The sequence below is a fragment of the Arachis hypogaea genome, chromosome 19 (genome assembly GCF_003086295.3).
Source record: "Arachis hypogaea cultivar Tifrunner chromosome 19, arahy.Tifrunner.gnm2.J5K5, whole genome shotgun sequence".
Taxonomy (NCBI): Eukaryota; Viridiplantae; Streptophyta; class Magnoliopsida; order Fabales; family Fabaceae; genus Arachis; species Arachis hypogaea.
The window spans coordinates 158,146,917-158,200,614 of NC_092054.1; the positions used below are offsets into that span (position 1 = coordinate 158,146,917).

The following is a 53,698-nucleotide window of genomic DNA, read 5'->3' on the forward strand; positions in this document are numbered from 1 at the left end:
CATGCCTTATTTAAGTCGGTGTAGTCGACGCACATTCTCCATTTACCATTTTGTTTTTTGACTAGCACTACATTGGCTAGCCATGTTGGGTATTTGACTTCTCTGATGAAGCCGGCTTCTAGGAGCGCCTGCACTTGCTCTTCTACTACTAGGGCTCGCTCTGGCCGAGCTTGCGTCTTCTTTGTTGTACAGGTCGAGACCTGAGTAGACCGAGAGCTTGTGAGACATGAGCTCGGGATCTATCCCAGGCATGTCGGAGGCCTTCCAGGCGAAGATCGGAGTTATCTCTTAGGAGCTTAGTCAACCCTTGTCTTAGGGTTTCCCCTAGGTTGGCTCCTATGTGAGTGTTTTTTCCTTCCTCTTCGCCGACCTGAATTTCCTCAGTTTTTCCCCCGGGCTGTGGTCGTAGCTCTTCTTTAACCCTTGCTCCCCCGAGTTCTATTGTGTGGACTTCTCTGCCTTTTCCTCTCAGGTTTAGGCTTTTATTGTAGCACTTCCTTGCCAGCTTCTGATCTCCCACACGTTGCTATTCCCGAAGGTCGGGAACTTCATGCATAGGTGGGGCGTCGATACCACCGCTCCAAGTCGATTAAGGGTAGCCCTGCCGATTAAAGCATTATAAGCCGACCCCACGTCGATGACTATGAAGTCTATACTCAGAGTCTTTGATTTTTCCCCCTTTCCAAAGGTGGTGTGGAGGGGTAAAAATCCTAGTGGCTTTATCGGCGTGTCACCTAATCCGTATAAGGTGTCGGGGTAGGCTCTTAACTCTTTCTCATCTAAACCTAGTTTGTCGAAAGCGGGCTTAAAGAGGATGTCTGCTGAGCTTCCTTGGTCTACTAGGGTTCTGTGTAGATGGGCATTTGCCAGGATCATGGTAATTACCACTGGGTCGTCGTGCCCAGGGATTACTCCTTGCCCGTCTTCCTTTGTGAATGAAATGGTCGTCGGGGGACCCCTCTTCGACCTGGTAGACTCTCTTGAGATGTCTTTTTCGGGAGAATTTTGTGAGTCCCCCTCCCGCAAATCCTCCTGAGATCATATGGATATGTCTCTCCGGAGTTTGCGGTGGTGGGTCTCTTCTATCCGTATCTTCCCGCTTTCTTTTTCCATGACCGTCCGACCTTTCTATGAGATATCTGTCAAGCCGACCTTCTCTGGCTAGCTTTTCTATCACATTTTAAGGTCGTAACAGTCGTTTGTGGAGTGTCCATATATCTTATGGTACTCGCAGTAATCACTGCGGCTCCCCCCTTTTTTATTTTTGATGGGTCTGGGGGAGGCAGCCTTTCAGTATTGCAAATTCTCTGTATAGTCCACTACAGGAACTTTCAATGGAGTATAAGAGTGATATTTTTCTTGGCCTATCAAGGCCGAGCTCTTCCTTCTTCTTCGCTTCCCTCTCCCTTTCTTTCGTTGAGGGAGGGGCCGATTCGCAAACTCGGGTCTCTTAGCCTAGCGTTTTCTTCCATATTGATGTACTTTTCAGCTCTTTCCTGTACATCATTTAAAGAGGCGGGGTGTCTTTTTGATATGGACTGTGAGAAGGGACCTTCTCTAAGACCATTGACTAGCCCCATGATGACCGCTTCGGTGGGCAGGTCTTGAATCTCCAAACATGCTTTGTTGAATCTTTCCATATAGGCCCGTAAGGACTCCCGACCTCCTGTTTTATTCCCAGGAGGCTTGGTGCATGTTTTACTTTGTCCTTCTGGATAGAGAACCTCATCAAGAATTTTCTTGAGAGGTCTTCAAAACTGGTAATTGACCTCGGAGGGAGACTGTCGAACCACTTCATCGCTGCTTTTGACAAGGTTGTCGGGAAAGCTTTGCATCGCGTAGCGTCAGAAGCGTCGGTCAGATACATCCGACTTTTAAAGTTGCTCAGATGATGCTTTGGATCGGTGGTTCCATCGTAGAGGTCCATATCGGGGCTTCTAAAGTTTCTCGGAACTTTTGCCCTCATTATGTCCTCGCTAAACGGATCTTTCTCTCCTAAGGGAGAATCTTCTCTATCGCCTTGGGAATTCCGACCCTTGAGGGAGGATTCTAACTTTAAGAGTTTTCTTTCTAACTCTTTTCGTCGCTCCATCTCCTCTTTTTAGGTTCTTTTCAGCTTCCCTTTGTCGTTCCCGCTCCTGTTCTAGCTGCTCGAGGCGGCTATGGATTAGCCCCATAAGCTCACTAGCGAGAGGGGGTCCTTCTTTTTCTGACTCGCGCCCCTCCGAGGAGTTTACCTTCGGATTTTTTGATTCCGGAAGTACCTTCCTTATTTTGATCATTAGCTTCCTGGTGGAGGTTCTGATCTGCTTCATTGTTTCCAGTGTTCAAATTCTCTTGATCAGAATCTGTCTCCACATGCCCTTCTTCAGGGGATCTTTCCGCCATCACTGGTCAATCTCTCGGGTCCCCGGCAACGGCGCCAATGTTACGGTGGGTAACCAGAGATTAGTGGGTTAGATTAGGCTGGCCCAATCGTTGGAATGATGGAGTATCCAAGCGGATTGATGCTCCAAGGCCCCCGTCCGACTTCGGTATGAGAGAATGGGGGGGGGTACCTGCAAAGACACTCCGATGCCAAAGTCAGCAAAGGGAGCAAAACAGGTCTAGAGAGTATTGGGCTTAGTGATACCTGAGGGATGTCAGGGTATTTATAGTGGTGAACCAATAACCACCGCTGAAGTAGTGCCACCTTTTTAGGTGGATAACCGTTTCATTCTTAGGGAGGTTAAGTATGGCTTATGAAGTGGTTGAGAGTTTCTGGGGCGGTTACTCATTTGAATGAGTGTTTCTGCAGCTAACCTCGTATCCGACTTTTTGGAGCAGGTGTGTTCATACCGACTTCTGGGGACGAAGGCCGGTACTGGGGAGGGCCAACCCTTTGGGTTTGGGCTTCTTTTGCTTGGATCCTGGGCCCTATTTATTGGGCTAGGGTATGAACATATATATATATAATATACTAAGCTAGCAAGCAAATTTAGTTGATATAGCCTTTAAATGAAACTTAAATAAAAGACAAATAAATAATAAAATGGAACGGGTAATTAATAGGGGTCAAAGGCTTACAAGGCTCTCTCCATCACTAATGAGTTTGAATTATTTCCCCAATTCTTTTTTTTTTTTTTTTCAATAAGTTTGGTGCAAGTAAGAGTGGAAACAAATCGATCAAAATGTGTCTAATCAAATCCAGGGGAAGAAATTGTATAAAAAAATGTGATATACATAAAAGCACAAACATATAGTAGAAGCTAGTAGGATCAAAGCACAAACTAGAAGGAGGAACATTTGGAACTCATTTTTTGGCCTTATGAATTTTCCAGAGACATTATCACTGGAGTGGACTTCCATTGTGATCAAATCAGTGTTATCTAATCAGCAAAGCATAATCTTATTATTTTCTTATAATAAGTGCAAATAATATAATATTACTGAACTTAATTTGAATGTACAATATTACAATATAATAGAGTATTAAAGTTGTATTTTTATAATTAAAAAGGGTTGGGGTGTCACAAAACATAATTATAATGGTTCCTTACTTCCTTAATATCCAAGATTACATAAGAATGATGACATGGTGTGCTTTTGTGCTTATGTAGGAATTTTAGAACGTCGTTATGTTAATGCGTCATTGAATTTGAAGGTGGGTCTCTGGAATCATTTGGGAGACAGTAAGGGAGAAAAGGGGGCCTTGAACAGTCCAAATAAGTTAAATAAAGGGAATAATTGTTGCTAAGATTAAAGAGAATTGGGCCATATATGGTAATTGCAAAAAATATTGCATAATCTAAAGGGAAAAAAAGAAGTGGTCCGAATTATATATATAAGGAATGTGCTAAAGTCTTGGTCTATTTTTCTTACATTTTTTGAGTGTTGAGTATTGACAACCAAGAAGATGCAAACGGCATCTTCATCATCATCGGTGGTATCTAGGCAGAACAACGTTTCGGATTCAAATCAGGATATCATTGAAAAAAAAAAAAGAGATATTTGATTCGTGTTTTATTATTCCATGTGTGATTCTAAGGTAAAGAGACCAAGCTAAGCCTACGACCTAATTATATATTAAGGTGTTAGATATTTATTTTGTTCCTTGCTTTGCTATCATTATACATTTGGGTTACATATACAAAACACATATTTCCCGAGAAAAAGTTAAGGCAGCGGCATATATGGCGAAAACTCAAGTACAGTTAATTTTAGGTTAATAGTTGAGAATTGTTGAATGAAATTTAGTTAAATTATTTAAATTATTTAGCGACTCTTAACTATTAACTTTACGTAAATTAATGCATATGAATTTTTATCGAATATATAATATACACATATAATTATCCATGATATATAAAAAATTAGTTATAATTAACTATGCATATAAAAATATATAGGGTAAATATATCTTTATCTTTAAAATTTGACAAAATTTCAAAAATACTCCTAAGTATAATTTGTTTCATTTTGTTTCGAAATTTTCGATTTGTATCAAATATACCCCTAAGATTAATTTCTCAAAAAAATTTAAGACAGTTCAACAAAATTTCATAAAAAAACTACACAAGCAAATCAAGCATAATTTCATGCATTATTGTTAGATTGGTCTTAAATTTTTGAAAATTCAGCCGTTGAGGATATATTTATTTATGCAAATCGAAAACTTTTGAGACAAAATTGAAACAAATAAAACTTAGGGATATTTTTAAAATTTTTGCAAACTTCAGGAATAAAAAGTATACTTACCCAATATATATTATGTTTTATAAAAAAATATATTATATTATTATTATAAATAAATTTGATTTTTTATCTAGTATAGATTTAATTATTATATTATAATATAATATTTTGATTATTTAATAATTAATTATTTAGTTAAAAAATATATAGATTAATATATATAAATATATACAATACATAATTATTGAATATATATAGAACATTTATATTTATTTATTTGATTGTTTATTTAGAAGTTACTACTTTAGCAATCCCAGGCTAAAAATAGTGAATAAATAGAACTATTATTCTCATATTTGTGATAAAAACAAAGATATACCACGGCATGCATGTTCTCCTATTTATGAATTTGAAGCTTGTTATTTATTTTTCATGCTCCATCAACCCTTACTACATATTGCATAATTTAAGAAATCATTGTACATATATATATATACACAAAGATTGAAAAATTATATATTATTTTTTACATAAACATTTAGAGACAATTTACCAAATTAAAGCAGAAAGAGTACAAAAATATTGTAGTACCAAAATTAAAGGAGTGAATACCCCATCCGGTCTCTGACAATTATTTCGAAAGGACAACGAGGCCTCCAAGAAAAAAAAAAAAAACACCAAATCCGGCCATTGATGTTTTTTTTGGGACTGATTAGCCCTATGCTAAAAAAACAACATTGATTTTTTTTTGGCACTGGGACTTCGTTGTACTTTCGAGGTAACTGTTAGGAGTTGAGTTACATTTTTTTTTTATCAATGACCTCGTTATCTTTCGAGGTAATTGTCAGGGCTATTTTGGGTTTTTCTCAAATTAAAGTAATAATAATAAAAGCACAAGTTGAGGTTTATGGAACCTTTGTTACAAATTTTCTAAGCACAGAGAAATCCATACACGTATTGTCATGAAGATTAGGCAAAATTAAACCGTGAATGTATTCAACGGAGACATAATGAATATTATGAATCTGTGAAACAATTTTCACGTAAAGATTGAAATCATGCACACGGTATCTTGCATATGCATCGATCAGAACTTTCCTGTAGCTTTGAATTTATCACTAAGCCACCAATGATGAATAGTAAAAAGATCAGATAAGCTAAGTGAATAAAGAAAAATGGGAGACATCACTTGGGTAGGTTGATATATAACGAATCAAAGTATTGTATTGTCTCATTTCATGCATGCTGGTGGGAAACGTTGGCCACAATTCAACAATCAGATTTTTGAATGATTGGAATTCATTTGGGACCATCTTAATTCAATTACATCAATTCAATTTGTTAGTCATGCATTTCATTTATTTTTGTTATATATATATATGGTTCGTTATTGATGTCTTAATTATTGTGCGTGCTAATTCTAATCACAAATGTGGGTAAGGTTTCCAACACACACGTGTAAATGTAACATCTATGATCTAACTCATCATTAATGCTAAACCCTCATCAAATCACAACGTTTTTTATTTAACATAAAATATCATCTAACTACACAAAACACAGACACGACACACACAAACAATTATCCAATGCAGTAATAACTCTAAAGTAGTTTGTGGCTATTTGTCTTCAAAATTCAAATGATCTTTATTTTTTAGGTATTTTTATCTTGATCATCAAAAAACCGTTACAGCATATTAGAAATTAGAGCCTTCATTATAAATTTAGAGAAGCAAGTTCTTGTACGGATAAACTGATCGTATATGTATATGATTTACACTATAATTATCATATATTTCTTTCTAATTCTATATATTTCCCTTAGCTTCTTTATACAATTCTGCCTCATTTTATATATAATAATATATATATATATATATAATTTATTTTTTATGTGTATTTTGTATTTTAATATATATATTTTATATTACTAACTAATTTTAATGACTAGTTTTAATATACACCTATATAGCATTATTGATGTTATTAATTAATAGTAGTAAGAGTGGTGAAGAACTTGAGAAATATATGTGATTTTATAGTTTATATTATTTGCTAATAGAAAAAAAAATAGTTCAATATTATCAAACAATATAAAAAGGAAAAAAAAACAACAAAGCATATGCATGGTAAATAGTTATCCGGCACGGTAATTTTTTATTTTTCTGAATTTCTATTGACTAGGTGTAAATTTATTTTATACTCTCAATCAATGTATAAATTATTCCTGACACTCTTATATAATGATACAACTAAATATAATTAACGGTTATGTACGTGTACACCAAAGTCAGCCACCAATATAAAATACATGCTGGAATATAAATATATATTGAAAATAAATTAAACTACACGTGTATTTATACATAAATATATTAGTGGATGATTTTAGTGTACAAATAATATTTTCCTATAATTAATTAATTGATGATACAAAAAAAAGAAAAAAAAGTTGTAAACATATATGATGAGGTTAACTTAAGTTTAAACCGCAGTCTTCTTGTATATGATTGTTTCATAGATGAAAATTTTAATAAATATGTTTGTATGTGAAGCTAATAATTAATAATTGTTAGACGATAATTTGATCAAATTTATTAAATTATCTAATCAGTTTTTTTATTATTAATTTTACATGAAAATGATTGTATATGAATTTTTGTCCATACATGTAGTTTATCGTAATAAACACCTAGAAATATACAGGTATTATTCCAGGAAAATACATAATACATTTCATACTTTGTTTGACAGATGAGAAATCTTAAACTATACTATGTTGAACATAAATAATTGACAGGCGATTGAAAAGGTCAAAAAAACAAAAACAAAAAGAACCCAAAGAAGATCTGCTTCTTGCTGCTTTTGCTTTTTGTTTCCTAAACTACCCACCTTGTAAAATCTCCGCCAAAATTCTGTTTTACGAGGCAGTCAAAGAGAGAATGAAACTAAAGAACCACTACATTATCTTTCTTCTTTAATATATGTTTCTGATTTATCCGTTTAATTCATTTATTTTCCGATTCTTTAACTTGCTTTTTCTGCTTTGAGAGAGACACCCCCATTTTGTTTTGTCTCCTTTTTATTTCTTTCTTTCTTTCCTTGCATTGCCTCAAGTTTTAGTATATGTTTCAGGAAATGTGTTTAGGGTTTTCAAATGTCACAAAGCTTTCCTTACTTGTCACTATCTTTGCATATATACATACACAACCAAACACAATACCAAAGCTATACACATATATATGGTTTTTCTTTATTTCTCGCATAGAATCTGTGGTAAAAATCTATATAGTTCCCAACTTAGAAAACATTGAGCATTACAAAAATCTAAAGCTAAAGAATGTTATACAAAAAAATGTCACTTTTTAATTTGAATATGGAAGCAAAAGTGGTGTTGGACTCGGATATGGGTACTTCACAGCCATGTGGTGTCAGTAGAACAGAACTCTGACCATGCGAGTTCTTCATCAGTAAATGGACGGTCCGAATTGCGTTTGATATTTCATTTCATAACAAAATTGACAACAACAAACAATTCAGAGGATCCGTTTTCTAGCTTCCGAAATTCATATTTGCACACCCACAAGTCGGACCATGCGATTTCTTAAGCAAAATTTTAAAAACAAACAACTCGCATAGTCCGATTTGTGTACTCTGAATTTTTTCAATTTTTTAAGCTGAATTTTTTCAACTTTTTAAACTTCGATTTGTGTACTCCCACAATTTTAAAAAATACCAAAAATTACCATATTAAAGTATATCACTCATTTTGCTTCCATATCAAAATTTTTTGTTGGACGAAATGGTAAAGATATTTTATACAAAAAATAGGAAAAGTCTACGGGCCAGCAACTTTAATAAATTCTGGCCAGCATGTAACCAGCAAAGCAAGTGAGCTATTAGATGAAATCTTACATCAATCTCACACCATTAAAATCATTGTTGATGGTTATTTGATGACTACAAATCAAAAATTACTGGTCTTAACACTCCTCCAAAAAAATATGCTACAGAAAAGTCTGAATGCATTCAAAGAGTGACGCGTGTCACTTCTTTTATATATTTTAGATTTTTCGATATTATCTTCACAACTATCTATTCCTCAGTATCAAAGTATTCACCTTATATATATTATTAACGTAATAATTCAACTGAATTCTCCGTTACATTCCACCAATCGATGCTAAGTAAGAAGTACTGATGACTCACTGTGCTATGCTTTGACCAATTCATGCCCTGTTTCGAGTTTTTCTTGTCCCCTCAGGGGTTGAAATAGATGTTCTATTTCTTTCTTCACTACTTATAAATGCTTTGCGAAAAAATTTAGGTTAAAATTTCGTGGCAGGGGGTAAAACTTTAAACCAACATTGAAAACACATTGAGGTTCTAGGTTCTTAGGTTCAAGTACATACAACAATAATTGAAAAAATTCATTGATGATTGCAGGGTAAGCTATTAGATTACATAATTGATTGTCTAGTATTGTCGCAACTTGGCAAAGGCTATTGACTCTCATCATCATCATACATAATTATTACCCAAAATTTAGTTATAAGGGCAAAAACGGTGTTAGATATGCTTATTTTCAAACTGAGGATTAAACAAGCAAATAAAGCCAAAGAATATATACGATTTTTTTCTCCCTGGAGGGTGGATAATTGCCTTATCAACCAAATGGCAAAATATCGTAGCGACCGCTTTCTCCAGCTAAAAGTAATTTTGAAAATTCACTTTTTCGATTTTATGATACTGAAGCTTTTATTTTATCTCGATGAATAACCTTTGGATGATTAGTTACTGCTTCTGTAAAGCCTATAAGAGAAATGAAGTAAATGTAAAATACAAAAATGTCAGAAATATAAATATATATTATTGGGCTTTAGTTTATTATGGGGATGTTATATACATATAACACAAAGATTTTTGGCTAGAATAGGTTAATGGACAATGCAATATATATATATTTCAAGAAACTTATATTACCGATCATATGATCTATTAAAAATATGAATTTCATGATGAATAATTGAATATGCTGAATTATGGTGCAAAACCAATACGTAATTTAAGTGTCAAGATACATAAACAAAAGAGTAGTGCTATGTGTACAATGGGTTAAATCTTTGGTTTATGAATAAAATGAACATCACCTATACTATCCAGAATAACCATCCGGATACTAGGGATAATAAACATCTCATGTTATAAAAAGTTAATTTTGGGTTCACTAAGATTCGAACTCTTAACTTTTTGGATCTAGAACTCTAATACCATGTCCTGAAACCACTCATCCCAAAAGCATAACCTAATAAGATAATGTAACACTAATAATCATATCTCTAATACTTTCTAAACCTTTATTACGCTTAAGTCATTAGCTCCCTATACTTTCTCAAAACAAAATTACCCCTTTTTAAGTTGGAAACGTGATTGCAAGTATATTTATTTGGAAAAGTTTTCAAGTATACCGGTACACTAGTCAGTAATTTTTAACCGTTGATTTTAATTATATATTATATATTTTTTATAATTAAAATTAACGATAAAAAATTACTGAAACACTAATATACTGGTACACTTGAAAATGAAACAATAACCGCTCCATCCTCTCAACTTTCGAAGCTTTCCCATAGAAGAAGAAAGATAAATGTTGAATTTGATTTTCTCTTGCTATGGCTCCATGGTTTATAGACATTTGTAAAGACTAGATCTCCATATTGGTCCTTTTGTAAATTGTGATGGTGATCCATGTCCTCTTCCACCCTCGTTGTTGCAACGGATCCAAGACCCTGGCGCACCATAGTTTGTTTCACATAACTGATACACTTTGAGACTTTGGGTAAACGGTGTTGACCATTTGAAACTGAACAATAGTGGACATAATTCAAATACGGTCTCGGGATTAATATATATTGGGCTTGGCATAGTTATTTATAAGGATCCACGTTTACTAAGAGACGCTAGGTCCATGCTTTTCTGGACCATGAGTTCTGAGAATTGAGGTTTCAATCTTAATATTTTTTCAGACACGAAATGGTTTGAACTCCATGTCCAAAACCAAAAAAAGCAATGTTTTGAACTCTTCATGGTACTAAAGACCCAAAAAAAAAAAAAGGAACTCTTCATTGTACTTGGTTATAAGAATTTTGAAGTTTGCATGATCCGAGTCTTTCATTCGAAGCATAGACCACAGGCACATTATATTATTAGTAACAACCATATTAGGTATACAATAAAATGGACCACCAAAATCTGTCATTTGTATAAAATATGAATAAAAATATATAACACATTAAAATAAATTAAACAACATATATTATACAGAAATACAAGATAGCTGATCTTAGTAACTTATTTTAATATTAAATAATATTTTTGTATTAGTAATTAGTAATGATTAATGAGAGATTGGTTGCTCCTTAAAATATCCAATGTTGTATGTCCTTGTATGATACAAGGAAATCGGAGGAGTAAACAGAACACAACCAAACATGCATAAAAGCAAAATAAAAAGGAAAAGTCTAGAGACCACTAACTTTGTTAAATTCTAACCAGCAAGTAATCAGTAAAGAAAAGTGAGTCATTAGATGAAATTTCACACCAATCTCACACCATTAAAATCATCATTAATGGCTATTTAATAACTACAAATCACAAAAATTGCTAGCCCTCTAACATTTCTCAAAGAAAAATACTAGATGAACTAACAATAGGGGTGACAATGGGAAGGATAGAGAAGGGTTTGGATTCAACCCTAACTCTACCTGCGGGTTGAGAATATCCCAACCCTAACCCTACCCGCTCTTAACCCGCGGATATCCAATCATACCTGCGGGTTACAAAAAATATACAACATTATTATATAACTTGGTGATAATTTAAATAGAACTGATTTTATGTAAAAAAAAATATTAAATTATCAATTAATAATTTTTTTTAATGGTTAAAAATCTTTTGTATTTAGTGAAAGGTCTTTGATTCAACATTCACTTAAAACATACTTTTATATAAGTATATAACATAAACATATATAGAGTGCAGATTGGTCGAGTAGGGTTGAGACTCAATTCGCACCCTACTCGACCCGCACGAGAACCCTACCCGCACTCTACCTTACCCGCTGCGGATCGAGTTGGCAACCCTACCCGATCGGGTGGGGTTGGATTGGATACCCACGGGTAGGGTACATATTGCCACCCCTAGCTAACAGGCTAACAATTCATTGTGGTTGAAGTTATTTTGTGCGAATTGCATGAGAAATGCCTCTAATAGTATTGGAGTAGTCCTGCAGCAACCACCGAAGATAGAAGCCCAGCCTGACGCCATTTCCTACATATGATACAAAATCATCCTCCGCCACCCCACTTGATTTCTGCAACCACAAAACATTCACAATATTGTTAACTCGTACCACTAAATTCAAATCCAATAATTATATATAGTACCATTGAACTCACTCACCTCCCATTGGTTGGTCTCAGCAATATAAGTCTCTCCACTGTTGGGATACACAATTATAGGTTTACTTGTACCCTGCCATTCAATTTCTTTTCACATTTAATACTTATACACAAGTACAACACATACATAACAGAGGATTTCAATTAATTAAATTGAAGTGTCACTTTTTAATAGATGAAATCAAACCATGAATAAATCTGGGAGCCGTACAGTTGACTCCAACTGCAACGACTTGTGAGCATGATCAGCAATAGAAGCACAGTCCTGAATGGGATCACCATTAACCACATGGGTCTCGTCTTTGCAGCTAAAAGAGAACCATGCAGGGATGCGTATGTCTTCTTCCACAAGAAGCTCAGCATAAGCCTGTGCCTCCAATTTATTAGGGATAGTCTCAAAGGCAATCAAGTCAGCACCTGCGTCAACAAGAATCTTCACTCTTTCCCTGTGGAAATCTTTTAGTGTCTCCACAGTTACTTCGTCTCGATAGTCCCCTCTGTCACACACAAAATATAAAAGAATTCAAAACTACCTTAATCTATGGGATCTCGCTAGAGAGACAATGAACTATTTATACCATGTGTACAATGGGCTATTGAGTTACAAAATGAACATTCCCGTTCATCAAGAATCGAACTCTTGACCTTTTGGATCTAGCGCTCTAATACCATGTTATGATACCACTCATCCCAAAAGCTTCAACTGATGGGAAAGGTAACACTAATGATTATATCTCTAATACTCCATAAACTTCTATTGTACACATTGTATAAATATTCTATTGGCTCTTCATACTTTCCCATTACTATGAGTACCTACCTATATTCAGATCCATCAGCTAAATATGCACCATAGCTTCCAACTGAAGCAGCCACTAGAATAGGACGTTTCCAATATCGATCATCACTGAGAAAATCACAAGAATCTTTGGTGCATCTGTCGTAATAAACCTGTCGAGCCTCTCGTGCAAGTTCTACGCTCCTTCGAAGCAAGCCTTCACCTTCTTCTCTAGACACTCCTTTCGCCTCAAAACCCTGCAGGGTTGCCTATTTCGTTTCCCAACCACAACGGAAACTTCTTAGACACCATAATAACAAACGGAATCATAATTAATTAATTACCTGGTAAGATGCTGTTATTATTATGTTTGCTCCTGCATCAAGGTAATCTAGATGAACCTGTGTTTAAGCATATTAATTAGTACTAAGATTGAGACATGGATGGTGGAAGAAGCAAGTGGCCGCGTATGGATCCAAACACGCATGTCAACCTCTCGCATATTTTCATAGTTAAAGCAAGGATTGTCGTTTTCATAAGAAAGTTGTTTAATATGATTTGTATTTATCCAGATCCATCCACAGCGTTACAAAGAAACTTATCAAGAATCATGAATAAAGCAAATTCATCTCATTTCCTCTTGCGTCTCGTGCCTTCTTTCTTTTTTTCTAGAATTGATTCGTAATTTGTTAATTAATCAGTGAAGTGAATTCATATAATCATGCCATCAGCACCAACTTTGCCACCTGTCTCTTCTCTTGGGCGTCTTACAATGAACCTAGATATAAAATACGTCTAGATAATTACCTTTTTTAATGTATAAAACATTTATTTTATTTAATCTGATGTTTTAAACTATAATTTTTTCTAGTGTTTTTCTTTATGATTATAATTGCATTAAACAAAATGAATTGAAGGAAGAAGAAAAGTCTATGAACCAGCAATTTTGTTAAATTCTGGTCAGTATATAACCAATAAAGAAAAGTGAGTTATTGGATAAAATCTCACACCAATCTCACACCATTAAAATCATTATTGATAACTATTTGATAACTACAAATCACAAAAATTAGTGTCTCTACCATTCCTCCAATGAAGATTTGGTTAACAAGTTAAGAAAATAAGGAAAGTAAAAGTGTTAGCAGTAGCAGTACCCTTCGGACTAAATGGGGGGAGCTTATAAGGCATTTGGCACTCCAAAGTGGGTCGTTGAGGTCCGCACCATGACGTTCAAGCTCAGTCGCGAACCCACCATCGACGACGGCACACCCACCACTTCCACACTTATCTAGAAAATCCCTCATAAACGACCACGTATCACTCCCTTCCAAACCCATACCTGCTAGCTCTTACTCTCTTTTATGTTCGTTAATTAACACCACCTCGCCACCACCCTTTATAGCCTCGTTTCTTTCCAACTATGTGAAATTATCCTTATGCCCTTCACTCCCCGCTAACATAACTCATTTTCCTCATTAATTAATCAATTGCCAAATCCCACCTGGGCTATATTCGTCTTGTCCTAAATAATACTCTACTCGTCGTTATATATACATATAGCAGGAGAAGCTACATTAATACTTGCTTAGCTTATATAGTAAAATTAAATTAACTTAATTATCATTTTCTTGCCATAGTATATCCTATGTTTATATTCATTTATTTGATAGGGAAGTAATCCGATCTTATAGGCTATGTCTGTGATTTGCTGGCATCAAGATTCGCATTATATACCAGATAAGTATAAATAATAAGGTGAATGCTATGGTGCCTAAAATGTGGTGTTTATTTACTAAAAAAAGTTAAAAATTAATATTTAATTTAAAAGATATAAAAATAAATAATTTTTAAAAATTCAAAACTTACAATAAAAAGAAAGTTAGACAAAATTTAAACACCACGTCATAAGCACCATAGAATTGGCCAAATAATAATTGTTGATGGCTGAAACCTAGTTAAATTATTATATTATTATAGGACGAACATATTCCTGCTCTATTTTATATATAATCTTGACAACTTTATGCTTCCTGTGAAAAGAATGGAAGACGAGTTTTTTGTCTTTTTGGGTAATAAGAAAAGAATCCAATAGTGAGTACTTTACAAACTAAATGGAGCGTCATGTAGTAAATAATAAGCTCAGCTGGTAAGATTACAATAAATCAATAATGGCCAACAGGAATAAGACATTTCTGGAAAATAATGCTTTAATTGCTTATACAGTCATCATTTTGACCGGTCCCACCACCAAATAATAAATCATAATAAAAATAAATAAATTATTATTTGTACTTATAAAAAATACAGATGCTGACAAATGTATCCATATAAGAATAAAACGACAATTATAATCATGGAAGATAACTTTTGTGTGCCAAAGTACCGAATGTTAGTTACACAATTGGTCCGTTATGATATTTTTGATATATAAAAACTATCTTCCATAAGTACAATTATCGTTTTATTCTTATATAAATATATTTGTCAGCATTTGTATCTTTCATGGATACAAATGTTAATTTATTCATAAAAAAAATAATAGTGCTTCTAAAACTAAGTTGTTAGTTTCGTATGAGCTACTTCATGTATGAGAAGCCAACACAAACACAGCAAATTTCGGAGTTGACATTATCATTGTGTTACTTATACTATTCAAATGATAAATTAATCAATTCTCCAGTTATATGCCTTGGTCTATTAAGCTTATCATTAAGAATAAGGTGGATATATACATCTTAAACAGTGGCTGTGGCGTGAAGAAACGTCCAAATTAAGATGAATTTATCATGTCCATTGTCCAATAACTCCATCATCATCTTACGAAACAAAAAAAAAAAAAAAATCTTGTCTGCACCTCAATCCACTAGTCAAGACGAAAGTTACCCATTGTCCAATAGATACACATGCAGAACTTTCAACTCTTGAACCGTTCAGATATTTAATATTTTAATTTTAATTTCATATTTGTAATAATATATCTTATAGGGGGTAATTAGTAAAAAAAAAAAAACAAAATATGAAATTAAAAATAATAGATGAACGACTAGTGCGATGTGGTGTGTGGTTGGACTAACGTCCACGTCAAGTAGTGATTCAAATGAAGACAACGAAATCAGGTAAGCATTGCTTGGTTTTGGGTTGGGTTTCAATTATGAATTATTTACCCTTTTTGCATTCAAATGGAAGTGGTCGAATCTCGTCACGAAAACCGTCCAGATTTATTTGTTCCCCTTTCCATTGTTATTAATTTATTATATTAGAATTAAAGTTAAGCAACTATATCTGTGCTGTATATATCGAATACAAAAGCTAAAGCATTATCTTTTGTTGAGATAAGATGAAATAAGTAGCATCTAAGAAAGGCAGTTTTTTTTTTTTTAAGGAAAAAGTTTAATGAAAGTTTATATCCCATTAAAAACAGCATGATTTTATATAAACGCTACATTATTTTACGAAAAACAAAGATAAGAATAAAGTTATTTTTGTTATATATCGAATTAACAAAAATTTATTTGCATGTGGATTTTCTTATTGTAAAATTAATAGACTATAGGTAGCGTTTGGTGGAGAGACAGAGACAGAAAAATTGAGACTGAGAGACAGAGACTAAGAGATAGAGATTGAAATAAATTTCAGTATTCTGTTTGATGCAAAGTGGGAGACAGAAATTAAAACAAAAATGAAATTCTAATTTAATTTGTACAAAAGGTAAAATTGGAATTAACTAATTGAAATGAAAGTATTTTAGGTATAAAATGTTATAACATTTTAGTCTTCATCTCTAAAAATTGTAGTCTCCTATGTCCCTACTTTTTGGAGGTACTGAAATACTGAAATTTTGGAGACAAAGACAAATTTTAGTACCAATCTCTGAACCAACAAACATGATACTAAATATGAATCTCCTAATATCTGTCTCAATACCTTAAAACAAACGTTACATAATGCGTGGCATCACCGAGAAAGATGTATAAAACACGTGTTGCAATGAGGTTCATGCTCCGAAATTACAAGTTTGAGTTTGTCCCACGAAAACATAAAGATTGTTTAGCATTGTTGTTGACCACAATTAAGGTATGATCGATCCCTCTTGGCATGTTTCTGGTCTTAACGGGTTAAGTAAGAATCTCATCAGAGGTTTGGCATAGACATTCACCTCGATAAGAAAACGATACATTGTATATTGTATAGTAGCTTTTGAAAGTTGCGTATCTTTTATATAATCTTTAGTCACAAAATGATTCACAACTTCAATCATTATGCAAAAGTTGTGGATAGTGGAAGATTTTAGGACTCCAAATTGGATCGTGGATGAAGGTGATAGAGTCAGAATATGTTGAATTTTGCTTGTTTTCTTCTTTGTATTTGGTTCTTCTGTTTGCATTATTGCCTTTACTATGAGGATTTAGGGTAGTATTTCCAACACTCAACAATGGTGCCAAAGCCAATGTAAAGTTTAGGTCAAGTATTGGAAAATAGTAATTGGTAGATCTAAGCATGGAATCTGTTGTGACTCACTGACTTGAGAGTTTTATATACCAATCCAGTAAGCTTAACTAATATAGTATTCAAGTTAAAAGCAATTCTATGATATTTTTGGACGGTAGTAGTGAAATTATTGAAACAAAAGTGCAAGTCCAAAAATAAGTTGAGTATAATAAGGGCAAACACAGCTCAAAGCCCAAAACATAGGAAGCTATTGGGCCTCTCAATCCCAGAATAAAAAAATATGGAAAACCAAGTTGGATTGGTCTAGTGGTTAGCTCACTAGTCCGCTTAGTCCGCTTAAGCAAGTGTCGGGGGTTCGAATCCCACCTTGTGCATGTAGCAACCCATTAACCAGCGGCAAACCCTTAAATGGAGTTCAATACTGCGACGGATTAGTCCTTGACCTGCCGAGTTGGGGGATACCGTAGGAAACAAAAAAAAAATGGCTAACCAAGTTGAGTTGATCTAGTAGTTAATTTACTAGTCTGCTTAAACAAGTGTCAGAAATTTGAATCCCGTTTTGTCTATGCAGCAATCCATGGGTTAGCGACCAATCTTTAAATGAATATCAGATTCGCGACGAATTAGTCCTTAATATAAAGCTATGGAGCGAAAGCTTTGCTTGATGGCTAAGAAAGCGAGTTTTGAGAACTGGATACAATCATACAACAACAAAGTGTCCCCTAGTGTTGAAATTATAAAAACAAGGTAACAATAAAAGAAAGAAATCACTCTAAGGACCACGAACTGTTCCAAAACAGAAACAAAATGGAGCCTGATCATCAGGCAGCATCCCTCCTCCTTTGCTGGTATCAATTGCTTCCAACATTTGCACCACCTGACCCATCTCCGGCCGCTTGTTCGGGTTCCCATCCCAGCATTTTCGCATGATGTTCGCCAATGCACTCGGGCAGCATCGAGGAATATCCGGTCGCAAATTCTGATGAGTAACTGCCGACGAGACATCAACAAAGCTTCGTGTCGAATATGGCATATCACAACAGTATATTTCCCACAAGCAAATGCCAAAGCTATACACATCACATCTTCTATTGTAAGGCTTGCCTACTAAAACCTACACAAAATCAACTTTAGTTTAAACACATTTTAAGGCCATATTTGTGTCTATGTCTACTTGTGTATTTGTGTTTATGTCTTTGCGTCTAAAAGACACTAACCAAACACAGTCTAAACATAATATTACTTATTTTCGTTTCATACATACCTCTGGTGCCATATATCCAATGGTTCCTGTTTCACCTGTCATCTCATTTGGATTCAAAGCTTCCACACGAGCAACTCCAAAATCAGCTATTTTCAAATTTCGATTCATATCGAGCAACATATTATCTGTTTTAACATCACGATGCACGATCTTTTTCGAATGTAGATAACTAAGACTGCAATTGAGAGACAACATTATATTAGATAACTCAGTCCTAAAAGAGAATTCAACAGCTGTTTCCTCACCCTCGAGAGAGATCCAAAGCCAGCTGAATCACAGTCTTGTAAGGAAGTTTCCTCCGTCTGTTCTTAAACAAGTAATTTTTCAGAGTTCCACCGGGGATGAACTCAACAACCACGCAACATGCTTGAGTAGGGAGAGAATCTTGGCCTCCGGCTTCTCTTGGAATTCGGAGGTTTGATGTCCCCATTGAAGCTCCAACAAACTGTCACAGGAATGAACAAAACTGAGTTATGATTAACAAAAAATCATCTTGCTCTTAACAAAGCAGTAACATTTAATTCAAATTTAAATGCATGAGTGAGAAGTTTGTACTTTTGTAACGTTTGGATGATCAAGTTTTTGCCAAACAGTAACCTCCTGCTGGAATGATGCTCTTAAGGAAGCAGCAGAAGCACCACCATCCTCACCCCAATCCAACACTTTCACTACAAAATTCAGCACAGCAGCACTCAGAATGTCTCTTGAATTCGATAACAATTATTCAATTTACAACAGGCATAAACATTAATTAAACCTTGACAGGATACCAAAACTTTTAGAACTTTTAGTATCTAAAAACATTGAATAACAGGTTTTGAATTCTTTGGACAACAAAAGACAATTAAGAGTGCAAATTGAAACCTGCAACATCTTGGCCATCATAGGTGCCCTTATAGACAGTGCCATAGGCCCCATTCGCCACAACATGTTGCAAATTTAGTTTTGCCAAATCAATCTCCCACTCTTCTTTAGGCCTTTTGGCCTCAATATGTCTAGACAGAACCCTAGTAAGGTGTTTTTCTAGCTCATCGTCCAAACTCTTGAGATCAATCTTATCAGCTCTAAACAGCATATCTTTGCAGCTTAGGTTCCCACTACGCTTCATCTTTGAATTCAACGCCTTAGCTTCTTCCAATGCCCTTTTGGTGTCCCAACATCCCCACTTTCCGAATGCATCTTGGACACCTCAATCTGGAAAGCAAATGAAAAATCAGCACCAAAAAAATTGTTCATAAAACACCAAAGCTATGAAACAAGTGTCCCTATAAAAAAATGGCCCTATACATTCTTCCTAGAAAATCAACATTCAAAACCAACAATTTTCTCCTGACCAACCACCTATCCCTTTCACTATCCTGAATTTGTTTATTCCGCGGGTACAAACCACAAAATTACCAATCATCTAGATTTCCAAACATTAAAACAATGCCAAAGCTACCAGAAAACGTCCCAATTCACATAATTCAACGACCAAGACCACGACCCAGAAAAATCAAATTTTTGGGTGGAAAAAGCAAAATTACCCCAGCAAAAAGCTTGAAAAGGACGATATGAAATCAGGAGAAACAGAGGAACAAGGAGCTGCATGCAATGCAAGCAAGTAAATCAATAGAGAATTGCAGAATCAGGCTAAAAAGTTTACAAATTGAAAGGAAAGAGAGAAACTTGCATGAAGGGCATTCCATTCCCATGTATGATATAAGTAATGCATGGTACCTACCAAAGCTTGAAGCGTTGGTGTTGATGTTGTTCTAGGAATCATAGGCTTTGGCTTTTGAAAAAGGAGTTAAAGCGAGGAATGCAGAGGTTGTGATTCTTTGCATCATATCATATCAGTATCTGAATCAGATATCAGAATTCAGAAAGAAAGTAAAAGGGAATGAATGGTGCAATGGTTAACACATATATATGGATACAAGCGCGGGTCTTGTCTTCCTTAAAACACGCCCTACGAGGTTCATAGGATCAAACTCTGTTTTGATTTCGACACTTTCTTCAAATATATCAAAATTTATATATATTTGTCTAATCTTATGTTGATTTATCTTTTGTTTTTATTATTTTAATATTTGAATTTAAAGACCCAATTATTTTTTTTGTTTTTTGCACAATGATCCTAGTAGTTCTATTCTATTTTAGTTTTTGTGGAACCAATTTTATATTTTTAGAATTTTTTTGATATAAATAATCAATCATATTATATTTACATAAAAAGTAAGTTATGGTATAGAATAGATTTGTAAAATAAAAATATATAAATATATAATAACAAATTTAAGGATTTGGATCCTCTAAAGTTTGAATTTTACTTTAGAGAGTAAAGTGTGATCTTCTATCCTTGAATGGTTTCTCTTTCCTATTTATTTTTGGTCCCTCCTATGAAATAAATGGTAAAAGATCACATTTTATTCTCTAAAGTGAAATTCAAACTTTAGAGGATTCAAATTCCAAATTTAATGATATTTGAATTGAATTAATTAAAAATTCAATTGTTTTAAAAGGAAATAACTTAACACGACAAAATAAAACATAATACTAAACAAAAGAAAATTTTCAAGCAAAACTTACTAGAACAACACGTATTCAAACAAATGCAATGTACTCAATCCTTGCAGTATTGATTATGATTCAACACTGGATAAACTTCAATTCTAGTGGTTCCATTTTGATCAAATTCATGCCAAAGCCAAGAACGATTTTTTGTTCAGAAAACCAGAGATTTTGTGAGATTCCCTAAATATATGCAATTAAGCACGCTTATCTTTTCTTGCATAGTTTGCTATTGGATAACGAAAGACCAGAACATGAGCAATCAAATTTCATTAAGAACTAAACATAGATTTATGCACAAAATACATTCATAGTATTTTGCATCAGTTTGTGGAGTGTACAATCTTACAAGACCTAAGGAGTATTAATTATTGGTAAAGGATATTCATATCATCATCCTTTGACTTTTTTTTACTCACTCTAAATTCAAAACATGAATGTTGGGTGATATATAACTCAAAAGAAATTTAGAGTATGTTTAGTTTGTATTTTTATTTTTAGTATTTTGTTTTTAGAAATTTGGGTGATATATATTTTGTTTTTATTTTTATTTTTATTTTTTTACAAACATTAAAAGTAAAAAATACTTAAATTAAAAATACAAAATAGAAATGCAAATTAGGTATATAAGAAGTAAAGTACCATATCATTCAACCACTTTGCTTAAAATGGCAAAAATTATAAGGACCAACAAAGTAATTAAACTTTTTAATAGTCACAAGCATTGACAATTGTGTTTGATAAAATAATTTTTAAAATTTAAAAATGACTATAATAGATATAAATAAAGGAAGAATTTTGATCGTAAATAAAATCTGATGTGAATAATTATTTAAGAGTAAATTTGAATATTTATTAATATATAAGATTATATTATATTTTTAATTTTAAAAAATATATATCTCTTTTAAGTGTTATGAAAAAAACACACCTAATTTTATAAAATATGTAATGAACTAATGATCTCTTTTATTTACCAAATATAAATACAAAATAAAATATTTGTATTTAAAAAAAACTACAAATACTTCTCCAAAATATTTTGTCTAATGGTGGTATGTTAGAAGTTTACAACAGCCCTAATTATTTGCTATCTTCAATATTTTTGGTCTGGATTATGGGCCATTATAAAACGAGCATTCCAAAGCCCAAGTGCTACTTCTTTTAAATCCAAGCTTTAGTCCATTTGTGACAATAAAAAAGGCCTAGATCCATTATAACTAGAACAAAATTGCAAACAGGAATTTATGGAAATTTTTACTAACAATTCTTTTTTAATCTGCAAATTAGGTATATTGAAAGTTGAAACAATTTATTAAAGCTGCGTTTGGGTTATTGAATATTACTTCAACACTCAAATCTTGTTACTTGTGCATGATAAACATTGTAAAGTTAGGGTAGGAGAATAATTTACAAATCTTGATAAAGAGGAGGGAAAATTAAAAATAAAAATATATAAAAGCAAAAGCAATGAAGCACGTACCGACAATGATAAATTATAGGAAAATAGTAATTTGTTTCGTAGCTATTACGAAATGAATTGGCCCGAAATGTTCCTTCGGATAGCAAATTAAAGCACAAAATATAACTTTCTGTAAACGAAGATTGCAGGGATTAAAATAGTGGTACTTAGGACATGAAGACATACTTGTTTAAATCCAGTGGAAGAAACTTGAATTCGGATGAAGACAGATTATCTTGGAAAGTTCGTTAGCAACGTGGCATATATGGAAATAATAAAGTGATTCTATTAATTTATGGGTTCACACATACCACAGCCCCTTAATTATTAGATACTTGTTACAAATATTACATTTCAACCTCATACATAATATAGTACACTCCTTTTTTTTTTTTTTTCTTTAGCTCTGACATTTTCCCTCTGTAATATTGACTTTTCCTTTGTGGCACTATTGCAAGTTTCAACAAACAAAGTAAAGTACTAAAAGAGAAAGTGTAGAGAGAAGACTTTGGTTTCATAAGTAAAAATCTACATTTTTCAGTCAAATGTTTTTGTTATATTGTCTATGAGGTTTGTGAGTGGCTAAAAAATTTTGATATGGAAGTAAAATGAGTGATATACTTTAATATGGTAATTTTTGGTGTTTTTTAAAATTGTGGGAGTATACAAATCGGACCCTTCAATTTGTGTTTAAAAAGTTGAAAAAAATTTAGAGTACACAACTCGGACCATGCAAGTTCATAAAAGTTGGCTTCACAAATCGCATGGTCCGATTTGCAGCTGATGGAATTTGAAATCTGAAACGTGGAATTTGGACCCTCCGTTTTTCTTGTTCTGGATAACTTTTTTTTTTTACATTTTGAGGGACATAACTCGCAAGATCTGAGTTCTACTTCCTCTAATCCCACAACGAGGTGAAGCATCCCTCCTCTCTGTACGCGAGTTCAACACTTTCTTTACTTCCATATTCAAATCAAAAAACGTTTGTGAGTCTTATTATCATTTTTGCATAGTAGCACTTTATAATTTGGTAAAAATTTTATACGCAATTAATTTTATGTGAAATTAATAATTAAAAGATATAAAATAACAATTTAATCAAATCTATTATTAAATCATTTAACGATTCTATTATGCGTATCTTGTGAGAAAAATCCATATAAGAAACTTCATGGAAAAATATGTATGATGCAAAACAAAATAAAGAAGGCTCCAAATTAAACAAGCTTGCATTATCCATTCATGTATATATGATAATTGACAAGCTTCTAAAATTCTCAATGCAATAATAATAATGGCTAATATATACAACTACATGCAGTCATGCATCATGTCACAAAATTAAAGCATGACGCTCCTTACCAACCTCTCCTTGATCTTTGATCATCATGTATACATTTATTTTATTTTAAGGATTATTGTGTCCTTTCTATTGTTGATATCTATAACAAACAGCATCCAAAAATTAATTAAGAAATTATATTATATATAGTGATGAAGCAAGTCACCCCGGCCCCTTAATTAATTGGTCTCTTTATTATAATATATAGTCAACTGCGTTATATTTTGTCAATCCGGAATTTCTGACACTTGCTCTCCACGGTGCCTCAAAATAAGAAATTAAATTAGTGATGGAAGTTCAATTACTTTAAATTTATTTATTCATGGTCTTATATTATTAGGAATGTATTTAGATGGAGCCAGCTCTGTGGCACGTGACTGACAAATAAAAATAAACATGTTAGGGAAATAGAAGACACCATGATGAACTTCCCTTCCCAGGGAATGTGGGTAGGACTTGGACTTCGGATTTTGGAGCATGGAAAGGAAAATAAACTAGGATGGGAGTAGTTATAATCTTGACCGTCCATTATTTTCATGTAATATTGTATTTATTAATGTGGGTAGGGATAATAATAAGTCACGCGACTCGGCATGTACCTTTTAATGAATGAATTTACAATTTCACATAAACACTTAAGGGACCACCTGCCCTAGTTAAAGGTCCGGGACCCTTTTCATTTGTTTGGTGCCCTAACTTTGGAAATGACGGAATCCTTGGTTTTGGGGTTAGGGGCACGTACACATCATCAATATCAACATCGTTTTATTTACCTCTATTCTTTTGGTTTGAGTATATTGGTAGAGTTAGAAATTTTACCTTTAATAATAATGTAAAACTATATATTATAACGTCTTGACTCTTGAGTGTGAGTGGGTCCTTCTTCATACCAAATTATTAGAAGTTTTTCAAATTCGCGGAGCGCCAAGACCGGAAACTAAAAAGGCTTAGTCATCCCAAAACTTTAATGGCGTGCCTTTTGCTTTTTTGTTAACACAAATAAAGGAGCAAATCCAATAAATAATTTTATTGAATTATCACCGTTTCATAAAAAAAAAATTGTTTTGGATGAGTTATTTTGGTTTTTATTTTATTTTATTTTGTTTTATGTATTATAATACATAGGGATGTACATAGCCCGACCCGGCCCCAAACACATTAGGGACTAATTTAGTGTGATTTCATCGGATTTATGGTTGGGTAAAGTTCTTAAAAATAAATCCGGTCATTATTTCGGGTCGGGTCCGGGCCATAACTCGGGTCACCCGAACTTAGCTCGGTGGCCTGGTCATCATACACAATTAATATTTTGTGTTATTAGTGATGAATGATGGCTATTCTTATATGAAATTTAAATATTATAAACCTTAATATTTTGTGCTATTAGTCATTATAAGATTATAAGTTAATGTTTTATGTTTAAAATGCATAAGACTTTAGACTAATGCATAATATTGTGTTATTTGTATTGATTTAAATATTTAGTGTTATTAGGCAATATTAGTATTGATTATGGTTATGCTTTAATTTTAGAGAATGGTTGATTCTTGTTATATTTTTTTAAGTAAATTTTACTATGTGAATTGTGAAATAACGATTGGAAATTAGATAATATTTACATGCTAAAGACCCGATTTTCACTCAGTTTTCATCCAGTTTTCACCCGGCCCAAAAATACATAAATTTTATTGGGTCTAAGATCGAGTTAGGATCTAAAAATTAGGTCCGATCTATATTTTGGATCGGATTTAGATTAAGCCAAACCCAATGTGTTCTCACCATGTACACCCTTAATAATACACATAAGAAAGAAAGTAAGACCCAAAGTATGCATTGTGCATATATATATGATGATCTTTATTATTCTAAAATCTAATTAAACAAATTAAGTAGAAACGTGTATGTGAAGTAATAATGTATATGTAATTAAATGTTATTAATTATATCATCACGAATTGCATGGAGTATGGATTCTGAATCACTAGCCATATAGTAATATAGTATGACATAAATAACATTTGTCACCGTGCCTCTTCAAATTTATTTTGGTTTGTTGAAAAAGGCAAGCATCATTATATTGAGGACCAACAATATTAATGAATGTTATCAATCTTTGGGATGCTCTAGTAATTTGATGCTTAAAAATCTTTCTCTCAGCTCGCTAGAGTATCAAATAATTATTGGATGCTCTATGCTAATCAACAAGTAAATGAACAAATAAAAACGTGCCCATAACATCGAAAGTATACACACCAAGCAAGCAAGGAATAAAAATTAAAAGTAAATAACCACTAAAAAAAAGAAATCCAGAAAGAGGAGTTCTTAATTTTTATATTTAAAATTAAAATGTGAAAAGAAGTAAACTGCACCGCAAAGGCTGAGAATATTCTCAACTGATGCGTTATTATTATAGTATTATTATTTTCTAAGAATGTATGATTTTTGCTATCAACATTTTTGAGATATCTAAAAATATTTACAGAAAAATCTTGATATAAAAACAATTAAAGTATTAACATATTTTATATTAAATAATTCAATCACACATATAAATCATTTAATAATTTTTAGGTACCATCTTTGTGTCTAATTTGCTTTGAAGTTGGGGTCCAATTAATGTTAAGAAATGTCACAAATCATAAGAAGGGTGATGTTACAATATACTACTATTAGTTAATAGTTATAAGAGTTGAATTTTAATGTACTCTAAATATAAATAGTCTTATATGATTATTTAATTAAATATATTATAAGAATTATTTTATATAGTCAATATATGAAAATAAAAATTCATAGTTATAAATTATAATTGAGTGTGGATATGCAAAAAAATATAATTAAGAATATATACTTATTTGAGTGTTTACAGAATTTTTGATTGGTAATTTTAATTCTCAATAAATTTTTATTCTCTAAAAATCTTTGAGAATTATTTTTACCGGACAAATTTGTCTTTAAATTGCTTTAAATAAATTGTTTCATATGTGTTGACCGATGAATAAATATTTTTATAATAAATTTTATTATAAGATATTGTTAAACAGAGATAATTTTTTAGCATTTTTTGAGAATAAAAATTGATTGAGAATCAAAGTGTCTGATCTAAAATTCTTTAGGTATTAATTTGGATATTTATTCTATAATTAATGATATTAAATTTGTGATTTGTAACAACTACAATAATAAGGAATTAATCCAGAATCAATAATTGAGGATTAGTGTTTAGTAGATGTTTAACATTGATCCCCAATAAAAAAGGAAAGATACTAGACTAGTAAGTAAGTAGTAACCTAAATCCGTAATAGTAGTAGGATTAGTTAATCAAAGAAGGTGGACCACAAAAAAAAAAACAAGCAGTAAAAACAAAGAAAGAAAGTAGCAAAAGGGAAAAGGAAAAGAAAAAACACAGCTGTGAAGAGGAGTGATTGTTTTTATTATTTATTTATTTATTTATTATTTTATTATTTATTATGAACGATAACAAATCCCGCCTTACCCTCTTCACTTGAATTCTCATTCTTCTTCTTCTTCTTCTTCTTCTTCTCTCCGAAAATGGAGTGACCGAGTGAGAGCATTGTTGTAATGCTCTTTCCTATATCACTCTCTGCAAATGGACACTCCCGACAGGGCCACCACCACCAACAACCTCAATCCCCCCAAATTTGAGGTTCTTCTTCTTCTTCCTCTGTCTCTGCATGTGCTTTTTCTTTTTGTAAAAAAATTATTTTGGAAGCTCCATCTTTTCTTTTTTGAAACTCTGGTGAGGTCTTTCTTGACCAGCTTCCTTGTTATGAGCTTCAGTGTTGCAGATCTCTCTGCTTCTTCCTTGGTTCTCGTGTTTTCTACACTGTTCTACGCTTCCTACCCCCCCGCTCCCCCTTTTTGGCAATTTGCAATCATTGGAGTTTGACTTTTTCACTCCCAGAGCTACAATTGAATTTTTTCTCTTTTTTTTTCTGTAAAATTCAGGCATTTTGTTAAATTTAATTTATTTTCAATTGGATTTGTAAAACAACAAAACCAGTATAATTTTTCCCAGTAGCAAGTCAAATTAATTTTCCAAATTTTCAAACTTGTGAAGTAAAGTATATTCTGGTCTAAATTTTTAGTCTTTATTTATTTAGAAAATCTTCTCAGCTTTGAAATTAATAATTCAACATCATTTTGTGTCCTTGAAAGAGTTAATATAATTTTGGCCTTCATTTCTGCCATCATGCATTCCATGTGTTTACACAATTACACTTATATTCTTAATTATGATTTGATTTGCACTTGTGCATTTCCTGTGAGATCCGGTATTTTAAGTAATTATTTATTATTTGAAAAAGAAAATGAAATGATTAATCTACATGGTTTTGCCATGCAACACGAGATGAACTTACTTGTTGCTTGTGTAGAAGAAATTTTCCTTTAATTCATCAGTTTAATCATATATGTGTGCTTACTATGTGCAGGATTCACCGGTATTTAACTTTCTCAATAGTCTATCTCCTATAAAGCCAGTTAAATCTGTTCACATTACCCAGACCTTCAGTTCAATTAGCTTTTCATCCCCTCCATCGGTTTTCACATCACCCCATGTCAACTCTAACAAGGAATCCAGATTCCTGAGGAGGTAATTGTAGCTTATGTTTTCTTATCATTTCTTTTTCCTGCTTTCTTTTTTTTTTCTTGATAATTGCATGTTAAATTTGTCCATACAGATGTTTTACTAGCCTGTTGTTTTACAGTTCTCTATTATTTGTTTGTAGGCATAACCTTTTAGACACATCAAAGCCAAAGGTTACATCTGAGGATGAAAATCAAACTGGTTCAGGTGAACAGGCTCTTACAGATTCAACTCATGCACGTAATAACTCAAGGGAGTTAGAGAAAAATGCTGATAAAGGAACTTCCATAGGGGATGCCTCAATTGAGCCAGCCAGTGAACAAGCAAAGTTTTCAATCGAGCTGCCACAGACCTTAAAGTATGAGTCTGGTAGCCCTGGATATGATCCTATACTTTGTGGTGATGAGGCTAATACACTTCTGTCATTGCCTTCTTCTGAGGCAGCACCAGATGTTGCCTGCAGTCATGAATCCTCTAAAAAGAATTTGGTGGAGGGTGAACTGCATCTCCACGGAATATGTCAGACTGAGCCGAAAATTGATGGCACCGAGTGTGATTGGGATAATTTAATTAATAATGCATCTGATATGTTAATTTTTAGTTCTCCAAACGTCTCAGAAGCTTTTAAGGATCTAATGAATAAACAATTGGACCCTTCTGGACGTATAATGCACATTGTCAATCAAGTTGCTTCTGGATCAGGACATGAAAATGAAGATCATCCTCCCAAACCAGGACTAGCTTCAGACACACAATACACACAGGAAAATATTGCTAATGTTGCTTTGGTGGCTAGCAATCCATGTGAGAAAATGGATGATGAGGTAGGAAACCGTATCTATTTGATTTATGGTAAATTATGTGTGTGAAGACACTACTTTCATGCACATTGGTGTAGTTTTCGATGATGAGTTGATCTGAATGGCATGATTTATTGTTTATTGTTCATGCATGCTCGTTTGCTATCACCATATGTATATGTATAATAGGGTTCTTCACCATATGTATATGATTTTACCATGTTTGTGTGTGTGCATTCATGTTATTAAATCATATTTGCATTCATTTCTACATTTTGATAGGTTAACAATTACAGTTAAAATTGTTGTTTGTATGTTTTTGGTTTATATTGAAATTGTATCCACAATAAGAAGAATGTATCACCTTGGTTTGCTGTCTCTTTTGTGGTTTATAAATATCTGATGAGTTAGAATATTTTCTTTTTACTTGTTATGTAAATATGTTGAACAAAGCAATGATCCCAAAAGTTCCTTGTGTTTGTGTTCAGCATGTTTATGTTATACACCGTGGTATACGGAGGCGCTGTCTAGACTTTGAGATGGCCAGCGTTCGCAGAAATAACTCAGATGGCAATTCAAATTCAAGTTCCAATGCAACAAAGTCTGATGAGAGGAATACTGGTGGTGATTCAAGGAGGTGCTTTTTGCCGGGAATTGGTTTACACTTGAATGCGCTTGCAACTTTGAAGGAGCACCGTGGCATGAAAAATGAAAAGTCTTCTTCTGGAAGACAACTTAACATTCCCAGCTCCACTTCTTCCTTGTTACCGCAAGAACATCATCTATTATTGCTACCTGCATCCTCTGAAAGAGATATGGAGCTGCCAGAGAATGAGGTTCAGCCTGTCGAAGATTGTAGTCAGTCATTATCTCTCATGGCCGTTGAAGAATTCAATCAGAATAGCCCCAAAAAGAAAAGGTGGAGTTGCTGATTACCTAATCTTCTGCTATATAATCTTCATATCTCCTTTATATTTTAGTTTCCTTGAACTTGAATCATAAGTCTGAGGCCAAAAGCTGGATTTGCAGGCGGAAGGTGGAAACAGCTGGAGAAAGTGAGTCTTGCAAACGGTGTAATTGTAAGAAATCAAAATGTTTGAAGCTGTAAGTTCAAGTACATGCTCCTTTAATCTCTTTGGGTGCAGCAAAGATATTTTACATGCTGTGATGAGCCTAGTAAATTGATATTGGTTATCTATGTTTTGCGTGTTATCTATTATTCTTAGTATCCTTCTTAGTTCTTTCTTAAAATTCTCTTCACTCTTTGCTCAGTTATTGCGAGTGCTTTGCTGCTGGAGTCTACTGTATAGAACCTTGCTCTTGTCAAGATTGCTTCAATAAACCTATTCATGAAGATACTGTTCTTCAAACTCGCAAGCAGATTGAGTCGCGTAACCCGCTTGCATTTGCTCCCAAAGTCATCAGAAGTTCTGATTCTGTTTCTGAAATTGCGGTCAGCAAAACTAAAATCAACATTATTTTATCATTATTCAAATTTTCGCCCCATTTTACCCATATTAAATATATCCTTTTTTGCAGGATGATCCAAACAAAACTCCAGCTTCGGCACGACACAAAAGAGGATGTAATTGCAAGAAATCAAGCTGCCTAAAGAAATATTGTGAATGTTATCAGGTATTTTCCGTTTCTATATCATTTGTGCCTCCTATTTCAGTTATAATACGAGTTAAATGTTGGTTTTCTTTCAAAGGGTGGTGTTGGTTGCTCCATTAGCTGTAGATGCGAAGGCTGCAAGAACGCATTCGGTAGAAAGGATGGTAAGTCTTCTGTTAGGTTGCAAATGATTGGGGTAACATGTTAGTCAATATCATCAACTTGCTGTTTCAATGTCTGACCTGCATAGATATCAATTCCTTCCTATATTCAGGTTCTGCAGGAATAGATGCTGAGGCAGAAGAAGAGACAGAAGCATCGGAAAAGGGCGAGGTGGAAAAGGCTTTGCAGAAAACTGAAATTCAGAATATTGAAGAAAATCAGAATTCTGCTCTTCAAGCAACACCATTACGGCTTTCCAGGTTTGATATGCTCTTTCTGTCAGCTGTGATGATAAAAATTAATTTCCATTATTGATCTTAATTCATTATAATGTGACAGACCATTGCTTCCATTGCCCTTCTCATCGAAGGGAAAGCCGCCTAGATCTTTTATTGCTACGATCTCTGGTTCTGCATTGATTGCCAGCCAAAAGCTTGGTAAACCAAATATTCTTAGGCCTCAAGTTAAGTTAGAAAAGCCTCATCAAACTGTAGCAGATGATGAAATGATGGACATTATCCAAGGTGATAGCTCTCCTATCGCTTGCATAAAAACCTCTTCTCCCAATGGCAAAAGGATTTCCTCTCCTAATTGTGAACTTGGATCATCTCCAACTCGCAGAGGTGGCAGGAAGTTGATATTACACTCCATCCCTTCTTTTCCTTCCCTCACTCATCACCATTAGAATGTGAATCTTGTCTCTTGCTGTGTTAGAATCTTGTCTCTTGCGGTTGAAGCTACGCTTAGGCCTATGTACATTGTTGAGCTTCCTTTTACTCTCGTAATAATATGTACCGTCGAGTCCATAATGTACAACTAAGTTCATTTGTATTAGATTTAATTTTAATTAATGTTGGAGCTTGATTGTCCAATATTCTATTTTTCCCTTGATCATTAACTGCTAAGTTCTTGGTCATCTCCCATAAAACCTTTTTCTAAAGCTGTTATATTCTGCCCTCAAAGTAGAAGCAGCACCAAATCAAATTATGCTCCCAATAGCTTACATACCTTTCGCTTTCAAATCTATGCATGTGTAATGTTTGGTTGGAGACTCTAGAATTTATCAGCATACAGAGAAGCAATAAAACAGACAAGAAATAAATAACCAAAAAATATGTCTTCTCTTCCTACGTTATCTCTGGTATTGTCATCCACGACTAGTGGAATCAAACACTACTTCATTTCTTATAGTTTTTTGAGTGATTTGTCAATAATTCTGATGACGTCTGCCATGAATTTCATTTCTTTTCAGCTAAATATTTCAAATATTAGAAAGGAAGCTAATCAATCATTCTTATGCACTAAATTGTTATCCAACTCTATTTCATTGTTCTTGAAAAGGTTCAAAGTAGACCGAAATCAAAGGTCCAAACACACCACACTTGCCAAATAAACTGAATATGAGTCCTTGAAGTTGAAATCAAGTTCTTGTTTTTTGAAACCTATGAGAGATCACTTATTAGTTGAGTTGCTGATAATAGAGATGATTAAATAAAAGGAAAAGTTTAGGGGCCAGCAACTTTGTTAAATTCTGGCCAGCATGTAACCAGCAAAGAACTTAACTCTTGGCTGATGAATTGTCCCATCACAATTGGAGGTGGTAGGTGTTGGTCCGAACTTTGTAGTTCCAAGTTTGTCAAGGATATCATTTAATCCATGTTGCATATTTATTCCCCAACACCTAATGATAGTAATTGGTTAATCCATTAACTTCATAGATTTATTAGTAATTGGTTGATTATGTGTAGTTGTTCCTTAAAGTAACCGCTACTTGCTCTTAATTACCTGTGTCATCAAATCTTTTCATTCCCTGGACAAATCAACAACTTAAGAAAGCACCTTGGAGTCAGCAAAAAATGAATGACAAATTAACATATTTGATAGTACCATGACATCTTGACATTGAAGAATCCTCATCAAGAAGTACTTTTTTTTGTTTTTTTTGTTTTTGGGGGGTGCGTAAAGACTAAAGTGGGCCTAAGCCCGAAATCAGTATATTCAAAAGGCTGTGTCTGCCGACTTGATAGTGAAAAAGTCAAAAGATCCACGTTTTCAGGTACTTGTAAGTCTCATATTCATAAACTAATCTTTGATGGTTGATGAATTGAACACTGAGCAGACAGATAGGCAGCACACACAATCTTTTATAGAGAAACTTGGCTACATAATGAAAACTACGGAGGTGACTCGTGGTAATCATTTGAAAGGTTTTTATGGTCCTCGTTCTAGACTTCTAGTTTCTTTCAATGGGTCCTTATTCCTTAATCCGAAACCAATTTTTTATTTTTTTTATATATTAAACCACTCTTCCACCTTAATCCATGACAACAATAAAAACGTCTCACGAACCACAAATTTAGTCCAACAGAATACACAAATTAAATTATAATTTAGTCTTTATCTTATCTTATAGTTATCTTTATTTTTATCTATATCTTATCTTTATCTACTTTTATCTTTCATAGGCCAATACTCTATATATACTTAGTTTTACCTTCATAGTTTACAATTTATTCAATCAACAATCAATAAAATTTCTTCATCTTTTTCTTTCACAATTCTTTTATTTTCTTATTCTTTCACAATTTTATTATGGTATCACAATTTTATTATTATACAATAATATTATGTATACACAAAAAATATTTCAATCACTAAAATCAACTATTATATATAAAATATAATATTATTTGTACATCGAAATCGGTCACTACGTATTTATATACAAATATATACGTAATTTAATTTATTTTAATATTTATTTTGTATTTTAATGTATATTTTATTCTGATAATTAATTTTAATATTTATCTAATATAAAAATATGTATTTAAAATTTCATACAAGTTATTATATTATTATAAATAAATTTATTTATTTGTCTATTATAGATTTAATTATTCTATTATGATATGTTTAATTTTAGTGAGCGATTATTAAATAAAAAAATAAGTTAATATATAAATATATAATAACTAATTTTATAACTGATTTTTAGTTACATGAAGTGTTTTGTTCTTTTTTATATTGTTTAGTTGAGTTGATGAATACATTCTACATAAATGCACGGAGAAATGTCTTTTTTTTCCCCCTTACTATGCATGGATAAATATCTATGTGTGTTTAGACTTTAGAGTCAATATTGGTAAATTAAAGAAATAAAATATGGTAGTGAGCTTAGTTACGGTGTATCTGATAGATATCGATAGACAGAAAACTACAATGAAAATGAATTTATCACTATACTCACGTACATTCTTATAATTTATACTATATATTAATCCTCAAATAACTAATTACGATATTAGATATTAGTTCGTATATCTTTTGCATGAGATCTTAAGATCAAAACATAGTCTCTATAGAATATTATTTGAATGTCTTTCTTGATAAGCAAGCTGTACTCTTTTATAGACAAACATTATTTGAATCACTTTCTTACACACTTGAATATAAATATTTTCTTTCTTTTTTTAAACTTGTTATTACTCCTGTTCATTTTTAAAACTAAAAAGTAGTAAGCTATGATGAAACATTGTGTGTGTATGTTGGTGCACGTGAGAGGTCATGGGAACTGAAAAAAGGTAATTAATAATTCAAATATTGAGTTCCCTTTTTGTTCTTAATTCCTGGCTTTACAGTTTATAATAGCGTAATGGGAAATGTTACCATCATTCTCCCAAACATGAACCTTTTTGCTCATCAATAGAAGAAATGGATTTATTTCTGATCTTATACTTATAACATAGCAACTTTTCAGAGATGGGCACACTTAACTTCAAGTTCAACTAGAAAACGAAAAACCAATCTGATCATTCAAAAAAAAAAAAAAAAAAAGAGAGAGAGAAAATGGGACCATATAGCGTGACCTTACCATAAAGGCTTTGTGTGTGTGCGTGGTTGGTGGGGGTTGTGCTGCTAGCTAAGGAATTCAAGTGACAAATAACAAGAGAATCTAAATTATATGTGTGTGTAAGGGACTAAGGGGTGTGTGTAGAAGTTTATAGATAAGTCACATTCATCTTTTCTACGGAGCCAATAATGTTGGAGAGAGGGAGGAAGATCACATCATGTGGTGGGTCGGTGATATGGCAAGTGTTGTCTTAAAAGAATGGTACCTTTGTTTGGGAGTAACATCAACATTCACAAAACAAGAAATTAGGAGTTTACAATTCACAACTACTTGCTCCTCATTTAATTATATATAGTCTATGTACTCTTTTGTTCCTTCTTCAAAGCTCAATAGCTATGGACAATAATGAAATATAAAAATTTTAGGGGCAACAATTTTTGTATATTGTGGCTAGCATTTAATTAAAAGTGAGTGATTTCTCACTATTGGATATAATCTCACAACATTAAAAAGACTATTAATAGCCAATTGATAGTTACAAAATACAAAAATTGCTGACCCTAACACTCTTCAACAAAATATATACACATGCACTTGTATACTACTCATCATACTCACATATAAAAAATTCTTAATTACTTTCTCTATTAAATTATAATTCTTTTATCGATTTATAGTCGAATAACAAGTTATTAATGAACATTCATAATAAAGTCATTTTAGTGTATGTAAATAATTGAAAAAAGTAAATTATTTTAATTATTTATTTGAGAGTATCTAATTAAGAATAACAGATCACATATAGTTGCATGGCAAATAAAAAAACATTGATTAAAAATTTTATTAATTTTATTAATAATATATACTATTTGTAGAGTTTAATTTTGATGTATTGTTAGTGTAAAATATTTTACATAATCATATATACTTATATCAGTTTTTTTATAAAAAAATGGTTATTTTTACCATGTACTTGTAAAACAATTAAATTCTTATTTTTAAACTCAAAAATATTGGGCAACTTTAATTTAAATAGCAAAAATAACAAAAGTGTGATTATCACACATTTTGTAAGACGTGAAGTTTATTTATGTTATGTATATAAGCAACTGAATTAAAGGAAAAATAGGAGGGATAACATTTCTTTTTCCCTTATTATGTTCAAGGAGCCGGTGGAAACCTTATTAATTAAGTTTAGTGAACAAGTTCGTGAACTAATTGTTTTCGATTAATAAAATTGCTTATATTCCTCTCATTTATAACTTTTAAAAAATTTTATCTTTAATTTATTTTAAATTTTTTTGTATTAACTAATGTTAACTTTATCTATTTAAAAAAAAATAAATTATCTTTTATAAAAATACCCTTTAATAAAAATTTTATTTTTTTTTGTCATTAAATTTTACTTAATAAAATATTTTTTAATAAAATATTTTTTTAAAAATTAATAATTAAATTATTTTTTTTTAAGATATCCTTCAATAATTTTTTAATTATTAAATTATAATTTTATCAAAATTTTGTTAACAATTATTTTTATATTTTACTATTAATTTTTAGATATCAATATATATTATTTTAATATTAAATAAAATTTTTTTACTATTGTTAATATGTATAACAATTAATATATATTTATATTGAAAAATAATCTTACTAAGATTTTTTATTTAATGTTAAAATAATATATATTAATATCAAAAATTTAATAATAAAATATAAAAAAAATATTAACAAAAATTGTGGTAAAATTATAATTTAATAATTAAAAAATTATTGAAGGATATCTTAGAAAAAAAATTAATTATTAAATTTTTTAAAAAATATTTTAGTAAAATATAATTTAATCAATTAAAAATAATTTATTAAAGAGTATTTTGGTAAGCAAAATTTAATGATAAAAAATAAAATTTTTGTTAAAGAATATTTTTATAAAAAATAATTTGTTTTTTTTTTTGAAAAATAGATAAAGTTAACATTAATTAACACAAAAAATTTAAAACAGATTAAATTTTTTTTTTTAAATTATAAGAAAAAAGAATATACATTTTATAAATAAAGAGGAGAAATATGTAGTTTTAGTATCTAACAAGTGAGAAAAATGGTATTTTCTCAACAAATAATTAATAGAGTTAATAACAATGACAACATATTTGAAAAAACAAAAAAAAAAGGGGGAATGAATAGGCAATTTGGCACATGATGAATGGCCCCCACTTTTTTACGTGGGTAGGAAAATGCATGGTCAAGATACCCTTAATTAGGTCATGTGCATGTGCCCATCATTAAATCGAAGGAAGGAGGAAATGCATGCCCACCCTAAGTTATTTCGTTTTTAGCAGCTAATCACATGCCCAATATTTGACTCTCTTTTTTTCCAAAAATATATATAAGTATTTTTTTTTTTAGAAGTTTAATTTTGATAAACTAATAAAAAAAATATTTTATACAGTTATATAATTATATTCGTATTGTTTGATGATTATTCACGTAATCAATGTAAGTATAGTTATTTTTAGGGTTAAGTACGATTTTAGTTTCTAACGTAGAGGCCGAAAGTTTATTTTGTCTCTAACTTTTTTTTCGCTACAAAATAGTCCCCAAAGTTCAGTTTGTTTAAAAATCGTCATTCGGACGAAAATACTCTTCTCCCTTCTTCTCCAAAATCAACCAGAAGCAGAACCACCACCCTTTCCCTTTCTTCCCTAAAATCAACCAGAAGCTGAACCACCACCACCTCTCTTACTCCCACCAAAATATCAATAATCAGATTCAAGATTATTCAAATGCAAAAACTAACAACATCAAATTCAACACACAACAACAATAAAATAAAATAAATAACAGATGCAGAAAAAGAAAAAGAAAAAGCAGATCCAGATGCAAAAGAAGCAGATGCAGAAGAAACAGATGCAGATGCAGAAGAAAAAGCAAATTCAAATGCAGAAGCAGAATCGGAGTCGAAGCAGAAGCAGAAGCAAAAGCAGAAGCTGACTGACGGTAGCAGCGAAGCAGTGGCGGACTGGCGGAGAGGGAGGAAGAGCAGAAACGGCGAGCGACGCGTGAGTGGTGGCGGCGGCGCCGAACGCGGATTTCCCTTCCAATTCCTTCCGATCTCACTCTTCTCCCTTGGCTTTCTCCTCTCTTGCTGTCTGTTTCCCCTTCCGATCACAGGCGGCGGTGCGACGGTGCAGCGGTGCGGTGGTCCCTTCCCCCTTCTTCCCTCCCCTCCCCTCGGATTCTCTTTCTTCCCCTCCCCCCACCTCCGATTCTCTTTCTCCCTCTCGTGGCCTTTTGGCCCCTTTTTTTTTCTTTTTTATTTTATTTTATAATTTTTTAATGAGGGTAATTTGGTAATAAAAATTAAAAAATTGGTAAAAATGACGATTTTAAACTAAATTGAAACCTTTGGGACCATTTTGTAGCAGAAAAATAGGTCAGGAACGAAATAAAATTTTTAACTTTTACGTTAGGGACCAAAATCGTATTTAACCCTTATTTTTACTGATGTAACGTTATATAATAAGATGCACGTGACAATACATTAAAATTAAATTCATAGTTTCAGACCAATTTTGGTATACATATATATAAATTCGGTTCTAATAATATATGAAAAATCATCATGTCTTATTCAATTCAAAATTATTTGGTACCTCTATTTGATCAATTTCATGTTTACCGGTATACGGGAATGTTATTTACCATAGAGTCCATGTTAAGAAATTATTTGCAAATTCAAATTGAGCTATTGAATGCGTAGGTCATGTTTTGAAAAAATATTTGCAACTATACATATAATAGACACACACATGTATCTCTTTCAGTAATAAGCTCTGTAATACTACATATTTTCTCGGTCATTTTCATTATGAAAGTGACATTAGGCTTGAATGATGAAAAGGAATAGAGATAAATAAAACAACATACCTTTTTAATTAAATTACAAAAATGATATTTGATTGATATATATGCTTTTCTTTATCCCCACAATACCCCAATTCCTCCACGTTGTCGGTTTTTGTAAATGGTATATGTTTGAGAAAGGAAAAAAAAAAAGGTTTCTACATTCAACATATATAATTATATAAAAACCATTAATATAAAATTCATATATATTATATTTAATAAGTGTTCTTAATACTTTTTAGCAAAATCTCCATACTTATATTAGGTAATCAACTTAAACAATATTACTAGTTTACTACTATAAAATTATAGGAAAAAAAGATAAATCAATATAGAGTTGGTCAAAGGCTTGTAAAAATGCAAACTTATTATGACAACGAGAAAAAAAAAATCAAGTTTCAAACCCGTTGAAAATAAATCCTGTTTTGCCCACACAAAATTAGGAATCTTAATTCATGGTGTAGTGCTTGTTTGGTCGTTATTATTTTGATAAATTTTTTTTAATAAAAAAAGATTTTTTTTATTTTTTAATATATTTGACAAATTTTTAATAGTAAAAATAAAAATACTAAAAAAATAAAAAATATATTTTTTTTGAGAAACTGTAATTTATATTTTTTTTAAAAGATCATTTTTTCTTAAAAAAAGATGTTTTTCATCTAATAAATAAACAAAAAAACACTTTTATATCGTTATATCCAAATATAATTGATAAATAAAAAAATTTTTTTACATAAAATATACAAACATAAAATTACTTTTACTTTTTCATAAGATCTTTTTAAAAAAGATAACTCAAAAATTTTTTTTTTAGACCCAAACAAACTCGTAATCAAATTAAACGTTGTGAAAGTGTGAAACCACGGGTGGAGCCGTTAGTTTGCAAATTACAATGAAGATAAGAAGAAGAAGAAACACACGAGGGTTTGAAAAAGTAAAGTAATAGCTGCAAGATGGAAAAATCAGCCAAGGGTATATTGGTATTTTCAGCTGCACAATTAAACTAATTTTTTGAAAATAACGATGTCAGACAATGAAAACCCTGAAGAATACGTTGCTGCTACTTAATATGAAAACCAAATAATTAGAAAATAATTAACATTAACTGATAAGTGATAACAGTTTAAAATCCTATTATAGCTGCTGTTTATGTGATTCAGATTCAGATTGAGATTGCATTCCTTCACTTTCAAGGATCCCGTAATGCAACAGTTAGTGTTCTCTAAATAACAAAAAGAGAAATCATTCATCAGCACACACAGCTTTCTTTTTCATTCTGAAAAAGTGGCTCCTTTTTGACAGTTGGTGAGTCATTGAGTGTCAGGACCAGCACACCACATTGTAATTCTCAGAACCCATCATCTCCTATAGAGATTTGAGAGATAGAAGAAGAGTGAGTGATTCAGGTGTTAGAGAGAGAGAGAGAGAATGGGGTAATGGTGTTCCCGTTGCTGGATTCCAGTGCTATTTTGTGGGGGTGTGGTTTGGTCCGAAAATGGATTAAAGTTAGGTTCTTTTTGTGATTTTCTTAATGCCCATTTGCTTAGTTTTTTTTATGATTCTCTGTCTCTTCTGAGTGCTTGCTAGCTCCAAGTTCATTACACTTGGTAAGTTCCTGATCTCGTTCTAGCTCTATTTCAAGTTTCCATTTTTACTGAGATTGACCATTGTTTTGCTCGTGAACTCTTCTTCTTCTTCTTCTTCTTTTTTATTATTTTTTTTCTCTATGTCACTATTACTTGCTTTTTCCGTGCTTGGACCTTTTTCTTTTCACACTCCTCCACATCCTCCTCTTGTTCTTCTTCCTCCTCTTCTTCTTATTATGTACATCTTCATGTTCTGGATGGTATGCATTGTTACTTCATTTGCAAAACTTTGTATTCTGTCATACCAATGCATTTCTATCACTTTGGCACCTTTTTTCTTTATATTATTATTATTACTATTTATTGTAAACTCTTCCTTCCGTGGCTCACCTTGTGAGTGGTTTTTGCAGTTCACCTTCAGGATCTCTTGGTTTCTACCTCGTACTGGTTTGGCCTTCAAAAGAAAGAGAACAGGTGTGAAATATTTTCCAGATTTTTTTAATATTTTAAAGATTATGCTCCAAATGTTCTTTGATTTAAGGAGGGTGGTGGTGTTTTCTGATGTCTGATTTTTCTGTTCACATTTTTGAGCTGTCTTTTCCTTTTTCCCCCCTTTTATTATTTGTGCAGCTGCTTCTGATTTTAAATTGTGGGAGCTTATAAAACAATAAGCTGTACATGGATTAAGATACTGGAGCTGTATCCAATTCACCAGGTAAATACAGCAGCCATGTTTAATGAGTTTCTGAGTTTCTTATAAGTTAAACCATCGGAGTACTTCATGAATTTGGGCTATTTTTCTAAAATGTGCTGCATATATTTAATGATTGGATGTAAGGTAAAAGAAGAGGGAAATATACCTAAAGAATCTCCAACTAGATCAACTGTGGAGGGTGGAAATCTATAGACTGTTAGTCTGGCCTGGATCCATTATCAGGCTTTCGCCAAATCAAAACCAGCTGTGCTCTTGTTCTTGGCAGGAGTCATGGCATCATTGTTACATTCCGAGTCCAGACGTTTGTATTCTTGGTGGTGGGATAGTCACATTAGTCCAAAGAATTCCAAATGGCTTCAGGAAAACCTTACAGGTTTGTTGTCTTCTATATATTGGTATTTACCATTGTGCTAGAGGAACCTCAAATTAAAATTAGGATGTGTTTGCTGCAATTGTGAATTTGAGATCACATTTGTGGTCCATACAATTAGTTCTCTCATACCCACTAGTCGGATAACTTCTGTAACCTTTAACTGACACTCTTAACTGTTTTTTATAGACATGGATGCCAAAGTCAAAGCAATGATCAAGCTTATCGAAGAGGATGCGGATTCATTTGCAAGGAGGGCAGAAATGTACTATAAGAAGCGCCCAGAACTCATGAAATTAGTTGAGGAGTTCTACCGAGCATATCGTGCATTGGCAGAGAGGTATGATCATGCGACGGGGGAGCTACGCCATGCCCATAAGACCATGGCAGAAGCATTCCCTAACCAAGCACCTTACTTGTTAAACGATGATTCACCATGTGGTCCTTCTGGCCCTGAGGGTGAACCACGAACACCAGAAATGCATCATCCTATTTGTGCATTCTTAGGGCCAGATGGTGTAAGCAGAAAGGGTCTAAAGCAGCTGAATGAGCTTCTTGGGTTCTCTCAGTTATCTGCTGAAAAGCAGAATCTGAAGACAGAGAGCCATTCTGAGTCTGAGCATGCAGGGGGAGAAGAAAATGAAGTTCAAAACTTGAGGGAAGCCCTGGCTGAAATACAGTCTGATAAGGATTCCATCTTGCTTCAGTATCAGAAGAGTTTGGAGAAGTTATCCGAAATGGAAAAAGAGCTTCATGAGGCTCAAGAAGATGCTGGAGGACTTGATGATCGAGCAACCAAAGCTGAGATTGAAATCAAAATATTAAAGGAAGCTCTGTCTGAGTTAAAAGCTGAGAAGGATGCTGGTTTAGTTCAGTACAATCAGTGTCTGGAAAAGGTAGCTTGCTTGGAAATTACATTGTCTCTGGCCCAGAAAGATGCAAAGGGGCATGATGAGAGAGCTGCTAAAGCAGAAACCGAAGCAGAAAATCTAAAGCAGGAACTTGGCATATTGGAGGCTGAGAAGGATGCTTGTTTTTATCAATATAATAAATGCCTTGAAAAGATTTCTGTCTTGGAGGCTAAGATAACACTTGCTGAGGAGAATAGCAGGATGCTGAATGAGCAAATTGAAAGAGCAGAAATGGAAGCTAAATCTCTGAGGAAAAGTCTTGCTGAACTGAATGAAGAGAAAGAAGCTGTAGCTTTTCTGTACAAGCAGTGCTTGGAGAAGATATCTACAATGGGGAGTGAAATTCTGCATGCCCATGAAACTTCTGATCGATTGAATAGAGAAATTGAAATCGGGGCTGAAAAACTAAGGACTGCTGAAGAGCATTGTGGTATGTTGGAAAAATCAAACCGATCTCTTCAGCTGGAGGCTGACAACCTGGTGCAGAAAATTTCTGTAAAAGACCAAAAGCTTTTAGAGAAGCAAGCCGAGTTAGAGAGGCTACAGAGTGTGATGCATGAAGAGCATTCTCGCTTCCTTCAAATTGAATCTACTCTGCAAACTCTGGAGAAGTCATATTCTCAATCACAAGAGGAGCAAAGATCTCTTGCCTTGGAGCTTAAACATGGCCTTCAGCTTTTGGAGGACTTGGAGCTTTCCAAACAAGGTTATAGGGAAGAAATGCAACAGATTGTTGAAGAAAACAGGACACTGAATAAACTTAATTTCTCTTCCACTACGTTGTTAAAAAACCAGCAAATCGAAATTTTCAAGTTGAAGGACATCAAAGAGAATCTCGAGCGAGAGTTTGCTGTAAAAGTTGAAGAAAGCAACGCCCTCCAGCGTGAATCTCATCACATAAAGGATCAAATCCAGGGCTTGAGTAGTAGATATCAGGCAATACTGGAAGAATTATGGTCTGTAGGCTTGAATCCCAACTGTTTTGCGGCATCTGTGAAGGACTTACAAAATGAGAACTTGAAGCTAAAGGAGGTTTGCAAAATGGAACAAGAAGAGAAAGAAGCCCTCCATGAAAGATCAAAGGACATGGATAAAATTTTGAGGGAAAATGTCAATTTGGAATGTTCCTTGTCAAGCTTGAATGTGGAGCTAGATGGATTGAGGAATACGGTGAAGAAATTTCAGGAATCTTGCCATGCTCTTCAGGAAGAAAAATCCATTCTTGTGTCTGAGAAATCATCTCTACTGTCACAGTTACAAATTATCACTGAAAGTATGCAGAAGCTGTTGGAGAAAAATGCCTTGCTGGAGAAGTCCCTCTGTGATGCAAAGATTGAGCTTGAGGGTTTGAGGGCTAAATCAAGTAGCATGGAGGAATTGTGCAATTCACTGAATAATGAGAAGGCGAATCTTCTAAATGAAAGAAGCATCCTGGTATCTCAATTAGAGAATGTTGAAGCAAGACTCGGTAGCCTCGAGAAAAGGTTTACAAAATTAGAAGAGCAGTATTCTGATATGGAGAAAGACAAAGAAAGCAGAGTCATCCAAGTAGCAGACCTTCATGCATTGCTTGTGAAGCAAAAGGAAAAGCATTCTAATGATAAACATGAAAATGAAGCTCGATTAGAAAATTTGGAGAAGGTTGTCCTTCAGCTGCGAGAAGAATATCGGTTGGGGAAAAGGGACTTTGAAGAAGAACTTGATAAAGCTGTAAATGCTCAGGTTGAGATGTTTATTTTGCAAAAGTGCATTGAAGACTTAGAGCAGAAGAACTTTGGTTTATTAGTTGAATGCCAAAAGCATGTTGAGGCATCAAAGTTTTCTGATAAACTAATCTCGGAGTTGGAGGGTGAAAACCTTATGCAGCAGATGGAGGTAGAGTACTTGTTAGATGAAATTAGAAAGTTCAAAAAGGGGATTTATCAAGTGTTAGGGGCTTTTCAGGTTGATCCAGATGGGGGGCATAGCAAAGGGATCAAGCAAGAGGATGCGCTGATATTCCATATTTTGAATAACATTGAGGGCTTGAAAGGTTCTCTTGTTAAAAGCCAAGAGGAGAAGCAGCGGCTACTTGTAGAGAGTTCTGTCTTCCTAACTTTAATCTCAGAACAACAATGTGAGGGAGTAGAATTGGAGTTGATAAAAAAAAATCTGGAGGAAGAGTTTGAGAACACGAGAGAGCAGCATGCAGAGTTGCAGAAAGATAAGCTTGAACTTCTGGAGCTGAACAACCAACTGAGTTCTGAAGTGACCAAGGGAGAGGAAAGGGAGAATACATTAAAGTCCAAATTGGAGGCTCTACTTCTTGAGATGGAAGACATGCAGAGAACGAAGTTGATGTTTCAGGAAGAAAATTCTAAAGTACTTGAGGAAAAAAGTGTGCTGCTTAAGAGTGTTTTGGAGCTCAAAGATGCAAAATCTGCTGCTGAAGCTGAAAACGGCGAAATCCTTCGTGAAGCACTGGCTCTGAAAAATCTCACTTCAGTTTATGAAAGCTTTGTCGCTGAGAAGGTCTTGGAACTAAAAGAACTAGCTGAGCATGTCCGCAATCTGCGGCATATGAACAGTGATCTCAAAGATGAGCTTGTTGTGCTAAAGGACAAGTTTGAGGTGAAAGAAGCAGAGCATGTTTATCTGAAAGAGTCAGTTGAGAGGAAGGACACATTTCTGAATGAAGCCGATGACAAAATTGATTGTTTAACTCAACAAATTGAACGTTCAGAATATCTCCTTGAGAAGAAAGAAACAGAGTTGTTAGAAATGGAGGAAAGGCTAAAGGATGCAGAGATGTTGAATGCAGAGTTTTGCAAAAATGTTGAGACCTTAAAGATGGAACAAGAAGAATCAAGTCTGGTCAACGAAAATCTAGAGAAGCAGATCCTTGAACTATCACAAGGGTGCTTGTTGCACAAAAAGGAAATTGAACAACTTACTGAAGAAAATAGAAGTTTGCTGTCAGAGATGAGATTATTACGTGATGAAGTTGAACAACACAGGGCTAGGGAGGAAACATTGAACTCAGAGCTTATGGATAAAACAAATGAATTTGCACTTTGGGAGGCTGAAGCTGCTACATTCTATTTTGATCTTCAGATTTCGTCCATAAGCGAAGCATTGTTGGAAAACAAAGTCAATGAGCTTACTGGAGTTTGCTCACGGCTTGAAAATGAAAGTTCTGCGAAAAGCTTGGAGATTGAACAGATGACTGAGAGAGTCAATCTACTGGAAACTGAAGTTGGAGGATTGAAGGGGCAGTTATCTGCATATATTCCAGTCATTAGTTCTTTGAAAGAGGATTTTGCTTCTTTAGAGCATACTGCCCTTGTTCAAATCAACAAAACTTGTGATATCGGCAATCAAGAGCAAAAGGTTAGTATTAAGTTTAAACTTGTTATTCTGCTTCTGTTTTTATACTTCTTCATTTTCCACTTGCTATAAATGAGCTTAGGCTGGTGACAAGAATTCTACTTTTTTGTCCAGGATGTAGTAATTGAGACCTGTGTTGAAGAATATAGCGATCAAAACATGCCTGAAGATAGTACTGTGATGCCAGATGGGGTTTCAGATTTGCTGAGCATGAAAGCAAGGATTAGAGCAGTTGAAAGGGCAATGTTGGAAGAAATTGAGAGACGAATCAAAGAGGAAGATCAAACCACAAAAGTAGATGCCAGAGCTCATCTGACTGAAGTGACAGAAGATTCAAGGGACTACAGAAAATTGGAGAAGGAGCTCAAGGATAACCTCAACTTATGGAGAACAAAATCTGAGAATGGATCATTGATGAAAGACATTCCTCTTGATCACATCTCTGATAATCCAGCCTCTAAGAAAAGCAGGAGAGATAATAGTGGTGGAACGGATGATCAGATGCTTGAATTATGGGAAGCTGCAGAGGAGGATGGCGACGATAATTCAATGGTTAATGAAGCAACAAAACAGAGTTCTGCTCCAGCAGAAGATATCATTTTGTACCATCCATCGGATCATTCTGGAAAATTCCAAAACACTTCTTCTGAATTGGATGTAGAAAGGGAGTTGGGTATTGACAAGCTCCAGCTGTCAAGAAGTATAAAAGAGAGAACTCAAGATGGCAAGAGGAGAAAGATATTGGAGAAGCTCAATTCAAATGCACAAAAACTAACCGTTCTTAAGATGAATGTGCTGGATTTGAAGACGAAAATGGAGGCAGTGAAGGGAATTAAGAAGGGAAATGATGCCGAATGCGACACAGTCAAGAGACAGATCGAAGATGTTGAAGGGGCTGTCCTGAAATTATCAGATACTAATGATCAGCTCATGAAGGATCTCGAAGAGAGCACCCCGTCTTTAAACAAGGTGGTGTCAGCTGAAGCAGAAAAGAGTAGACAAACCCAGAGAAAGAGAGTAGCAGAGCAGGCACGAAGAGATTCCCAAGAGATCGGACAGTTGCAGTTCGAGGTGCAGAACATCCAATATGTTATGCTGAAATTAGGTGATGAAAAGAAGAGCAAAGGGAAAAGCAGATTCTCAGGGAAAACAGTGGTGTTGTTGAGGGACTTCATTCGCAGTGGCAAGAAAAGCAGCAGCAAAAAGCACAAAAAAGGATGCTTTTGTGGATGCTCAAAGCCTTCAACAACTGAGTAAGCCAGAAAATCTAGTTTCAGTATATTGTAAGTAAGTAATTAATTAAGCATAACTAGCATATTTTAGCTAGTACATGTGTAAGCTTTATCATAAATTAAGGTGTTATTAGAGACTTTTAACTTATCATAGAAACCTGTCTCAGATATTTATCTTTTAGCTTCCTAAAGGATCCATGTTAAGTGCCATTTTTGCAAAGAAAGGAGCTTCCCTGTTATGTTATAGAGCATGCACTCTACAAGACCATATCTATCACTTTTTCTTCGGCATTATTGAGTTGTGATCATGTAACTATAAGCTTGTTTTTATGTACTCAGATAGCATCAGAGATGAATTGGAATAATGGCATTATGGCAATCATAACGACCAGCAACTAATACCCAATCCATTTAATTACCTCTTATCATAATAAACTTAAATTAGTAAAACCATTATAAAATAGGTGGATACTACCATGAAGATTTTACTATTGTCTTCATATGAAGATACTTCTTTTTTACCATTAGATGATAAAATGTATGGTTTGATTTTGATGTGTTGCAAAAGTGTTATTTTTTTTAAAGTGTGGCTAAACAAACAAAGTACACTTTTAACACAAGAATCTTCATAAAAAGATGTTTTTAGCATCTTCATTTGAGTAGTTGCCTATAAAATAAACTTAAGTTGAACTATTGTTATACATTAGAAGTAGAGTGCTATCTAATATATAATAATTACATATTAACATTGAGAACCGCTAATTATAAACTATATATATAACAACCTAAAATTATACGTAAAAATCCATCAGTTACAAGTTTTTTCAAAATTCTATCAACTTTTTATTTATTTACAGCGGGGAAAATTTGTTTTATAAAATTCTCCCCTTTAACCTGCAAATTGCTGTTGTAACTTTTAAAGAAGTTAAATTTTTTTAATTATAGGCTTTCTTGTTTTTTATAGTTGTTTGTATTTTATAGTACTTGTTATTAACTTTAAAAAAACTTAAAAGATAAAAAAATCTTATGTCTCAAGAAACATTTTTCAAAATACTCAACATGCACCTATATCATTGGATATCTCAACTATATAAGATGTTTAATTCTTGTGACAACACACAACTACAAACCTACAATGACAATAGAGAAATGATTGGAAGTTCTAAAAAATTAAAGACACGAATAGAAAAATACGTTTTAATAAATTGAGTAAAAGTATAATAAGTGTCAATTTTATAGAGTTCACCGAGACACAACATTTTTTAACTAATTTTTCTAATCATTTAACTAATTAAGTGATACTAAATTCATATATAAGAGGTCTAGTTATTTATGAATTATTTGTAATAAATTATTGTATTTTTGTTTGTTGAGTTAGGATTTTGAATATGTAGTTCTTTAAAGATTTTGTGTGTCATTTATCAAAAAATTTGGTGTCATTTCTAATAAATTGTGTCATTAACAAAAATTTTCTGTCATTTTTATCGTTAAACTAATTGCGTGATATTAAACTAAGAAAAAAAGAGATGATAATAAAAAAAATGATAAAAAACAAGAAAGAAGAGATAGTGATAATGATGATAATCATAAATTCATAATAATGATAATGAAAATAGAAAAGCAAGCTGAAAAATAACAAAAACGTCACACTTGTATATAAATTGGACTTGATTGAATTTAAATAAAAAAGATTGAATTGTATATCATTTCTAAAAAAGATATTATATGCAATAAACACACTAAAAAATTTAGTTGAAATTTTATTCTTCGCCGAACTTTACTCTTAATCTAAGAATTTTGTTATTTTTATTTATTTTATTTTAATCTAAATTTTACTTGCTTTTCGGGTGGATAAAATGGGAGAAAGCACCCCTAATACAAAATCTTGAGAACACACAGCAGATTGTCAATATCCTCACGGATAAATTATAGCATGCAATATAAACTTGCATGGGTGTAAACAATCTCCAAAATATATATCACCGAGAAAAATACGGTTTTTAGAAATGTCAAACAAAACTGGTTTCTCAGTTTTACATGGAAAGGAACCGACGTAAGTTTAAATAATATTCAGTAAAACAAAATAACACCAATTCTAAAGCAAAACTAGGGATGCATTATGAATCAATCAAGCTCCAATAACTTCAGTGGGTGCCTCTGCCATTGTTTCATCAGCAGGTCTGTCTACCTTTGCACCAACATCTTCGGAGTAGTCACCATGGACCTACAGCACCAAACATCTATATTAGCACACATTTTTTGTTCGCGATTTATCAAATAGAACTTGAACAGCAGAAAGAACAAATGGTAAAGAGCAAAATTGGTGTTATAATTGGTTATATCAAAACATGTCAAACTATCAAGGTAAAGAGCTAAATTAGTTTGGCAGCTTCATTTAGTAAACACTGGAAAATATGAATCAATCAAGATGTGAAACTATTGAACTTGTTTCATGTTGCATGTGAAGGAGGGGATTGTTGAAAGTTATTTTAAAAATACCTCCATCAGTTTTCCAAGATCAAACTTGGGAGCCTTCAAGATCTTGACTTTTCTGATAAAAACATTTTGGAGCGGATAAATACTGGATGTTGCCTTCTCGATCTCCTTTCCTATCATTTCAGGAATGAACTTGCGGACCAACTCCTTCAAATCACAGGATGTAGCCTGGTTTGTCATGATCTCTCTCATCTTCCTACGGATCTGAAAAAGATAACAGAGTAGTCTTAATTAGTAATTTAAAATATAAAACCAATCACAATATGCTAAACATATACAACTACACATAAAAATAAGAGGACTGGTGACATACCACTGTAAGAACCTAATTAACATGGTACTAAACATACCTGTCTTACTTGACTTGCTTGGGCATAGCAAGTCCTCTTGATTTGATTATATCGCCTCTTGGTGAAGCCAATGCAAAACAACCTCAACGTGTAGTTATCGGTTGTTTTGACGTCACAGTGCGCTTCAATGAGTGTTTGCCATTTTCGAACCAACGACCTCAACTTGTCAGTCGTAAAATCCATTCCCTATGAGGGGAAAATAAACTTAGTATAGTGCAAAAAAATATTACAACCCAAAATTACAGTCCAGATAAGTTTCAGCCTTCTAATCATACCCAGAAGTTGGTCAGAACATTCCTCCCTTGAACATCTTCAGCTCTCAATCTAATCTTCCTGAATGAATGGTCCTCATCCCCTTGAAGATCAGCCAATGAGACATCAAACACTCTATGTTTGAGCCCTTCGGATGCAATCTGTTATTTTAAATTAAAAATATCTAAATAAGCATCCCAATGTCTCATCGTGGTAGATCATATGAACACCAAAATCACATGCCATAATAATATGGAAATTTTTGTCAGCAACCCCTAGGAAGCTTAAGGAATCTTTCGCCCACAATAAATCAATATGAAAAAGAGAAGTCCAATCCCAACCAAGATAATCAATATTATATTTCACTACATTCAAGTTGACTCCTTTCTTTTCTCAAAAGAAAAAATCACAAGCAGAAATTAGAACATACCAAAGTAGATCCAACGCACCAATGATACAAGCATATACCTAAAGCTCAAAGATTTACCCACGAACAAACTAAAAAACTATTCTCACTTTGATGACCCATACAAATGACACAATACACAAAACAGACCGAAATTTAGATTAAAAACAAAAGTTCCACTTATTATTCAACTAAATAGTCCCAGAAATATAACAAATAAGGAAAATAGAAATGAAATGAAATTAGGCAAGACAGAAACCATTAAAATACCTTTGTCCCTTGTGTACGAGTCACAAGGGTCTTGCCAACATTCTTGACCTGGAAAACGGAAGGGGCCTTAATGTCATACCAATCCTTCTTTGCAAACGGATCAGCACTGCACACTCAAAAAAACACCAAATCAAAACAATGACCAAATTGAATCTTCATAGATACAGCAAAAGGATAGTGCAAAAATTGAATTTTTTGAAATGGTTATAGAATTGGGGGTAGGAGGAATGCTTACGCCTTCTTCTTTCCACCCTTCTTTCCCTTGGAGATCCTCTTGTTCTTGCCAACTGCCATGGATCAGTGATTTGCAGAAGTACACAGCAGCAGCTGAAGGAGTTGATTCCGCGAACAGAGAGAGAAAGCGCAAAATGGCACTCAACAGATGAAAACCCAAAACCCTAGATTTTATTATATATAGACTCTCTTTCTTTTGGGCTACGTTTCGTTTTTCTTGGCCAGGCCCAAAAGCTACAAATTTTTTTATTTTGTGTTTTTTTATTTTTTATTGTTTGTAATTTTGTATACGTCATATATCAAAATATTTTAATCTTTTTTAATATAAATTATAAAAATGATTGTTATGGACTTATGGTACTTATTTGCCTAATTTATTAAAAAAATTAAAAATTAATATTTAATTCAAAAAATATAAAAAGAAATCATTTTTAAATATTTAATATAATACTTATTTTAAAAGACAAGTTTGGTAAATTTCGTACCAAATTCAAAAATGAACAATAATATTAGTCACGAATTTATGATGTTTTCGATAATTATTCGAGTGGAATAATATTGTTTAACGCATAGAGACCTTATTCTTCGTCGAGTATGAAGAATTATATTTCTTTTAGTGTAAATTGGTAAATTCTAGGTAAGTACATAATACATAACTTTTATATGTGTTTTTCTTTTGACACATTTTAAAAATATATTTTAAAAAATTAAATAATTTTTATTTGAGGATAATTTTTTAGAGTGTCTAATATTTTTTTAGTAGTAAAAGTAAAAGTACTATAAAGACAAATTACTTAAAAACGTTTGAATCTCAAGTTCAATTTCAAAGCAACTCAATTTTAAATAACTTTCGAAACAACTAATTATATTTTAAAATTAGTCTTTAACCAATCTTTTAATTTAATAGTATTATTTAATTATTTTTTATTGAGTCAATCTCCTATTTTTTTTAAGTAAGAAAAATAAGTACATTGTTAATCAGATTTTATTTAAATTAAATTTTACATTGTTCATGATTCCAGCCGTATATAAGCAGATGAAATAGACTATTTTTTCTTTTAACCATATCTCAACTATTTTCTCTAAATTCTATAATTTTAGCAATATCTCAACTATTTTATCTGAATTTTATCATTTCAACAATATATAGACTACAGTTTATTTTTGTATATTTCTTAAGTAAGTCATTATTTTCTATATGTTTTATATAATTTTTTTTTTAAATTTGTGCATGAAATGCTGAAATACAAAATTGTAACTGATCCGTCCCCTTTAAATTGGATTATACCAATGACTCCGGAATCAGAATAATAGCAAGCATGACTTTGTCAAATTTAACGGAAGTTCAAATAACCGTCTACAAGCTACTAATATATATATATATATATAGATGACTAGTCTAGTCACAGATACGCAATACATTCACTTTTACTTTGAATTACTTTACACTCTTACTTGAACGTTGGAGTCTCTTTAGATTATCCAGATCCACACAGAAACAGTAATCATGCTGCTTCTAGAATAATTTGGTAGGTTTGATATTCATATTATTTATCTAAAACTCTATGATTTTAGTAGTCTAAATGTAAATGACATAAGATATTATTTTTCAGAACTTTAAAATCCCATAATTTCAGCCCTACAATGAAATAGGCTAGTTTATCTTCTAGCAGTATCTCAACTATTCTGTAGAAATTCTATAATTTTAACAATATCTCAGCTATTTAGTACAAAATAGTAATCATGTTACTTCTAGAATAATTTAGTAGTTCTGATACACTTCATCATCTCAAAAGCAAATGACATAAGATACTGTTTGTGAGAACTTCAAAATTCCATAATTCCACCTTTACATAAACAGATGAAATGGGCTATTTTATCTTCCAACAGTATCTCAACTATTTTGTCTAAATTCCATAATTTTAGCAATATCTCAACTATTTTGTCTGAATTTCATAATTTCAGCAGTATATAAGCTACAATTTATTTTTGTATGTTTCTTAGGTAAGTCATTTCTTTCAGTAAATTTTATATTTTTAAAAAAACTTATGCATAAAATGCTGTAAGTGCGAAATAGTAATCATATTACTTCTGGAATAATTTAGTAATTCTGATACACTCTATGATCTTAAAGACAGATGACATAAGATACTTTAGAGCTTTAAAATTCTATAATTTTAAATAGGTTATTTTGTCTTCCAGTAGTATTTCAACTATTTTGTTTAAATTTCATAATTTTAGTAATATTTGAATTATTTTGCCTAAATTTTATAATTTAAGCAGTATATAAGCTACAATTTATTTTTATATGTTTCTAGGTAAGTCATTATTTTTCAATAAATTTTATATTTTTTTTAAAAAACGTATACATATTTTTATATGTTTCTAGGTAAGTCATTATTTTTTAATAAATTTTATATTTTTTTTAAAAACGTATACATAAAATGCTGAAGTACAAATAATAACCATATTGCTTCTAGAATAATTTGGTAGTTTTGATATTTATATAATTTAAATAAATAAATTATCAAAAAAAATTTTGTTCTATTCTTTGTTTACAGTTTTTTTTGTATTTTTTCTT

At 32.7% G+C, this 53,698-nt stretch overlaps 5 protein-coding genes across 6 annotated transcripts; 2 read left to right on the forward strand and 3 right to left on the reverse strand.

The window, feature by feature from the left end:
* Positions 1–11,196: 11,196 nt before the first annotated feature.
* On the reverse strand, positions 11,197–14,564 carry LOC112776347 (homocysteine S-methyltransferase 3). Its single transcript, XM_072226564.1, is given in 9 exon segments — positions 11,197–11,949; positions 11,952–11,998; positions 12,000–12,046; positions 12,136–12,207; positions 12,299–12,372; positions 12,375–12,631; positions 12,955–13,181; positions 13,257–13,313; positions 14,067–14,564. Coding segments are annotated over 9 exon segments (1,005 nt in total). The 5' UTR covers positions 14,250–14,564; the 3' UTR covers positions 11,197–11,908.
* A 3,409-nt stretch (positions 14,565–17,973) lies between these two features.
* Positions 17,974–20,616, reverse strand: LOC112779790 (serine/threonine-protein kinase 52). Its single transcript, XM_025824137.2, has 6 exons — positions 20,349–20,616; positions 19,490–19,819; positions 19,181–19,293; positions 18,871–19,070; positions 18,626–18,800; positions 17,974–18,475 (listed from the first exon to the last, which is right to left on the reverse strand). Exons 2-6 carry the CDS (start codon positions 19,731–19,733, stop codon positions 18,134–18,136), a joined length of 1,074 nt encoding a protein of 357 aa, XP_025679922.1. The 5' UTR covers positions 19,734–19,819; positions 20,349–20,616; the 3' UTR covers positions 17,974–18,133.
* A 6,848-nt stretch (positions 20,617–27,464) lies between these two features.
* Positions 27,465–32,039, forward strand: LOC112776094 (protein tesmin/TSO1-like CXC 2). The gene is made up of 10 exons (XM_025820079.3): positions 27,465–27,649; positions 28,437–28,597; positions 28,734–29,415; positions 29,880–30,310; positions 30,421–30,495; positions 30,664–30,844; positions 30,931–31,026; positions 31,103–31,169; positions 31,280–31,427; positions 31,507–32,039. The coding sequence occupies exons 1-10, from the start codon at positions 27,593–27,595 to the stop codon at positions 31,850–31,852; spliced, it is 2,244 nt and encodes a 747-aa protein (XP_025675864.1). The 5' UTR covers positions 27,465–27,592; the 3' UTR covers positions 31,853–32,039.
* A 7,952-nt stretch (positions 32,040–39,991) lies between these two features.
* On the forward strand, positions 39,992–47,353 carry LOC112776608 (protein NETWORKED 1A). 2 transcript variants are annotated; one of them, XM_025820814.3, is made up of 6 exons: positions 39,992–40,536; positions 40,926–40,989; positions 41,146–41,230; positions 41,354–41,603; positions 41,790–45,880; positions 45,992–47,353. In XM_025820814.3, exons 4-6 carry the CDS (start codon positions 41,501–41,503, stop codon positions 47,132–47,134), a joined length of 5,337 nt encoding a protein of 1,778 aa, XP_025676599.1. In that variant the 5' UTR covers positions 39,992–40,536; positions 40,926–40,989; positions 41,146–41,230; positions 41,354–41,500; the 3' UTR covers positions 47,135–47,353. The 2 variants fall into 2 exon arrangements, with proteins under 2 accessions (XP_025676599.1, XP_025676600.1); XM_025820815.2 differs by lacking the exon at positions 39,992–40,536 and adding an exon at positions 40,733–40,775.
* A 1,659-nt stretch (positions 47,354–49,012) lies between these two features.
* Positions 49,013–51,283, reverse strand: LOC112776224 (small ribosomal subunit protein eS1). The gene is made up of 6 exons (XM_025820291.2): positions 51,119–51,283; positions 50,884–50,989; positions 50,231–50,368; positions 49,956–50,141; positions 49,609–49,809; positions 49,013–49,333 (listed from the first exon to the last, which is right to left on the reverse strand). The coding sequence occupies exons 1-6, from the start codon at positions 51,175–51,177 to the stop codon at positions 49,238–49,240; spliced, it is 786 nt and encodes a 261-aa protein (XP_025676076.1). The 5' UTR covers positions 51,178–51,283; the 3' UTR covers positions 49,013–49,237.
* Between the last annotated feature and the right edge of the window lie 2,415 nt (positions 51,284–53,698).

What these genes read in the sequence shown, in the direction of transcription:
- LOC112779790 (XM_025824137.2), bottom strand. Translation starts at nt 19,733, where the DNA reads ATGAAGCGTAGTGGGAACCTAAGCTGCAAAGATATGCTGTTTAGAGCT. An exon ending in ATCATCCAAACGTTACAAAA is followed by an intron (nt 19,071 to 19,180) that starts GTACAAACTTCT and finishes TTCCTGTGACAG; the next exon opens with TTTGTTGGAGCTTCAATGGG. An exon ending in TTGGATATATGGCACCAGAG is followed by an intron (nt 18,476 to 18,625) that starts GTATGTATGAAA and finishes GATTTTGTGTAG; the next exon opens with GTTTTAGTAGGCAAGCCTTA.
- LOC112776094 (XM_025820079.3), top strand. Translation starts at nt 27,593, where the DNA reads ATGGACACTCCCGACAGGGCCACCACCACCAACAACCTCAATCCCCCC. An exon ending in AAATCAAAATGTTTGAAGCT is followed by an intron (nt 30,496 to 30,663) that starts GTAAGTTCAAGT and finishes CTCTTTGCTCAG; the next exon opens with TTATTGCGAGTGCTTTGCTG. An exon ending in AATATTGTGAATGTTATCAG is followed by an intron (nt 31,027 to 31,102) that starts GTATTTTCCGTT and finishes TTTCTTTCAAAG; the next exon opens with GGTGGTGTTGGTTGCTCCAT.
- LOC112776608 (XM_025820814.3), top strand. Translation starts at nt 41,501, where the DNA reads ATGGCATCATTGTTACATTCCGAGTCCAGACGTTTGTATTCTTGGTGG. An exon ending in GCTTCAGGAAAACCTTACAG is followed by an intron (nt 41,604 to 41,789) that starts GTTTGTTGTCTT and finishes TGTTTTTTATAG; the next exon opens with ACATGGATGCCAAAGTCAAA. An exon ending in TCGGCAATCAAGAGCAAAAG is followed by an intron (nt 45,881 to 45,991) that starts GTTAGTATTAAG and finishes TTTTTTGTCCAG; the next exon opens with GATGTAGTAATTGAGACCTG.
- LOC112776224 (XM_025820291.2), bottom strand. Translation starts at nt 51,177, where the DNA reads ATGGCAGTTGGCAAGAACAAGAGGATCTCCAAGGGAAAGAAGGGTGGA. An exon ending in AAGCAAGTCAAGTAAGACAG is followed by an intron (nt 49,810 to 49,955) that starts GTATGTTTAGTA and finishes TATCTTTTTCAG; the next exon opens with ATCCGTAGGAAGATGAGAGA. An exon ending in ATCTTGGAAAACTGATGGAG is followed by an intron (nt 49,334 to 49,608) that starts GTATTTTTAAAA and finishes TTGGTGCTGTAG; the next exon opens with GTCCATGGTGACTACTCCGA.